This window comes from Dipodomys spectabilis, unplaced genomic scaffold (genome assembly GCF_019054845.1).
Source record: "Dipodomys spectabilis isolate Male_0828 unplaced genomic scaffold, ASM1905484v1 ptg000095l, whole genome shotgun sequence".
Classification (NCBI taxonomy): Eukaryota; Metazoa; Chordata; class Mammalia; order Rodentia; family Heteromyidae; genus Dipodomys; species Dipodomys spectabilis.
Genome location: NW_024870772.1, coordinates 50,088,939 through 50,155,229, shown reverse-complemented (window position 1 = coordinate 50,155,229; position 66,291 = coordinate 50,088,939). Strand labels below are relative to the sequence as shown.

The window sequence follows — 66,291 nt, the reverse complement described above, 5'->3', positions numbered from 1 at the left end:
TCTTAGTGGTAGAGTGCTTGCCTAGCATGCATGATGTCCTGGGTTCAATTACTCAGAAAAAAACAGAAGCAGCACTGTGGCTCAAGTGGTAGAGTGGTATAGAGCTGTAGCCTTGAGCAAAAGAAGCTCAGGGGACTGTGCCCAGGCCCTGAGTTCAAGCCCCAGGACTGGCAAAACAAAACAACAACAACAACAAAAACCCAAACAAAAAAATCCTCGTTTGCTCATTTGTTCCTTCACTGCACCTCAACTAAGTGCTTGCTTGGTGCCAAATATAGTAGCCTAAAAAGGGATCCAAAGAATCCAGATACTTCCTATCCTTCAGGTTTATACCTTCTCTAATAAACAGCAGACTGCATCAACCAGTAGGAATAATTCTTGGGTCTCTGGGAATGAAAACTGCGTTTTAAAGTGGTATTCAACCATGGAAATGAGACAGATGCTCTGCTTCCTTCCCTCTACTCAGAAGGTTCAAGATACGGAATTTATATGTATCACTTGATTCCAAGAGCATCTTGAGAGAATACACAAATTATAAGCAAAAGGAGTCACTGGATATGTACCATGGCATGAACATTTTAGGAAGAATTCTGAAAAGGAAGAGAAATAGTGGTTTTTTTTTAAATGACAAAAGCACAAGGCAGAAGAATGGAAAGCAGAAGTAGATTTTGAAGTCTCTTAAAAATCTAGTATTAAGAAAATGAAAACAGGAGAGGAATGAATGAGTCACACTATAGGATACTATCTTAAAAAAGAAAGAGGAACGATATCTTAAAATAATCTGGAAAGATACTAGGTAAGAAGAATATTGGGTATAAATCAAGCTCCAAACAATTCTTTCCACTGTCCTTTCTTCAAACTCTTCTGTTTCTAGTTGAATCAATATATATAGATATATATAGAGAGATATAGATATCCCAAGTTTCCAGAAATTGACAATATAATTCAGTCATTTCTCCATCTGAAGATTTTTTTTTAATAAAGGGGGGAAATGCCCTATCTTGGAACTAGGTCCTCCCTCTATCTTCTTCCAAGTGAAAATAGAACTGAAGTAACATGCATTTTCACATCCAAAAGCATTGCTTGTCCAATCCCTGTGCATAAAATCTTTGAGGCAGAATAGTACGCATCCATATTTTTCAAGATAAAAACATTACCTCAGGAAAACTGTATTTTCTAGTGCTGTTAAAAGTGGGAAAAACAATATTCTGTCCTCTACATCGAATTACACCCAATTAAGCATTTTCAAAATTATCATAAAGTAAACAAAGACCTACTGTCTCATAAGATAAAGTTTCCCTATCTTCCAAAATCCAAATGTCACAAAAGGAGGTTGAATACTGTAAAACTTGAGATGGGGCTAAGAGTGAGGAATACAAGACAATGATAACTTCTCCCTTTCTCAAAATCAACTTAATTATGTCAACATTAATATTGGCAGATTAGGAGCTGGTTTCAGCCATGGATAGAGATACTTTAGGGAAAGTTCTTATTGTGTTCATACTGGTATTTGATAGAAACATTATATAACATGAGTTTATGTAAAGGCTCCTTGCTTTAAAACACATAACACACACACACACACACACACACACACACACACACATACACACACACACACACACAAACACTGCTATTTCCCCTGTAATAAGAAGCAGTAGGAACACATATTTGAGAGGAGAACAGTTGGGATTGCTACTCATAGCTATGAAACCTTCCAGCCTGCTGCGGTAAAGCATTATGACAAAGCCCAGTCCAAAGGATGGAAAAATGAGACTCCATTTCTTTTCTAGAAATGTATGTATTCAATCACAAAGTGCTTCTCTCAATGGGACCAAATAATCCCTTCCTAACAAGCTTATTTTCTGAACTCTTATTCTTCATAATTTCCACATTTTTCTCCTCTCCCTTTTCCTAATTTAACTTTAATCGGTGTAAGTCTCAAAATGTATTTCCTATTTGCGCCTGGCTTCAGAGAAAGTTCCCGAAGTACATCCCAGAATATAGGAGTGATAGTTGGATGGATGCCAAAAGATAACAGTGTTCTCAGGAAAGTCAGAACACGGATCCTCTCCTGTTTCCAACAAGATGGTACACATTTTCTCTTTGTGGAAAACCACCTAATTATAAAAAAAAAAAAGCAGATTATCTGCCTTTCATATCAAAATAGGTGTTTTCCAAAGAGGGTCAGAAAGGAGAAGTGTAGCCTAAGTGCAACAGGAGGTGATGACGAAGGCACCGTCTCCACAAAGGCGACCTGACCTTCACCATCTTCTCGCCTATTCTCCGCTCTCCTCAGCAATAGCCCTAAATTCTGGAATCGTGCTTTCCAGAACAACAACATTTGGAAGCAAATAATTAGTTCCTACCCCAGACTTTCAGAATCAGAAACCTCAGTGGTGGGACTTGGGAATCTCGGAAACAGCCCAGATAGATGCTCTACAACTGATGAATGGATCAAGAAAAAATTACATACAGACATAATGTACATGTTAATATTACATATATTAATTATATACACATACATCTATAAAGAAAGTTGAAATTGTCATTTGCAGTGAAATAGATGGATCTGGAAATATATTAAGCAAATTAAGTCAGGCTTAGGAGGACAAAAGTTACATGTTCTCTCTTATGTGTGGATGTTAGACCTAAAATACAAACTTATATGCAAACAGAATCGTGTGTGTGTGTGTGTGTGTGTGTGTGTGTGTGTGGAGAGAGAGAGAGAGAGAGAGAGAGAGAGAGAGAGAGAAAGATATAATGGACCTGACAAAAGCATGGTATTTGCAGGTGTGAGATACCATAGCAAAGGCTCTTTGAATCATCAACATGTAATTTAACAAAAAGAATATGATGAAACCAATACATGTCTGTGGAGGAACGTAGGTATTAGAAGAAGAAGGCAGATAAATGGAGAGGAGGACAATGGGTAAACACAGTCCTAATAATCTATGTGCATGTGTGGAAATGGAACAAGGAAACTTAATGAGACTAATTTGAAGGAAGAAGGAAGAAAGGAAGGAAATAATGGGGTGCTAACTCAAAGCTAGATGCACTGTATATGAAAATGGATGTTCAAATGAAACTTCCTTGTACAACTAATTGGTACTAATAAGTAAAAAGAAGTCCATGGGATTCTAATTTGATTGATGGATACCCTAGACAAATGTACTGTCTGCCCACTGATTCTGGATTTAATCATATGCTGCCTGGTTTCTTGCTAAACATTTCCATGGGTATACATTTTCTAACTCAATTATGAAATCTCTGGGGGCAGAAATGTTCTTCTTCTGTTGCTTTCTGTACCCTCTTGCCTGTTTTCTTTCCCTTACCCACTAGTACCTACACAGAACTAATAAGCAAAGGGAATTCATGCAGAATCAGAAAGTGGGGAGGTGAGTCTCACTTTTTGAATACCTGATGTTTACAGTCCCTCTAATTATGTTCTAGGAGTCAAAGGAGTTAGTCCTCTAATTCACAGCCTCAAGAGAGGAGTCGTTCATTCACTCCTGGTATGGAATTTCCCAGCTTCAATATTTAAGTAATGCAAAAGTTGCATAAACTATTTACCCCAAAGGCATGAGAGACAGTGCTTGAGAGGAACTATTATGAATGGAATCTTTGTGTCCCCAAATTATTTATATGGGGAAACCGTCACCACAATGAAATGGCATTCTGAAAGGGGGTCTCTGGAAAGTAACTAGATTCAGATGAGGTCAGGAGGAAAGAACCCTCATGATAAGATCAGTGGCCTTAAAAGAAGAGATACCAGGCTAGTCATAGTGGCTAGTCATAGTGGCGTATGTCTGCAATCACAATCTGGAGGATCACAGTCTGAGGCCACTGTGAATCAAAAGTGTAACAAAAAAGAAAAAATAAAAACAAGACTATCTGAAAAACTAAAAGCAAAAGGATTGGAGGCATGGCTCAAGTGGTAGAACATTTGCTTCAAAAGTTTGGGGCTCTGAATTCAACCAAGTACTGACAAAACAAAATGGCTACATCAGAAATTGTTCTCTCCCACTTCCTCTCCCCTTCTCTCCCTCTACCTCTTTGCCTGGCTCTCCTTCTTTCTCCCCCATCTTTTCCTCCTCCCGGTTCTTCCTCCCCTGTCTCCCCTTCTTCCTTTATTCTTTTTTCTTCTCTCTCCTCTCCCCCTACTCCACATGTGAGGGCATAGAAGATGACGTTGGCAAGTCAAAGGGAGGGACTACAGCAGGAAATGGACCTGCCAGCATCTTGATCTTCAACTTCTGCCCTACAGAACTGTGAGAAATAAGTGCGTGCTATTGTTTAAACGGCTCAGACTGTTGTATTTTGTTTGTGACAGCGCAAGCAAACAAACGCTGGTACACACCCTGACCTCCTCCTCCATGCCCTCACTAGAACTCTAAGCCCAAATCCTTGTTGAAAGTTTTGTTTGCATGTGTCAATGCATGTGTGAACTGAACTGTCTGTAGGAAGTCTAGATGAGGCAAAATGTGGTGACCTCCAGAGTGTGAACTGAACTGTCTGTAGGAAGTCTAGATGAGGCAAAATGTGGTGGCCTCCAGAGGAAACACCCAAAGGCCTGGCACCCAGTGTCAAGAAAACAAAATTACTTCTATGGGCCAGACGTCACCTGAAAATCAGAGATGCTCCCGCTGAAGTCAAAGATGCCTCAGCTGAGACAATGCCAGCCATACTTTCAAGAAGCTGGGGATGTGAAGAACTCTGAAGATCACAGTCATTAAATTGCTCTGCAGCCTGGCAGGAAGGGAGAAAACTTTCTGCTGCAAATTAAGCTATCCAAAAAAATCTTTTGATTGTGAATAGTTCTTACAGATTTGAGGGTGAAGACATATTTATACCTATGACCCACATGGCTAATGATAAACAGGCTTTGGAAGAATATTCAAATTAAATTTAGGTCTCTGCAGTGAAGTACAGTCAAAATATTAGAGTTGGGAAGGGAGGGCAGAGAAACAAAGCTTTGCCTTTGACTAGATTCCTGCAAACCTAGGCCCTTCTAGAATGTGGTAATGCTCCTTCTTTCTGGCTAATTAGTAAGATTGTCCTCTTTCTCCAGTTGAGGTTTTTCAGCCTATAATTGGTTGCCTAGGTACAGAAGTCATTCCCAATGGACATAAAAATAGCAAAGGCCTTTTGTCACATGCTAGGCTGAGGCTTCTGTATGCAATACTCAATAACAACATAGTCTTTTTCATCTCTTCTGTGTCATTACAGAAAATGGAACCCTCCCTCCCAACATGACACTTCAGCCACTCTAGTTGTGCCCACACAGAACCTCTACATTAGAAGAACTTCCAGTAGCTTGATGCAGCACATACAGAATTGCCAAGTTTCCAGGCCTGCTGTTCTTCCAGAAATCAATCCAGATAAATATAAAATTCAGTGGTATCAGCATATAGGACCAGCATAGGGCCACAGGAGCATTTTCACGAAGAGCTCTGGGCTTTGGTAGGAAGCACAGAGATGGATTTCTTGTAACATTTCGTTTGCCAATTTTCCTTCTCCTATCACTCACCCACGCTCATGAAATGAGGCATGATACACACACACACACACACACACACACACATACACACACACACACACACACACACACACACACATACACACACATATTAGTCAGGATCTTACTAGGCATTATAATTTTCCATGTTCTCCTTCAATAGTTGTATTGCTCTATACTAGCAAGCCAGGCAGGGAAACACACACACACACACACACACACACACACACACACAGAATGGCTCCCAAGTTCTTCCCTCAGAATCCTTCAATCCTTTGACTTATAGTCATAAAAATTCATTTAAATATGAAGTATTCATTAATCAAGAAACACTGTATTCATAAACTTCTTTGCTGAATGGTAACTCCTTTCTACAACTACCTAAAGACAATAAAAATATTTTAATGGGAAAAATATGAAGTATTGCAGGTAGAAACTTCTACTTTGAACAGTGACTAACAGATATCATTATGAAAGATAAATCATTTTCTTATATACTTTCTGCATAAAGTAAGTAAGATTATAAGAGTTGACAGGAATAAGATGCCACCAAGACTATCAAAGTCCCATAAAGCTCATTTCCAGATTTTTCCTAGTAGAGCAAAGGGGGATCCTTGAAAAACCCCTTCAAAAGTAGCACCCAGAACAGAGATGTGAAAAGAGCCTTCTTGCCTAACTCTGAAAGGGACATGAGAGAGGAGGAAGAGGCTGTGCGTGTGGCTCTATCAAGACTGTGCAGAGCACTCAGGACAAGCAAGAGGAAGGCAGGCGCAAAACACTGACACATCACTGGTGGTCATTAAAGAATATCCTACCAACACACTGGCTTGGAGTAGCTTGTAGTCTTGGATTCGAATCTCAGCTAGTAGCGATATAACCTGAGCAGGTTTTACTTAACCTAAATGTCTTCCTTCATCTATAAGAAGTGAAGAGTAATAAAATGTGCCTCATAAAACTTTTAGGATGATTAGTTAAGAAAATGTATAGTAAATCTTCTCTAACTTTCAGCTATTTTTATTTAATTTCTAAAACTTCCTCTAAGTCTTTATTAGCTATGATATTGAACTCAAAAGAAAAGCAGCATTTCTGTCTTCCTTCTTGAAGGAAGTGACTTAAGAGAGGAAAGGAATTTGCACTGAGAGCCATACTAGCTTGGGGACTTCCAAGGACAAATTGCTTTGGTCTTAATGGAATCAATGTAAGGCTGCCAGAAGTATTCCGAAAAATAGTGCTTTTTATCAGTCTTTTACAATAGTTTTTTTTTTTTTTTTGTTGGTCGTGGGGCTTGAACTCTGGACCTGGGCGCTGTCCCTCAGCTCTTCAGCTCAAGGCGAGCGCTCTACCACTTGAGCTACAGCGCCACTTCCAGTCTTTTACAATAGTATTTCTAGCATTCTACTATGCTAAATACAAAACCTAGATGCTTTGTAAACAACAATAATGCTCTTTAATATTATTCTGAAAAATGTAAGTCTATAAAAGACCAAGTACCATAAACTTACAAAATGGACAAGGGAAAAACTAGATCAGTAAGTTCATTCGATATCAATAATCTTCTCCTAATAAACTGAAGTCATGATCCTATGCTAGAGATTTCAATTTAGGTGTTCTACTTTAAATATTTACAATAGCCATCCTTCTGGATACATAATGCTACACAATAAATCCAAAGCAGCTTAAAATGATAGCAATATTTATTTTGTTGATGAATCTGCAATCTGGATAAGGACTCAAGATAGTTTATTTCTATTCTACTCAGAGTCAGCTGGGCCAGCTCAACAGCTGGGGGCTAAGAGATTGTCTGACAGCTGGTTTGTTCTCATATCTGTCCTGTCACCTAAACCAGGAAAACTCAAACAGCTGGAGGCTTGAACAGCTGGGATTTCTCTGGCATTCCCATCAAACTCTTTGTTGTCTTTAGATATGATCTCTCCAGCATGCTGAAGCTCAGGGCTTCTGTATTACTCAGCTTTCCACTGCTATAAAAAGTACCTGACACAGATCAACTTAAAAGGGAAAGAAAATTTTGGCTCACAGTTTTATAGATTTCAATCCACGGTCATTTGACCTACTACTCTGGGTCTGTGATAGGCAGTACATCATGGCAGGGACATATTTGGAAGCTATTCACTTCATGGCAGCCAGGAAACAAAGAAATCCAGAAAAGGGCAAAGGGATATGGTTGCGATATCCTCTTCCAAGAGTATGCTGCCCATGACCTGATTTCTACCCACTAGACTTAATTCTTAAAGGTTCTACCACTTCCCAATAAGTGCCACAGGCTGGCAACAAAGCCTTTTATGTGCAGGCTTCGGAGAAACACATAAAAACCTGAACATATGTCAGAAAAAAATAATGTATGCTAGGAGGAAGTGGTAAAACTAGAAACTAAATCATTTCCAATTTCACCACATCAGACTAATCTACTGGAAACATAGACCCCTACTTCTCAATGGAGGAGTATGAAATCCCCTGTTGAAGAAAAGCATGTAAGATAGACAGAATATCTATGCACGGAACTAACTTTGGAAAGTATAATTCGACACAGTTCTCTTAATCTTCACCTAGTGCATCTTGGTTACATACCATACAAATCAATTTTGGGAAACATATAGGGGAAAAACTCATTTAAAGGATATTGAGAACTCTTTAAGATTTGAAAGAAAAACTGGAAACCTGACTTGAAAATGAGGCGGAGTTGAGTTGGGGCTGGGAAGGTAGCTCAGTGGTAGAGCGCATGCCTTGCATGCCAGAGGCCCTGGGTTCGATTCCTCAGCACCACATAAGCAAAAAGAAAAAAGCCAGAAGTGGCGCTGTGGCTCAAGTGGTAGAGCACTAGCCTTGAGCTGAAGAGCTGAAGGACAGCGCCCAGGCCCAGAGTTCAGGCCTCACGACCGAACCCAAAAAAAAAAGAGGCAGAGTTGAGAGAGGCAGAAGGGAGGCTGAGAAACAAGAGAAGCAGCTACAGAAGAATGGTTTCTCCACTGCTATGACTTCTCCGGAGAACGACCTTCCTGGAACAGAGATCCCACCGATGCTAACAAAAAGAAACCATCTCTGCATCTTCAAGTCACGCCTTTGGAGTCAACACTCTGGATGGCTGACTCTGCCTGGCTTCGCCTAAGCACACATGGAGGCCTAGCTTCCAGAGGCAAGATCTGATCCCTTCACGGGGAGAAATTCTGCCTCTCACAAAAGCTCACAGCAAAGACTTCACTGCATGTAAGAACAGAGGTTCAGAGGCTTGGTGGCCAACATCAGCAAATGTCTTAGATATACAGAAAACCAACAACCTATTATCATTTTGATATGAAAGATCATACCATGTCATACATGTTCTGGTGACAAAAAGACAACATTAGAGCCTGGTTACTAACCAGATTTTAATCCAAAATCAAGGGCAGATCCTCAATCCATGATGCCAGTTCCTTTCTTCAGGGTGATAGTTACCAATTCTATCACTATAGACATCTCACAAACACAAATGTACTTCAGAGAATGCTGGGTTTCCATAGAAGGATAGGTAATCTTTCAATGTTTACTTTCAGCTGTTTTGAATTTAGCACAAAATTTCCCAAACAATGATTAAACTGGCAGTTAGTACTTAAAACATATAAATCAGTTAAAAATGTATACAGCTGACCCTAGCCAGCAATATTGTCTATGAGATATAAGCAGTACTTATGGCTTTTAAGCAGGAAGGATGCCCACATGCTCATTAGAACCTAGGGCACTTTGTGTTGGTCTTGGCAACAAAAAGACTTGCCTTGCCTTGGCTTTACTTGGTAGGAGGAAGGCAAGTAACCTGTAGCAAAGACTCATGGACTGAAGCTACTCATGTGAGAGGCAAGTTCACACTGATTGTGTGTGTGTGTGTGTGTGTTTGCTTTGTGTGTGCACCAGTACTGAGGCTTAAACTCAATGCCTGGGTGCTGCCCCCTTGCTTTTTCACTCAAGGCTAGCACTCTATCACTTGAGTCACAGCCAACGCTTTCAGTTTTTTGCTAGTTACTTGGAGATAATCTCATGGACTTTTCCGCCCAGGCTGGCTTTGAACAGCATTCCTTATCTCAATCTCCTGAGTAGCTAGGATTAGTGATTTTTTTAAGAAATGATCATCCAATAAAGAATCATCCTAGACACTATTTAAACTTCAGGATAAAGAAACGATCTAAATCTTTCATAAAATTTTCAATGTGGACATTGATAAACAATAACTAATTTTCCCCAAGTCCTAAACAGTACCATTAGTACTTACTTCTATATACATTTCAAATGTGTAAACCAGTATATTCTTTTATTATCTGACAGTGAATTAAAAGGCAGCCAAAATCTTTGTGATGTGCTCCTTCTGAACACTCACTCTGCTTTTCTGTCATACAAGTGAGCACAAGAGGGTGGAGGAGAGGCAGCCTACATGAGGACAGGAGACCTCCACTTGTGTGTTATCTTCCCTGCTCTGTCCCCCATTTCTAATATGAAATATACAGCAAGAGCCCAGTAAATAGTAGTTATTGCTGCTCAAGTTTTAAAGGATGCAAAGGGTGAGCAAGAAGAAGAAAGAAAAATTTCCAAAACAGATATCTGAATCAATGATATACAGGATTTTTTTCATTCATTTCTTCTAGACAGCTGCATGCTATAAATATACCCCTAAGTCCTTCCATAAAATTTAGATGATTCACTTCTGCCCCCAAAGCTAACAACAAATAACGAACAGATACTTCTTAAACTCCTGAGCAATTGCTAGCTATTAACTTCAGTGAACACTAAAAGCCCCATCACCTTTCAGTGCTGTAGGAGCCTCTAGCTGTGGACAAAGACGATTTCTCTAGAAAAGACTGTACTGAGAATGACGAGAAAATATCTGGTGGTCTCTAATACATTTGTAGTGTTTGAGGACTGCTGAAAAAAATAAATATTGAGGGAAAAGGATGCTTTAATAAAGAGCCAAAAGTAGACAATGAGAATGTTCTAATTATGCTATCTAAAACATAAGCAGCACACAAAAAAGGAACTCAGGCTTCATAAGTCCTAGGCAGGCACTCTACCACTGACACCACACCTCCAGCTCTGACTTTCTTCATTCAGCCACCAAGTATTTTTTTCCCAACGATTCCTTCTTTAACCTTACCCTCTTCATGTTTCAATTTCCTTTTATTTTGCCCTTAGCAAAGAGGAAGAACAGCTAATCCCCAGTTTAGAACAGAACACTTCATGTGTATGAAGACCTTTTTGAAAATATATCATCTTTCTACTCTTACTCCTCGAAATAGATGAGATATGTCCCCTTTAATCTCTTTTTGTTTTGGTTTTTAGATCTCAAGTTATATGACTCCAGTCTCTTCCAAACTAGCTTCCTTTCGCACTCAAGTTCAAATCTCTATCCCAAAAATGGATTTGAAAAGTGCCTATTATAAGAAAATCATTCAATCATTCAGAGAAGTATAACAGCAGACTCTGAAAATTTTATATATATATATAAATTGGAGTGGAGAGGGAATAAAAATTTCTAAGCATCCCAAAATAGATCCATGGATTCCAAGCCAATTACTTTGAAGTTACCTATTTAAATTTCCATGTTTGAATCCAATCAAAAGGTCATGCTATTTAATTTCTGAGAAATTACAAAGGTGTGCTCAGTAGACTCTTGGCAGGTCTCATGTCAACTAAGATTTAAAAATAACTACTTTTGTTGGGCTGTGGTGGCACATTCCTATAATCCTAACTACTCAAAAGGCTAGGTAGATTTGTAGGATCACAGTTCAATGCCAACCTAGAAAGAAATGTCCACAAGACTCCAGCTGCAACTCAACAGCAAAAAACCAGGCTGGAGGTATGACTCAAAGGTAGTATGCCAACTAAGCAAGCAAACTGAGTGAGTACAAAGTTCTGAGTTCAAGCCACAGTACCTGTAAAAAAATAAAATATACAAAATAACTTCTCTTTCCACAGCCACTTTCACTTTTTAAAATTATTTTTTAGGATTTATCAAGGGCTCAAACCATGTTAACATGTTTAAATGAAATATTACAGAAGAGAAATTTTAAATAATTCTGTTTTCATAAAATGGCATAAAGACCTGTCATATGTGGAAGAACCTAATTACTAGCTTCAGAAAAACTAGTTACAATTTTAAAGCTTCATATTCATTGCTTTTAAAGTGATCATTTGCTGGCAAAGCCAAGAAATGGCTATGACTCGTGTAGCTCACTATTTATTATGGAGATTCAGTAATGGGGCTACAAGCATTCATTAAATTTCTGCCATGTCTATATTGTAGGTCTAAGATTACTGTGACATTATCCACTAATGACTTACTAGTGACTATCATGCCCCATGCCAGAGTGATTACCTTTATTTTATTGTAAGGTATGATAAATGAAAACACATTTTAAGACATCTGAATACTTCTGATGGCTTCACTCCCAAATAAACAATCTATACCATGTTCTGCAGATAGATACTTGAGGAAAACCATTGCTTCTTGGCCCTAGGCCAATGTTTAGCCTTTTCTGAAAATGATGGGAAGATGACTTTCTTAGAGATGGGGCTACTACTATGTCACTCTACCTTGAGAACCTTTACCTGGCATTTTAGCCTTCTACTTTGGGGTCTGATTTATAGGACAAGACTTCTCACCAGTCTCCCATAGTCAGGGTCTGGAAGGAAAAGTAGCAGGTGCTGGAAAAATAATAATAATACTAAGCTCTTTTCTCAAGAAGTGTGCTATACTATTCTGAGTTGTGTTATCACTGAGATGTGTGGTTAGGAGGGACTGAGAACTGTGGAAAGTATGTGGGCAGCATGTTATTCTAGCACCAAAGGAGAAGCCAAGACTAAGCATCCCATAGTAATACAAGTCATGAATGTCATGAAGATGGCAGCTACATTCTTCCTGGAGGTTCCTTGGCTGGAAAGAACACTCCTATATATCCAGTCATACCTGCAATAACACCTTCTTTTGAGGTTCGAAAAATAAGCCAATTTATGTAATCTTGTATACACACACACAGATACACACACACGCAAAATGTCAAGAGTATGAACTATAAGAAAACTACATTTAAAAAAACAAAGAATTGTAAGAAAAGACTGACATTCTATCCCATTGAACTTAAGACTTCCCATTTTGTCATCTTTGAAATAAATAAATATATGTCATATAGTTGATGGACCATTAGATTTAAAGGAAAACAACAGAATCAATTTGATAACATGAAAACAAAATCCAAAACTTGAATATAGCGGAAAGCACCATGTATACTGTTTAAAAGGCCAGGCTGAAAAATGCTTATGTATGTATAAACATAAGGTTGGAATCCTTTCTAACTAGGAGCATTTACAAACAAAAAACAAAATATGTTAACAGGAAACTTATGAAAGAGAAGAATTACTCTGTGTAATTATGTTATTATTATTATAATCATATATAATCAGTGCTATCTCTACCTCAATACTCCTGTAAATCCAATTACTAATTTAATGTGATTAAAAGGGAAAAAGGATGCTGGTGGCTCACACCTGGAATCCTAGCTACTCAGATGGCTGAGATCTGAGGATCGTGGTTTAAAACCAACTCAAGCAGGAAAGTCCATGAGACTCTTACCTTCAATTAACCCCCTATCCCCCCCTCCCACACACAGAGCCAGAAGTGGAACATTAGCTCAAGAGGTAGAGCACTAGCCTTGAGCACAAAAAAGCTTAGGGACAACACCCAGGACCAGCAAAAAATAAAAAAGGGAAAAAAAAGAATCTTCACTGTCCCAGACCCTAAATCTCTACATCTCACAAACATGAGCTCATTAAAGGCTTACAACAACCCTTCCATATCATGTAGATGAACAAAGTGAGGATTAGGGAAACTGAATGAGCCAATTCTCAGAGTAGGTAAGAGAAAGCTGGTATTTATACAGTATGTAGCTTCTAATGAAAACACAGCTCTGGACACCACTTAGGTGAAAGGCACTCAGGGAGCAGAAGGGCCCCAGCCTCCAGATGTGAACACAATCCAGGAATTATTACAGTAGTAGGAACAGTAGTACCACTTTCTGCGAATCACCAATGTTTGTCTCAATCTTCACAGGAGATTCCTTAACATTCTGCTCATAATTTTCTCCACGTAATTTGTACACTTTACTAAAATATGGTACTTGCATAGAAAAAAAAGTAAATCTTCATTCCTCAGAATGAGTTTTAGGTAGAAAGAACCCAATGAAAAAGCCCACCTTTTTATTGAAACTTATCCAAAGAAGAAGGGCCAGGCCCCTCCCAGGAGGAAAAGGCTGCGAAGTAACTGGCCTGAGAAAGGTGTCAATAAATGGCTAGGTTGCACAGGGGAGACCTTGAAATGGAACTTAATCCTCTGGCTTGCCTAACCGTGAGGACTTGGCAGGGTGTCCTGAAGATAAAGCACAGAACAGGAGGCTCCAAGACTGTATCTGCTGCCAGCCACCTGTATCTCAAGGGGAAAACCTCTCTGGGGCAAGGATAGTAGAGGAGACCAGCAACAGGCATCACTTGCATATCTGTACAGAGACAAACAGGCCCTTTTACCCTTTGTAAGAGTATCAGGTATTAACAGTGCTTGGTTTGACGCATGTGGCTGGGTTACACAAGATTAAAACAGGATGCCTCCAATTCCTCAGTCTTAGAAGCCATTCTACAGTGTCAGACTACAGCCTACATCACACTTCCCAACTCCCATCAAAAGTTACTATTCCTGGGCTGGGAAGGTGGCTCAGTGGTAGAGCACTTGCCTTGCATGCTCGAGGCCCTGGGTTCAATTCCTCAGCACCACATAAGCAAAAAGTAAAAAGCCAGAAGTGGTGCTGTGGCTCAAGTGGTAGAGCGCTAGCCTTGAGCTGAAGAGCTGAGGGACAGCGCCCAGGCCCAGAGTTCAGGCCCCACAACCGGACCAAAAATAAAATAATAAAAAAAAAAAGTTACTATTCCTTTATGGCCTTTTCACTGATCACCCTTTTGTTTTTCTCCCTACTAGTAATGGGGCTTGAACCTAGGACCTGGGCATTATTCCTTAGGTCTTTTGCTCAAGGCTAGTGCACTACCACTTGAGCCACAAGGCCACGTCTAGCTTTTTGATGGTTAAGTGGAGGTAAGAGTGTTAAAGACCTTCCAGATCAGGCTGGTTTCAAACCATGATCATTAGATCTCAGTCTCCGGCATAGCTAAGAACGATTACAATCATAAACTACCAATGCCTCACCTCAATCTACTCCTTAAATTTTTTTTTCTTCTCTCCAACCAAAATGCAATTTAGTACAATGTCAAGTGATTTAGGTTACTTAAGACTGAATTCTGATAATTTTTGCGAATGTGTTAAATACATTAAAGTGCCATAGACAGTCTGGTCTTGGAACTCAGCTTCCAAATTAAAAAGGCTAAACCAAAATGACTCTTTCCAACACAGCTGTTTGCAATGACAGCCCATTGCCAACTGTACGGTGTCAGCTACCTCTCACCAGCCATTCATCAAAGCATTGCTGCTGCTTTCTATCCACCACAAGAAAGGAGAAAATGAATCCTGTTTTCAACTACCTCATCAACAAAAATGAGGTTTACAATGGGCTGTTTGCAGTATCAACTGAAAAATATTCCAGACACAATTTTCTTCTAGATTTCAACACTGGGAAAAGAAAAACAGGGAGGGGCAGACACAAGAAATATAAGTGACAAAGAAAGTTACCCTAAACTAACAAAAATTTAGTAGGATTTTAACGAATGTAGTAACATCGTAACAGGTTGGGGTAGAAAATCCAGAGGCGCACTTACACTCAAGTGTGTGTCCTTAAACTCTGAGAAAAAGGAAACCAATTTTCCAAGCTTTTTTGCCTTAATGCAAAAAATATAAAATAAAATAAGAACTGATATTAGGCCAGTATATTAAATAGGAAATGCCTTTAAGATTCCTATTAAATCAATTAAGGAGATAGGTACTTTTAGAAGTTCATTAAAAATTCAAAAACAAGTTATTTCTAGCAACTGCATATTATTTGCTGCTTATCTCTCCTCTTAGTTCTTTTCAAAGATGAAGATAAATTGATTCTGAGCATATAAAAAGGTAATGAAAGTAAGCTTTTGTTTGCATCCAAAAATTACTCTGGGAGATTATAAATCAGAAAAATAAGAGGTAATCAGATGTTCTATTAATTGCTCAAAATACCTCATGAATAAAGATAAACCACCTAAAATATAAAGAGGGATGAGCTACTTTCTTTAAAGAGATGGTTTATTATTATCATACCTTAGTATAGTGTCATGGAAATCACATTCAATTTTTAAGAGATCTATTAAAGTGATTCTAAGCTGATAAAAATCTTAACACTCAAAGACATTCAGTGCTTCTGTGATGATACATATCATTAGTTTAGTATTATCTTCACCATCTAAAGTAGTACGAATTATGTACTAAATGTTGAATATTTCTAAGGGAAATGCAAATATGCCATAAAAATGCATTGAATTTCAATTTTTCCAACAAAACAAAATGAAATTGTAAAATTCATCATATTTCTATAGACCTGAGCCTCAGTAGCTTGAGCTAATGGGAAAATCTAACAAACAACTCAGGCAACCTTTATAATTTACAAAACTAATGAGCTGAACTATCCCACTGATATTAAAAACCCAAAAAGTACATCTGTGTGACCATTGTAAATAGTGCTAAATGCAAATCAAACTTCCTAAGTAGGAAGTTTGGTTCTCTTGAAGTCTTTGTGAAAATGGAGAGAAAAATCAAATTAAAACCATCTAATGGAGCCAGGCATGGGTGGCTCACACCTGTAATCCAAGCTACTCAAGAGGCTGAGATCTGAAGGTTGTGGTTTGAAGCCAGCCTGGGCAGGAAACTCTAGAAGATTCTTATCTCCAATAAACTACTCAAAAATGCCAGAAGTGATGCTGTGGCAAGAGGTAGAGCGCTTGCCTTGAATAAAAGAAGCTCATGGACAGTGCCCAAGACCAAGTTCGAGCCCCAGGACTGGCAAAAACAAAACAAAAAAGCATCTAATGGGGGTCTAGGGGTTTGGGGGTTGGCCATTCTCCTGCTCAGGGTGCAATTGGTTCAGTAAGGGCAATTGGCAACTTGGTACTTGATCTCTGGCAGAAAGACCAAAACAGATTTTGAGGGAAAACAACGTAATTGTCCTCCTTTAACTGCTTATGTTAAGCAATACACAATTAATATTACCTATTCTTTAACAATTATAAACCTGCCATCCACTACTTAAGGGGTTTTAGAAGTAGGTGTTAATTTAATAAATCCACCTCACTCACGAAAATAAAGAATTAATGGCCTGATCAGGCTATATCCCTCACTGAAATCAAGAATTTTCTTGCTTCTGAAAATCTGACCAAACAGCCATTCAGCTTATAACTAAATTTGAAAAAGGTTAATACAATTTTGTAACCAATCCAAAGGTATAATCTTGACATTAAGGCCAACAATAAATTACAATACCTGTGACCTTCTATGTACCATAATGCTCTATTTAAGGTTTTAAGTGTTAGGAGTTGATGCTTAAGTACCTAATTCCTCAATTCACTTCTTTTATAATGTTATAAAGCCAAACCATGTCCCTGGCGAGACTGTTTTTTTGGAAAGTCTGTCTTTTGTGTTGTCATTCCTACCGAAGCTACCTCAGAATCACAATTATGGACTCCTCTAGCACACCTTTGCTCTCTACTATTTGATATTTGGCATCAAAACAAATTATCCTTTTCACAAAGATAGAATTTTTAAAAATTATTTTCTTAAAACCTTTCTTACTTAGCTAGTTTTTAGGGGAAAGAACTTTATTCATGGATTGTCTTCATCTACAGAAATCACTTGATAAATTATAGTGTTGAATTTTTACCTCAGGTTTAGACACCTGGTAGATACAAGCCCCTGTTACTATAAATATAATTAGATTTCTACAATGTTCATTTCTTTATACTTGCAACTCTGAGATATAAACTTCCTATTCAGGCCCTGGAAGACACCTATATTAATCAAGTCTAGTAGTACACACCTATCATCCCAGGACTTGAAAGGCTGAGATAGGAGGATTACAAATTTGAGGCCAACTTGGGTTATACTGTGAGACAGTGTTTAAAAAAAAATCCTAGAAAAATCAAGGTTAATACTTTAGAAATGTATATGCACTTCTCTGCTTTAATTCCTGTTGTAAATAAAACATACTAACACACCATGAAGACTGTGCATTATTCTTTCTTTAAAGAACAAGAAGAATCAGTGACTCTACATTAGACATTTCTACTCATCCATCTATATCTATCTAGCACCTGGCAAATAGCCGATGCTAAAACACATACTTGCTGAAAGCAATAAGAGCAAGCCGGGTGCCAATTGCTCACACCTGTAATCTTAACTAGTCAGAAGACTGAGCACTGAGGATTATGGCCGAAAGCCAGCCTAGGCAGAAAAGCCTTCAAGAGTCAGTCTCTAATAAAGCAGCAAAAAGCCAGGCTGGATATGTAGGCAAGTGCCAGCTATATGCAAGAGAATTCAACCCTAGTACTAGTGCATGCAGAGAGAGACAGACAGACACGGGGGGGGGGGGGGGGGGGGGGGGGGAAAGGGGTGGATTTATAACCAACTATGCCGAATGAAGAAAGACAGATTGCGTTAGCATTCTAGTTTTAATTTCCAGTCCTCTCATGTGTCCGCTCTGACACAGAAGTGAACAGAGGTGGTCAGCAAAGACAAGGGAGAGTGGGAGTCCACTCTGACCTTGGGACATGACTTTTTAAGAAGAGGCAAGTGGACCCCTACAGTTCAACAGAGGGTGGTAGCCAATCTCAGCAAGTATTCTGAGTAAGGGAAATGGAGGGTTTTCAAGGGCTGCTAAGACCTGCTTCTTCATCTACCCAAACCACTCCATCTACCTGTCCCTAGCTGCTTTTCCATCCCCAACACTCAGCGAGTTAACTCACTCCCAGAATGAGTGTTCTTACCCACATCCTTAGACCAGAGAGCACTTGAAGGGAACTCTGAACTGCATGTTTGACACTGGGAAGAAAAGAGTGTCCAAGAACAATGGCGAGTGAAAATTTGGGGCAGAATTAATAGATTATTTGAAGAATTAAACTTACTGTGTGATCACTGGCAACAAATTAAGAAAAACCAAACTTCAGAAGCTGAGCATGTAGAGCTCTTGTCTAACATGTGCACAATCTTGGGTTCAATCCTCAGCACCACCATACACACACACAAACACACACACACACACACATACAACACAACACACGTCAAAAACTACAGCAACACACTTGCTATCCATCCAACACATATATGACCTTTATTTACAGGTCACTGGTACTGGATACTTTTTAAAACAGCTCATGAAATAATTAAGCTTAAAATGAAAAATCTAGACTTTCACTACAAATATCAACTTGCTTTACCACCAGATAAGAGTTAAACTTTGTTCCACTAGCAAAAATGATGAAGTTTTAGTTCTCTACGGAAAGGATCATGCAATAACCAAAGGCACGGAGTACGGGGAGATAAACATACACATTCAAAGCAGAGAAGAAATAACTTAGCTGGCTAGCAGACAGTACTGCACTTCCCAGGAGAAGAGAAAGGAGACTAGAATGCTAAGGTAGAACTGAGAACTGAGAACTCCTATTGGTGATCAAATGCTTTTGATGTGGCCTCTGGTTTGTTGTTTTTTAATTCTCCTACTCCAATTTCAAAGCACTATTTTAATGCGTGGCATTTTATTTAAAGTAAAATAATTCTAATTTATACTTGTCATAAATTGATAAAACATTGCCAATAGAAGAGTGTGTCTGTGGAAAGTCTGGGAAAATAAAAGCAACATGGGTACTGTTTGAAAAGGCCAGTAAATAACTACACTGAAAAGCTGTAAAATTAGCACAGTCTCCTCCTACTGGTAACTATTAGTCTCATGTGTATTTTTAAAGAAAATGACAGACTGAGCTTTATATTTCTCCTCAGCAGACTTATCACTTGTAATAAATTAGAAGGAATATTAATGCAAGAGGTAATGTTTTTTGAAAAGCTGATAGACATTTATTTCTCTGGTTACTCCCTCTTGTTTTGTTTGCTTAACCTGAATGTGACCATGTTCATCCAGACTATCGTGAAGAATTAAGACCTTTATGTGAATTTTTGTAGTATTAGGGTTTCATAATTGTGTGTGTGTGTGTGTGTGTGTGTGTGTGTGTACATGGTCATCTATGTGTATAGTATCTGAAAAGGAACTTTCTGTACATCTTTTGTAAACATCTTTTGTGTAATACTGCCCACTTACCAGGACCTAAGCCAAAGAATTTCAAGCATGAATGCTGATTCTCTGCTATAAGCAACCCTTTATCTTATTCTAAATCAAAACCCACCTTTCCTCTTTCACACATCCCCAGCTCCTCACTTAATATTCCTGAGTCACTTCCACTACACTACTGGTTTCTTTCCAGAAAACATGAGTACATTTTGCTAGCCTTTCAATGCCTAAAAGAAAAGGAACGGATGTAAACACCCTTTGTGAAGGAAGTCACTTTCAACTGGTCAAAGGAAGCTTTCACCAAATCAATGTAATCCCCTGAGGTTAGCCTCATAGATGGTTTGGGATAGAACTTATTTTCTTTGATAAAATTCTGAACGTACTTTCATAAGCAAGGATCAGTCATAGCTATTCAGCCTCATCATATTCCCGAGCATCATAATTATCAGGTTGGCAGAATAATGTCCCCAAAGACCTCCATTTCCTAATCCCTGACACTGGAAAATACAATTCTTGACAAAGCAAACAGGACTTTGTAGATGTAATGAAGCTAAGGATCTTTAGATGAGAATATAATCTTGATAATCCAGATGGGCATAAGGATCATTATATGGCAGAGGCAAAGAGTCATTATCACAAGAACTGGGACAAAGGAAGGAAAGGTTGGAGTATACCACTGCTAGAAAGGGGCTTGAGCCAAGGAATGCAGGCAACCTCTAAAAGCCTTGACTTTATGGCAAGGAGTGAATTCTCCCCTAAAGCCTCCAAAGTTGTCAACTGGGCTGACACTTGGATTAGCCCACCCAATAATATCCATTTTTAGAAGTCAGACCTTTAAAACTGTAAATAATAAAACTTGTGTTGCTTTAAATCACTATTACAGTAGCAGTAGGAAACTGAAATTACTATCAATACATATAACAATATTGTAAGAGTAGTTCAAACACATTCAGCATAGTGTGGTGTTTGATTCCTACAATTCCAATACTCAGGAGGCTGAGGTAAGAGGACCATGAATTCAAAAACAGCTTGGCGACATAATGAGGTATTTTGTCAAAAAGAAAATTCAAGAAAGTAAAGAAAGAAATAAAAGGGAGAGAAGAAAGCAGAATGTGCACAGGAGAGGGAAGGGGAGGAAAAGGAGCGAAAAGGTATTCAGATGTTGAGAAGGTAGCTGAAGTAATAGAACATCTGTCTAGCAAGTATGAAGCCCTGATTTGAAAATCCTAGTACCAAAGTAAAAAAGACAGGGAAGGAGGGAAAACTACCATAAACCACAGTCTAAAAGCCTTCATTGTTCAAATACCTGGAAAGGCAAAAATAGATCCATGAAGATAGCAGGTCAGACTTCCTATGTAGCCTGTCTCTATAAGTTATGTCCATGTGAAGGTTTCCTAGAATTCTAGCTTTTAATTCCACTTAGGAACCTTCTAGAGAATAAGGTTCTTTTCTTTAATAGCTCTAGACAGAATCCAGAAGAAGTTGACTTCTTTCTGATGGTGGCCAGTGTAGGCAGATATCTATTGACATGGATGATGCAGGAAAGGGGGGGGAGGGAGGGCAAGAGGAGGGAGAGGGAGAGGGAGAGAGACTGGGCCAGATTGCACCTACTTGAACAGATAGGACCAAAAATGGGAAAGCAGTAACTCTCTCAGGAGAGAGAAATGGAAAATGAGCAGACATACCAATTTTTTATCATGAATGAGGAAACAGAGGTGGTCCAAGAGCAGAGAATTAGGACCATATCTCAGTTTAACAGTAATTCACTTGGAATTTAGACACACAAAGCAACACTAGATAATAGATAAAAGCAACATAGATAATCTTGGGTTTTATTTACCTGTGTTTCATTGTTCCGTAAATATCCGCTTAAACTCAAAATAAAGTAAGAGAAAAACATTTCTCCAATTTTTAAGAGTAATTTTATCCCTTTCCATTAAAAAAAAAAAAGATGAGACTTTATATGTGATTCATTACCTCTGAAGCTGCTGCTGCTGCTGCTGCTGCTGCTGCGTGCGTGCGTGCGTGTGTGTGTGTGTGTGTGTGTGTGTGTGTGTATTGGAGGGGGGGGTAGTCCTGGAACTTGAACTCAGGCTTGGGCGCTGACCGTGAGCCTCTTTATGTTCAAGGCTAGCACTCTACCACCTCAGGCACAGTGCCACTTCTGGCTTTTTCGAGTCATTTATTGGAAATAAGAGTCTCACAAACTTTACTGCCCAGGCTGGCTTCAAACTGCAATCTTCACATCTCAGCCTCCAGAGTAGCTACGATTATAGTTGTGAGCTACTGGCACCTGACCTTAATATTATTTATTTTTAAATGGAGGTAATGCTTTCCTTTTTTGTACATGCATACATACAAATACACACCTACACACAGAAACACAGAAACACCCCTTATTCCATATTTTTAAAATGTTCCACCCTATATACTATGAATAATTTTCCTTTTAGAGAATCTGCCATTTTAAATATCCTAAAGGTTTCACACATAATGAGACACATTATTTTTCTCTCTGCTAACATTTAAAGGCAAAACTGCCAATTGAATCAGGAAAAAGGCTCTACAAAAAGCTTTCACTCCCAAAACAGGGAAGCCTGGAGCAGAAAAGTGTAAGCAAGCAATATGTAAGTGCATGTATCTATAAGGAGGTTTCCAGACAAGAAAAAGAATAGGAAAGAAAATAATCAGTTGGAGAAGGATGGCTAGACAGTTTAAGCCACAAGGAGGGCAAACTTGGTCTTCCTATTACAATAGCCTTTATTACTTTAAGCTCTCTAGTGGTTTGTTATCTGCCTGCCTCTCTCATAAGCCTTTAACCTCTTTCAGGTCAGGCACTAGCCTTTGCAAGTCTGTATTCATAGACTAGCATAGATACCCCACCATGAAAGAAAAAATACACACTACAAAGGAAATGAATAGCATCTACACAGAAAAGAACACTTACACATACAAAGTTAAGAAAAGCACAGGGTCCCAGCTGAAAGACAAAAAAGAGAGGAAATGACTGTTGGATACATTATACTTTAAGGCGGCCATCTTAATTACACCTCTTAGTCACAGAATCTGACCTTGATGGTTCAACCAGAAGCATATCCAAAACAATTTTCATTGTATACCAAAGCAGGAACTCTGGGTTTTTATTCTAAGCCTATAGTTGTTCTGAATAATGGTTTGAGTCCTGAATTCTGCTCGGGCTACAGAGAAAATTTTATAAAAAGCACATTTAAGAATTCGTATGGTATTATATACAGGGCCCATACTATCAGAACTTCAGAGAATGTAATTAGAAAGAAGAAACCATGACCTTTTAAAAATAAAATTTCATATTTTTGTCTGGCAACAAAAGGCATTTTTTAAAATATATTTATTGTAAAGGTGATGAACGGGGGTTACAGTTACATAAGTAAGGTAATGAGTACATTTCTAATAAAAGGCATTTTTAAAAGGACACCTAACTTTAGGAATATTAACCACTTTCTTTTAAAATGCAGAAACTTAAAATATTAAACCTAAGTTTTCCTTGTGGCTTTTGGTTAAGAAAAAAGATTGGAAATTCAGAACCAAAAATGTCAAATGCACTTTTGGAAAGGAACTTGAGGAATCTGAAACTATAGAAAGGGAAGCATTGGTAAACAATCAACCATAGAAATGAGCCAAGTGCATTGCCATTAAAGATAAAGTAAGTTAAAAGAAAAAGACTGAATGAGAAAGAGTCAGTGAACAAAGAAACCCTAAACTCCAAGTCATTCGTGATTGGATTCAATGAGTCACGTTCATATTTTTCACTGTCCCCACAATGTCCTTAAAGGCAGCGAGACAGGAATGTCCCACAAACCCCTTACCTTGCACTTTTACCTGTTTTCAGAAGAAATGGAAAACACTACCCAGTCAAGACTCTTAAGACGATGTCCTAGAAACATACCACTAGCCTCTAATTCCTTTAGAGTTAGGATGAATTCTCTGCATTTGGGGTAAACCTGGGCAATAAGGAAAGCCCCAGGCTACAGGTTTCACTTTTAAACTAAACATATAATGGAGGCTTACACATAAAAAAAAACCTTTCCAAGGTCTACAGACTGAATGAGGGCCCTCCAAAAACCATAGCACCACCAAAGCACGCCAAGAAAACCCAGTAAATCCTCATAGGTCAGTACATCATCTAACACTACTGTCAGCAACTGGAAGGCAAGGATTTGTAATTATAATAAGACTGATGTATGTAAAGAATATCCAGAGAAAGGTTAACTCAATTCGACAATACGTGTTCACGTCTCTCTGAATACTACGAAAAAAAAGAAACACTTGGCTGGCCTCAATAAAAATGAATTAAATTGGAAACAAACTCAAATAGGTTGCTATCTTTAGCTTCATAAATATTTTGTGTCAAAACATTTGCTCATAAGGTATATGCCTTATGGATTATTTCATTGACAATATTACCATCCCAAATAAATTACTTTCATTTATTTCAAAGATTTTTTTTCAGTTATTTTTCAACATCTATTCATCATCATTAAATGTCTCCCTCATCACTCAATACTTTCCAGGTATATACATATGGTGAAAAATAATTTTAATAGCTTAGTGATTCAATATTTTCAGACTTTAGTGATTAACTTTCACAAATGACACTGGGATTAGGTTCCCTTTAAGATTTTTCTGGTTTTTAGTTGATGGATGGTACAGTTCGTAGTATGAATAAAGTAAGATGCATTTTTAAGAAAACAAAGGTTTATCATTTTACTTCCATCTGAATCTACTTAGGATTTTAGAACAACATATTGTTAATGCAGACAGAATACAGACATAAAACATGCCAACGCTTATGAGCCAATAAAAATGTTTAAAGTCCTAGTAGTAAACTGGATGGTTCCCTCCAAAACATCTGTGCAGGACCTGCACATATACATGAATGAGCGATTACAGTGAGCATCCCAAGAAGGAGAGTTTGCCCTGGGTTATCCTGCTGGACCCTACATGCAATCAAGATTGTTTTCAGACAAAAGAAGAGGTGGCAATGTGAGAAGATGGAGTCATGCAGCCCAAAACCAGGAAATGTCAGGAGCCACCAGAAGCTGGAAGAGTGACGTTTGGCCTCCAGAACTATGAGAAAATCAATTTCTATTGTTTTAAGAAATGAAGTTTATGGCAATTTGTGTGTGTGTGTGTGTGTGGGTGTGGGTGTGGGTGTGTGTGGGTGTGGGTGTGGGTGTGTGCGCGCGCGCCCCAATCCTGGAGTGTGAACTCCGACCCCGGGCACTGTCCCTGAGCTTTCTTACTAAAGACTAGCTCTCTACCACTTGAGCCAAGCTCCACCGGACACTCTACATATGTATGTACATCCACACATACGTAGGCAACACAGGTTCTGCAGTGGAAGGGCCTGACTTTTTGCATTTAAATTATGTCTTTCTCTGTATGAATGAGGTCAAGATAAAATTACCAACCCACTCTATCCTAAATCAATAGATTATTCAACTGTAAGGACTTGATTTGAGGGGAAGGTAGAAAACATGAATGGAGGAAAATTCACTGCAATTCCCTTTTGGGGAACTATATTATCAGGAAGTGACATGGTTCATTACAATAAATTACTGCTTTGAATGAGTAAATATTTTTCCTTCTTGGTTTTCAGAGAGGGTCTATGCAGGAAAAAAAAAATGGTTGTGTGGCTTTCTTGTAAGACAAAAGAGAGAACAAGACTTCAGTTGTTGAGCGGGGCGCCAGTGGCTCACGCCTGTAATCCTAGCTACTCAGGAGGCTGAGATCTGATTATCACGGTTCAAAGCCAGCCCAGGCAGGAAAGTCCGTGAGACTCTTATCTCCAATAAACCACTAGAAAACCAGAAGTGGCGCTGTGGCTCAAGGGATAGAGCGCTCACCTTGAGCTGAAGAGCGCAGGGACAGTACCCAAGCCCAGAGTTCAAGCCCCATGACCAAAAAAAAAAGGCTTCAGTTGTTTTGGTTGCTTACTGCCCCAGCTTCTATAGCTGCTAATATCACCATAAATCTTACTTCTCAAAATGATTTCTTACCAACAATTTCCTTCAGAGTAGAGCTAAGAGCTGGCTTCCTCCTTTATAAAACATTGGTCATAAACATTAAGTTCTCTACGTTTAATACATTGAAATCTCTCATTTTCCCTGAAGATTAAAGCTGAATTACACTTGATGGTTGAGAAAATGATTTTATCTATCAAACAGAACATAGGACCTTTTTTTTTTCATCAAGGAATTCTAATTATCTGTCCCTTAAGGGGAAGCAAGCAACACGATTTCCAAAACAACAATGAACTCATTTTCTAGAAAGAGCAAAACCAGGACTTAGTTTTGAAAAAAGAATGGAAGGTCTTGGCTCAGAGAATACAGATTCTGCCAAGGCTTACCCTAAGGAATAAAAGCAGAGTGTCTTGGGTAACTTTCCCCTCTTCTTCCTTCTTCCCTTTTCTGAATTTCTCTCTCTTCATATCTTTCTAGCTAACTATGGTTCCTACTAAGCATTTTACCCAAGAACATTATCTTTTTGAGAAGTCTTACTTCCTAAAATTTATCTTTACTTCCCACACCAAAAATTTCTTGTTAACAAATGTTAACAATTTCATGTTAACAAATGAGATGCATTCGATATTTTAATAAGCTAGTCTTCTTAAAGATAAAATGTTTACTTCTTCCACAAGGGTCTAACTTAATAAAAGGAATAGTTTGTCTCAATCTGAAAAGTATTAAATGGAGCTAACTGCCTGGGCCAAACAGAATCCTTTGACAAAGGCACTTTAAAAAAATCTCCATTTAAATTATTTATTTTTGCATATTTGGCCTCAGATTTGTATGCAGACCTCAACTCTTTTGTTTTTTTTGGTCTGGTCGTGGGGCCTGAACTCTGGGCCTGGTCGCTGTCCCTCAGCTCTTCAGCTCAAGACTAGTGCCCTACCACATGAGCCACAGCGCCACTTCCAGTTTTTTTTCTTTTTTGCTTATGTGGTGCCGAGGAATCGAACCCAGGGCCTCATGCATGCAAGGCAAGCGCTCTACCACTGAGCCACCTTCCCAGCCCAGACCTCAACTCTTCTAAAAGAATAGAATCAGGGCTAGGAACATGGCTCAGTGGGAGAATGCTTGCCTAGCATGCATGAAGCCCTGGGTTTGATTCCTCATTACCACATACACAGAAAAAGCTGGGAGTGGTGCTATGGCTCAAATGGTAGAGTGTTAGCCTTGAGCAAAAGAAGCTCAGGGACAGTGCCCAGGCCCTGAGTTCAAGACCTAGGACTGGCAAAAAAAAAAAGGAGGCAGAGGAGGAGGAGGAGGAGGAAGATCATCATCATTGCTTTAATGCTCTTTTATTAACCCCAGTGATAAACAATAAAAAATGAATCTACTTATAAATACACGTTATCAGAAGCACAGTATTTGCCCTCTGAATCTCTTCCATTTGGTTATTCTTGAGTTACAATCTTTATAATAAAAAAGTGAACATAAATAAAATGTTTTCCCGAGCTCTGTGAGTCACTCTAGCAAATGATGGATGTGAGAAGGGGATCATGGGAGCCTATGATTTATAGCTGAACAGTCTGAGCACAGTTGAAAACCTGGTGTTGGGGTTTGTGGGGCTGAAAGTTTAATCCATGCAATCTCAAGCTCTCTCCAGGAAGACAGCATTTGAAGTGGGTTCAATTGTAAGACCAGCTGGTATCAAAGTATGAGTCAGTGTGCCACAACTACATATTCTGATGACCAGAAGAGAAGAAATGATCAGTGTTCAGTGTGTGTGTGTGTGTGTGTGTGTGTGTGTGTGTGTGTGTGTGTGTGTGTGCTGTATACAGCAGAAAGTTTGTTTTTTCCTTACTACAGTCTAAGGTCAATTCTGAGACTAGAGAATTCTGGTTTCCTAAACATAGAGCCCTCAGCTTGCTACTCAGATGCAGGCTACGTGGAATACGAAGGAAGGGCTGAAGAAGAGTCCCTGATGTGGCTTGGGAAGACACAAATCACTCTTTGGTTTTGGGGTATGTTGTTCTTTTGGAGTGGGTTTGGTGCATATTTGGGCTTCAACTCAGGGCCTGAGTGTTATGCTGTCCCTGAGCTTTTTCACTCAAGGCTGCTACTGGACCACTTGAGCCCCATCTCTACCTGCAGCATTTTGGGTGGTTAATTGGAGAGAAGAGTCTTCAGGGACTTTTCTGCGTAGGCTGGGTTCAAACTGAAATCTTCAGATCTCAGCCTCACAAGTATCTAGGATTGCAGGCATAAGTCACTGGCACTTGGCAAGACTTCAATCTTTCTAGTAAGCTCATGCAAAGAATTCTTGGGTAGACCAGGCCAATAAAGAAACTAGAAGGCATGAACCTAAAGTCAGAGATATTTAATGTTGGATATACACCTAAATAACAAATACAGCCTCGATTATCCTGAGGCTCAAAATGAGATGACCAGCCTTCATAGCCTCATTTCTCCACTCCTTGCTCACTCTGCAGCAGGACTGGAAAAAAGAAAGAAAGGAGTCTAGAATAATGAAGTAAAACTGCTATCTTGAAGGGAAAAAAAACGAGAGGTCATGCTGGTAAATTTGACAGCAAAAATAAGGAAGGAAGATTCTGGAGGACTGCTAGATTTCTGGCTTCAGTAATTGAGTAAATAGTATGATTTTGTCAAATGAGAAAGACTACCGAAAAAAACAGTTAATGGGTATGAAGGGGAAGTTCATATTTATAGTTTATGGAGCTTTGAATGAATTCCAGGGCCGATGCCAAGGAGACAACTGCTCAGAGGAGACCAGACTACAGGCCCAACCTTGGGATTCTGGTCAGAGGACAAAACAGAAAGAGTGGCTGAGGTGTCCCAGAGAAAAGGTAAAGATGGGGCCTAGGGACACCAATACTTAGATGTAACCAAGGAAGAAGAGCCCATGGAGGGAAAGGGGATGGTACGAGATGCAGAAGCTCACTGCTCCACAAATACAAGGACTGAAGAGCTTCAAAAGTACAAATGCTACAGTACAGTCAACCGCAGCAAAAAAGCTCCAGGAAGACAGTACTAGAGAAATGGCCCAATGGATTTGGAAACTGGGTCATTGTTAATCCAGCAAGAGCAATTTGAGGACACTGATGGGTGTTAGAAGCCTTACTGCAGTGTTCTAAAAAAGGAATAAGAACTACAACAACAACAAAAAAAAACTCTATACGGGAATACATGTGTGTGTGTGTTTGTGTGTGTGTGTGTGTGTGTGTGTATGTGTGTGTGTATTTACTAAGCACAAATAAACAAAACTATACAGCAAGTTCTATATTCTACAAATCACCATCCAGAATTCATCCATGAATCAAGAGAAACAAAAAATGTTAAACATTTAGTCTGGTTCAAAACAATGTACCAGGAATGTAAAGATGAATAACAAGGTGGGCTCTCAGGGGTTTCTCTTTCTTTTTTCTTTTTATTAATTATTATTATTGTTGTTATTATAAAGGGGATGTACAGGAGCCCTGCTTGCTGAGGAGTTCATGTTTATGGAGAAATATACACCCATGGCCCTCTCTCTCTCCACCCTTCCAGACGCCATGGTATTTACAGCAACAGAGGCAGGAAAATGTTTCTGGGGAGCATGGGGGAAAAAATTCTACATAAGCTGAGACTGAAGAAAGAGAATCTGAGAGGCCACCAGTAAGGAAGAGGAGGGCTTGTAAAGGGCCCAAATTCAGATTTACATGGGTTTTTTGTTTGGGTTGGGTTGGGTTGGGTTGGGTTGGTTTTTGCCGGTCGTGGGGCCTGAACTCTGGACCTCAGCACTGTCCCTCAGCTCTTCAGCTCAAGGCTAGTGCTCTACCACTTCAGCCACAGCACCACTTCCGGCTTTTTCTGCTTATGTGGTGCTGAGAAATCGAACCCAGTGGGGTGTGTGTGTGTGTGTGTGTGTGTGTGTGTGTGTGTGTGTGTGTGTGTGTGTGTGTGTGTGTGTGTGTGTGTGTGTGTGTGTGTGTGTGTGTGTGTGTGTGTGTGTGATGTTACAATATAAAGTACCACAAATCTGTTTTTTTTAATTGTGAAAATACTGAACAGAGGGGTTACAATTACATGGGCAAGATAATGAGTACATTTCTTATCAAGCATTGTAGCCTCCTCCACTAATCTATTTTTGAAATAAGCTAGGCACATAAATATAATAAAAATAAACATAAAGGACCAACATATAATCAATACTATAATATTCTGAAATTAGATGATTTGGGTAGTTGCACAACTGTGAACACACTAGAAACAATTAAATAGTATGTTTTAGAAACAATTACTACAGGTGCTGGTGGCTCATGCCTATAATTCTAGCTACTCAGGAAGCTGAGGATTACAGTTCAAATCCAGGCTAGGAAGGAAAGTCCATGGGAATTTAATCTCCAATTTAACCACCAAAAAGCCAGTGCTCAAGAACACTGGCCAGACCCTGAGTTCAAGTTCTAGGACTGGCATGCCCACGCACACATGTTCACAAATACACATATACACACTACAGCATAAGTGTGAATTACAAAATTATATGTTAAATTTAAAAACATGAAAAGCATCACAAGGAACAATGTACATTTTCACAACATATAACTAATCAATTAATTTAACTGGCAGGCCAGCTACAAAGAAACAGTTACTCAACTATTCTGCCTAATAGGAATTGTTACATTTGTTTTTCTTTCTATTTTTTAAATTGTTACATAATAATTTATATACACTTACATGGTATAATGTAATACTTTGATAAATGTGTAAATAATCATTTTTGAAATATATCTTTCAAATTTAGTAGCTTAATGGTAGAAATCTTAAAGGAACAAGATGAAATATAAATATGAGTGTAAAACCTAAGAGAATACATAATGCAAAATAAATATAAACTATCTGTAAAGATTTCCCAAGACAGTACAAACTTATAAAACAGAAGTTGTCTTAAAGTAAAATAATTGCAAAGAGGAAACAAAAACACATGGAAATTTTCTATTCTATTAATGAGGTGTGACTTCCCCAAATGTCTGCCAAATGTCTATAAGTAACTCAATAAAAGACACAAATAAGCAACATTCCAGACAAAAAAAAAAGTCTTCAATTATGAAAAAAACAAGTCTTTCTTTAAATTGTGGTTCCTCACTTTAGCTTGAAAAACTACAGAACTTTTAAGAAATATGTTTTTAAGAAGAAACCCCCTTTCTATCTTACTCATTGGAAAGTAACCTTGTTAGAAACTGTTCTATATGCAAGATTTCATGTGTCATTTTAAGGTACCTTTATGGAAAGACTTTTTTATTCTTCTGGTGCTCAAGACTGAACCCCAGAGCCTCAAATGGATATGCCTGCGGCCTCATATGCATCTGCATGTCTTTTCTCACTGAGCTACACCTTAGAAGTCAATTGCTATACTGTGAAATTTGGGAAATTATGTAATCACTTAATCACAATAAAAAAAAAAAAAAAAAAACACCAGAAAACTAGAAGTGGCGTGTTGGCTCAAGTGGTAGAGCATGAGCCTTGAGCTGAATTGTTCAGGGACAGCTCCCAGGCCTAGAGCTCAAGCCCCACGTCTGACAAAAAAAGAGAGAGAGAGAGAGAGAGTTATCTTTCATGCGATTGTTTCTAACATATTTGTAAGATTATGTCTTTGTTGCCTTGTATGTCCCTCCCCCATAGTACAAACCCTGCTTTCACTATATATGATGTTGGCATATGTGGAGAGGAAGGGAAAAAACAAATTGTTAAAACATGGATACAGGAGAACCCATTGCAACAATGAGATGTACAAGTCCTTATGTCGAAAAATGCACTTTACAACTGGGGGGGGGGGGAGGGGGAGGCTGGGAAGGGATGGGAAGGGGAAACAAAGCAGGAGGCTACAATGTTTGATAAGAAATGTGCTCATTATCTTACCCATGTAATTGTAACCCCCTCTGTACAGTATTTTCACAATAAAAATATATTTTAAAAAAAAGAAGTCAATTGCTATTTTTTATTTTAATAGGCACATTTTTACTTTCATAAGAAGTATTAGCAGCTTTTTGTAGTTGAAAAAACACCACACACATTTCTTGTTTTGCTATTACAATTTCTATTTTGTTTTCTTCTTTAAAGACTACCAAAGAGCTGGGTGCTAATGGCTCATGCCTACAATCTTACCTACTCAGGAAGCTGAGATCTGAGGATCAGAGTTCAAAGTCAGCCCTGGCAGGAAACGCCATGAGACTCTTAAAGTCCAATTAACCACCAGAAAACCAGAAGTAGAACTAGGGCTCAAAGTGGTAGAGCCTTAGCTCAGGGACAGCACCCAGGCCCGGAGTTCAAGCCCCAGGACCTGCACCAAAGGAAAACAAAAACAAACAAAAAAAAACTAACCAAGTAGGAGCTTCCTTCTCAAATGTAATTCCTTCGGGGGGGGGGGGGGGGTGCAGGGGAGCTTGAAGTCTGACTACTATTTGGCATATGCAGTTTTACCAGAAAATTCAATGTAAGTTAAATTACTGGCACAACTGACACATCCTTAGTGATACCATCCAAAACATTAAAAGAAAAATTAGTAGGTAGATAAACTTAGACATCACTGAAATTAAAATTTGTTTTAAGACAAATATTACTATCAAAATAATAAAAAGACATCCCAAAGAATAAACAAAAATATTTGAAAAGAATACAGCTAATAGAAGATTTGTAGCCAGAATCTACTTTAAATCTCCTACTACTCAATGATAGAAAGATTAAGGTTTAATTTCAAAATGGGCAAAGTAACCAAACAGGCAGGTCTCTACAGAACATATACTGTATTTTGGGTACCACTAAATTTATAGAAAAATATGTCTACACGAAGCCTCACCACAGCAGCATTAGTCACAACCAAAAAGGAACAAGAGTCCAAATATTCATAAACAAAGCATGGCAAGGAAATGTTGGGTTTACTTCAATAGAGAAGAATGGAGTATTGATGCATGCAACAACATGGATGGGTTTTGAAAACATTATACAAGTGAGAGCAGGCAATTACAAGAGACCACATATTATATGATTCTATTTACATAAAAGTCCAGATCTGATATGACCAGATAAGATGATGTTAAGTGAAATGAACCCCAAGATAGGGACACAAGTGTTTTTTTCTTTCTTGATATTGTTTGTAAGGTATTTATAATGTACCATGTGATTTTTTTGTTGCTTTGTATGTTCCTCCCCCCATGGTATAACTCCTGTTTTCACTGTATTTGATGTCGGTCTAATTTGGGGAGGGGAAGGGAAAAAACAAAATGTTTAAATAGTGATACAGGTTGACCCATTGTAACAAAGAGATGTACAAGATACTGTGTTGAAAAATGAACTTTACAATTTAGGCATGGGGAGGGGGCCAGCGGGGCCGACAGGGACAGTACGGAAAAACAAAGGAGGAGGCAACAATGCTTGATAGGAAATATACTCATTACCTGGTTCATGTAACTGTAACCTCTCTGTACAGTATTTTTACAATAAAAAACTTACATAAAAAGAGGTTAACAACAATAACCAATAATGGTATATGCAGTTATATAATAAAATACTATGATAGAAGTCATTTGAAAACATTAAAAAAAAAAATTCCAGACCTGGCATCTATACAGGCTGAACACAGACTCATGATTGCTTAGAAAGGGAGCAGTGACAAATGTCTTCTTTTAGAGGTGATGAAAATGTTCTAAAATTGAATAAGGTTTCAGATCACCTTTGTGAACATAAAAACCATTCAATGTACATTTATATGGGTCAGTTATATGGTATTTTAATTATTTAAAAATCATGAAGTTTTTTATCTTCGCAATCTTGGCAAAGAATTCTTAAACTTAACTGAAGGGAGAAGGGAAGGAAGGAGAGAATCCATGTATAGAAGCATATACAGAATATTTAAGATGATTATACATCCTTGTGAAAACATGATTATACATCTCATTTCCACTGGAAAAGTGGCCTAAGATATAGAGGAATATTGAATGATTGGGCAGAGAGAATCAGATTTTTCTAGATCTGATTTTCCTCTCTATAATAATGGTAGAGAGTTAAATCAACCTTGTTTGTAATTGAGTTTTAGCCAATGGGATAAACGTATAAGCATCATATAGTGGTTACTAGGTTTAAGGCAATTCTGATCCCTATGACTTATATATGGTAATTTGTTTTCTCTCTGTCCTAAATCAAGAATTTTGGGCTCTGAACATATCCCCAATATCTACTGCAGCAGCAAAGGAAATATACCCAAAGACAGAGCACAGCATAGCAAAGACAACAAAGCTATCTAAATCCTATGACCTAGAAGTAGCAGCTACAATTTGACAGGGTACCTGGTAATATAGACCTGGGATTGTGCTTGATTTCAACATTTACCTTCATAACAACTCTAAAAGGTAAATACTATTCATTATTTTTAAAATAAAGAAGCAGACACTCAGAGAAGATCAGAGCCTAGAACCTGAGGAGCCATAGCTCTCCCATTTTTGCCCAGAGACATTCTCCAATTCCTTTTAGGATACAGAAGATTTGGCAGGGAAAGGATACTATTAAGATTTGCTGGTAGTTCATCCATACTCTGCTACCATAAGTCTCAGATTTAAAGCTCACACATGCAGAAAGAACATAACAAGTAGTCACCCAATAAGTAAAAGGGTAGAAGGAGAATCTGAAACCAAGTTTTCCTGCCTCTAAAGCTTCCTTACCATGTACTTCCCCAGAGCCACAACTGCTACAATTAATATGGAAACTTCTTTAGAATTTAGTTTCAGATGTTTATATGTCTAAGTAGTATCAAAACCCTTATACTTCTAAAAAATAACTTTATTTCAATAATTTATAAGTTAAAGGAGGAAAGTCTGAACTTTAAAACAAATAAAAAATATATGACCTAGGGCTGGGAAGGTGGTTCAGTGGTAGAGCGCTTGCCTTGCATGCCCGAGGCCCTGGGTTCGATTCCTCAGCACCACATAAGCAAAAAGGAAAAAGCCACAAGTGGCGTTGTGGCTCAAGTGGTAGAGCGCTAGCCTTGAGCTGAAGAGCTGAGGACAGTGCCCAGGCCCAGAGTTCAGGCCCCACGACCGGACCAAAAAAAAAAAAAAAATATATATATATATATATATATATATATATGTATATATATATATATTTGAGACCTAGTATCTTTAAAAAAAATTCCTTTTTCTAAGGGGGAGCACAGAAACGGTGGGACCAAGGGTTGAACCAATTCAGTGGTGATATTCACTAGACACTATGTTGGAAATGAGCTATTCAACTTGGAAGCAGGAAAACTGGGAGTGGGTAACAGTGTTCAAAAAGAAATGTACTCATTATCTGATTAATGTAACTGTAATCCTTCTGTACTTCACCTGTACAATAAATTTTTTAATTCCTTCTTTTAAGTATAGCTAAAGTTTAAAAAAAAAAATCCTCTAGGAAACATGAAGGGATGGTAAGAAATCTACATATTCTCAGCTCTGAGTTATATGCCTTTGGGGTTAAAACAGCCAGACAAATATTTAAGCCAAGAAGAAAAATACATATACTTTTAGCTAAGTGGTGAATTAGAACTAGGCCACATCTCATTTTTCTGTCCCTAAGTGCTTAATTTAGAATAAGATTTTAAAAACAATCCTCCATAGGCCAGGTCTGGCCCTTCCAGTTGGCAATCGGACATCAAACTTTTGTGACAATCTGGAACAACTGAAAATAGCTGGAGGTATTCAAGTTATCACATGGTAAGAAAGGTCAAATTTGAATTAATGCTCTTTAAGATAGAAAAAAAAAAGGATTTTATACAAGACTTAGAAAAGAAAAAAAAAAAAAGAATGACCATCAGTAACCTACTTCCCCTTCCACAGTGAAGAAAGAATTCATGTCTGTCTTGAGTCCTATCCCATGTCCTACATGATTCTTTTTGTCCTTGTCTTGCAAACAAAAGCACTGGGCTGGCACTGATGGCTCATCCCTATAATCCTAGATTCTCAGGAGGCTGAGATCTGAGGATCACAGTTTGAAGTCAGTCTGGCCAGTCAGGAAGACTCTTATCTCCAAATAATCATCAAAAAAACTGGAAGTGGAGGCTGGGAAGGTGGCTCAGTGGTAGAGCGCTTGCCTTGCATGCATGAGGCCCTGGGTTCAATTCCTCAACACCACATAAGCAGAGGAGAAAAAAAGCCGGAAGTGGCGCTGTGGCTCAAGTGGTAGTGCGGTAGCCTTGAGCTGAAGAGCTGAGGGACAGCGCCCAGGCCCAGAGTTCAGGCCCCACGACCAGACCCCCCCCCCAAAAAAAAAAAAAACTGGAAGTGGAACTGTGGCACAAGTGGTAGGGCACCAGCTTTAAGTGAAAAAAGCAAAGGGGCAGTGCCCAGGCCCTGAGTTCAAGCCCCAGTACCAACACAAAAAAATTAATATAAAGGGAGCTGGGAAGGTGGCTCAGTGATAGAGTGCTTGCCTTGCATGCATGAAGCTCTGGGTTCGATTCTTCAGCACCACATCAGCAGAAAAAACCAGAAGTGGCAATGTGGCTCAAGTGGTAGAGTGCGAGCCTTGAGCTGAAGAGCTGAGGGACAGCGCCCAGGCCCAGAGTTCAGGCCCCACGACCAGAAAAAATAAAAATAATAATGATATAAAGCACTTAGGGGCTGAGCTTTGCACTGCTTCTGGCTAACTAGACTGACTGTAAAGCCATTAATTAATCTACTTATTCTTTTCCCAAAAACCTTCGCTGCTAATCCACTCTCTACAGAAAAAAAGTCTAAATTCCTTTACTTGACATTCAAGGGCTTTCCCTTTTTATGTTCCATCATTCACTTTCCCTCTCATTATGCTTCTACTGCAATCAAAGCAGTCTCACTTTGAAGGTACAAGCATCTTCTAGCCTGGCCCTCTCTGCTAAGGCCTTTCACAGCATACCACCACACACACTCCTTCTCCACTAAATCCACCTTCTCCCCAGGAACCATTCAAGTTCTAGAACCCAAATGAGTCCTTCCCAACTGCCTCAAAATGCATAAAAGGTTTCTCCCTCTAAAGTACTGTTCCACTTAACATAATATTCTAAGCCACTTATTTGGATTTCACCAGAATCCCGTCCATCCATATTTAACTTATTTTCACGTTTTTTATGAAAATCGATACATTCCCTAATGTTAGGAACACAGTCTCATTTATCTATATATTTTATAAAACATATAACCAGGGACAATTTGTTTTAGTTGGTCATGAGGCTGTCCCTGAGCTCTTTTACTCAAGGCTGGGGGCTCTACCACTTTAAGCCAAAGCACCACTTCCAGTTTTCTGGTGATTAATTGGAGAGAAGAGTCTCACAGGGAAAAAAAAAAAAAAAAAAAAAAGTCTCACAGGGACTTTTTGCCCTGGCTGGCTTGAAACCAGGATCTTCAGATCTCAGCTTCCTGAGCTGCTATGATTACAGATATGAGCCACCAACACCCAACAAACCAGGGACAAATTAATGTTACCTGAACTTCAGCTACCAGGATGTTAAAGCACTCATGCAAGGATGCTAAACAAATAATCCATCTGTATGTCAGAAAAATCTCAGTATTTCCACATTTCCTATAAGACAATCGTCTTTTTAGTGTCTTTAATCAAAGTAAAACAAAAGAAGATCTACTGTGTTATCAAGTTAGGAAATGGTAAATACTGAAGACAAAGCTATTTACACCTGCTGAAAAGGCAGCAGTAAGTTTAATCCTAGCAAGAAGCTTTCTCTGCTTGACTCTACATAAAATATGCCTGTGCTGTATCCTGCAGTCTGGGAAAGAAAAGGATTATAAGAAAACCCATTCAAAGATTAATCAATGTTTGGGCAGAAAAAAAAAATCCTGCTGTTTTAAAAATACTAATCAATTTTCTTCTCAATGTTGTCATTACACACTGAGAATACAAAATTGGGTCGTACAAACACCATTTCACATATGCAAATGCAATTCTACATGTATTCTTCTTATTCTAGAATCAAAGAAAATGATATGAAATCATATTACCCTATAATCTGATCTTTGATCTTATGGGGGAAAAAAATCTCTTTAGAGATTTAACTACTGTATTCATTGAGTTCTACCTAGAACAGAACAGGATTCTGCCTTAATAAGCAACTTCCCAAGCTCCTTCTCTGTTTTCTTTTGTTTGTTTTGTTATGTTATGTTGTGTTCTGCTTTGTTTTGTTGTAAGACAGGGTAGTTCTCACCGTGTAGCTTATTTATGTCATCCTGGAACTCAGGACCCCCTTGCCTCAGCCTGCTGAGTGTTGGATTATAGACATGCACCACTCTACCCGGCTTATAAATTCCCTCTTAAGAAATCAGCCATCAGAAGAAGAAATAACCAGATAAAGGAAATCCTGGACCCTGGAAACCCCAATCTTAAACTCTGGCTGACTCCTAGTAGTATATGCAAATTACTAAAATGAAATTCTCCAGTTTCATTTCTTCTGTGGGGCTTACTCTTTCACAATTCAAGATTCAGGGTGCACAGTGATGAATTGTTGGTATCAACCTGACTGAATTAAGAGAAGATGCCCAGGTGGCAGATAAAATATTATTTCTGAATAAGTGTGTGAGGATGCTTGGAAAATGGTATGTGAATCAAGGAAATGAGTAAAGGCAATCTGTCTCACCCTGAAGGTATGAGCACCATATGATTGGCTAAGGCCAGACAGAACACAAATGCAAAGGAAAGGTGAGTTCCCTCTCTCTCTTCTAGAGCTGGGACATTTGTGTTCTTCTGTCCAAGACAGCAGAACTCCAAGCTCTCCTGCCTGTGGACTACTCTTGGGCTTGAACTAGCATCACCTCCTACTCACCCCACCCCGCAGACTGAGCATGGAAGCAATGCCATTCACTTCTCAGGTTCTGGAGTCTTTGGACCTGAGCAAAGCCATGCAGTTGATGTTTCTAGTTCTCCAACTGGAGAATTCTGATTAAAATCCAGTGAGCAAAAAGTCATAAGGCTTTCTTGTGTATTCAAGAACACACAGGTGTTCTCTGCAAACCAGAGTTCAACACACTGACTAGACCTGAAATACCTCAATTCATTGCATTCTTTAGACCATGCTTTGCAAGTGTTTCATCAGGTTTTCCAAAAGCCCTGCAAGGGGACCATGCTGAAGGTCCCATCCCCAGATAAAGCTGAGCCATTGCTTACCATGGGTTCCTATTGGATCCATCATTAGACAAGTAGAAAAGTCCTCTTATAAACAAATCAGTTTGCCTCCACCTAAACCAGTTTTCCCTAGCTTATCTGGAACTTTTAATATTTTCACAACTATCCTCCATCCAATATACATCTCTCATCTCTACTACTAAAGAAAAGAGCTGGGGTGTGGTAGTGCACACCTATAATCCTACCTATGAAGATTGAGCTTGGAAAAAGGCGGTTTAATGCCAGACCACGAAAAGTAACATGAGACCTAATCTGAAAAAAAAAAAAAGAAGAAGAAGAAATGACTGGGGATGTGACTCTAGTTGAGTGTTTCTAGCAAGCGAAGAGCCCAAAGTTCAATTCCCTGTTCTGAAAAAAACAATAAAAATATATTCAAAAGGCACAAGCATTCAAAATATATCTTGAAGTCACCTATCCATGACTTTAACTGATTTGCTGTAACATCTGGCCCTGAGCTGCAAATTTCAAAGTTATACAAAGAGATTTCCAATTTCACTGGGAGATTCACAAAAACCTGTTTCGAAGTACTCAACAGTCCTGACCCTGGCTTGGCAATCTGAGTCTAATCGTACTTGCTTGCTCCTAACCTGTTTTCCCTTCCAGCGACAAGGACATGCATTTATTTCCCTGACTCAACCAAAGACAGGCCTTCTTGTCAAGATCCACAGCACAGCATTTACATCTTCCTGGTCTTCTGACCCCAGCAGTAGTCAATGAAGCAAGAGTCATAAAAAAGAAAGCCATGCAATTATTTAACACTGGGACAGAATGTCATGTTCTCAGCTTTCCTGCTTTACATGGAAAACTTCACCTTGACAACAGCAAGAGCTTCAAGTCAAGGAAACTCATTAATTTGTCTTTACAAACGCATGTTACATTCTCATTACCCATATCACAGTGTCATTTTGCTTAGCTCTTTTTTGGAGGAATGTTTCTCAAAGGATAGTACATACATTAGAAGTATTGAAGCCAGAAACTCGTGGCTTATGCCTGTAATCCTAGCTACTCAGAAAGCTGAGATCTAAGGATTGTGGTTTGAAATCAGCCTGAACAAGAAAGTCCATGAGACTCTTATCTCCAATTAACCATCAAAAAGCTGAAAGTGAAGTTGTGGCTCAAGTGGTAGGAAGCTAGTCTTGAAAAAAAAAAAAGCTAAGGAACAGAAGCTAGGCCCTGAGTTGAAGTCCTAGTACCATTATAGAAGGGAGGGAAGGAGGGAGGGAGGGAAGGGAGGGAGGGAGGAAGGGAAGAGGAAAAAAAGAAAAGGAAGGATAATAAAATACCTTAAGTATATTATGTAAATTCAATTCTATTCAAATTAGACCATGATACTGGGACATTACAAAATATTACTGATAAAAAGAAAACAGAGAGGAGGAAAGCCTTTATTGCCACCAAACTCATTTTCAAACTACATCAAATACTCCCCTGTTCCCAACTCATCACTGGTTTTAATTAAAAAGTTAATCCAGATGACACATAATTGATTTTTAATCATATGGCCATGAATGAAAACCTGGGTTATCGCTGGCAACGCATGAAGCATGCTGAAAAAGAACATTCCCACATGAGTGCCAATGGCTCACATCTATAATCCTACTCAGAAGGCTGAGATGTGAGGATCACAGTTCAAAGCCAGCTGGTATAGAAAACTCCATGAGACTCTTATCTCCAATTAACTTGAGCTGTGGCTCAATGGTAAATACCAACCTTGAGGGGAAAAAAAGCCAAGCAAGAATAAAAGACCCTCAGTTCAAGCCAAAGAACTTAACACACACACACACACACACACACACACACACACACACAATCATCCCACATTAAACCCTCTGCGGTGCTGTCCAAGGTGGGTACCACTGCAATCACTACTATTCAGCCAAGTTCCATCCTCAGCAGTTAACAGTATTCCTAGCATGGAAGGAATTCAGCAAATGCTGAATTATAATTCATGCAAAAGTGGGCAATTAGAAAGCTCCTTTAATTAGTTCTTAAATACTCCATAGGTCTACTATTGCTATAATCATGCACGCTTACAAGTAGCAGACTTAAAAGCTATTTTTAAACTATTTAGATTAGCCTTAAAAATGCAGGAGAAAATAAAACTTCAAGAGTCACAGGGTTGGGAGGAATGGAGGAGGAACATGAAAGGTATGATATCAATCAAGATGTACCATACATGTTGAATGGTAACCCATGCATACAACTACTTAAAGACAATTTTTAAATCACCAACCAAAATATTTTTAAGGAAATAAAAAGGTTTGAATACAGTTTCTGGGTCTTAATGTTTCCTACTATAACACAAACTATAGACTAATGACAAATTGATAAACTGATACCTACATGGTTTCATATAAATAACCAAAATATTAACCATTATAATTGAAGTCCTTAGAATCTGATGTTTAAAGCAACAAAGTATAATTATGATTTCACTTGTTTCTCTTCTGTGTGTGTCCCAATTCTCTGAACTATAGACGACTACAAACTATATCCTTAGGGTCAGGTTTAAATACTCCAGTTTACAAATGGCTTCTCTTCATTGTATTCCTCTACCTCAAAGCTTATGCCTCTACTAAGAAAATGTATATCATTTTTCTTTATGATGTAGTAGTAAACCAGACAGTTAAAAACTTAGGGTCGGACTGGGAAGGTGGCTCAGTGGTAGAGTGCTTGCCTTGCATGCCTGAGGCCCTGGGTTCGATTCCTCAGCACCACGTAAGCAAAAAGAAAAAAAAAGCCGAAAGTGGCGCTGTGGCTCAAGTGGTAGAGTGCTAGCCTTGAGCTGAAGAGCTGAGGGACAGCGCCCAGGCCCAGAGTTCACGCCCCACAACCGGACCCAAAAAAAAATAAAAATAAAAGTAAAAACTTAGGGTCACCCTTTCTTTGTGCAATTATTAGGTGGTTAAATGAGCTAACACATGAGGCATAAAGACTCTGGCTCAGAGTTGGCATTTAGTAACAGCAGCTGTGATGGTGACTTTATAGATGTTGAAAATGATGATGACAACAACAGAACATTCTTTGGTTTTGTTTTAAACCAAGCTAAAAATCATTGTACCAAAATAAATGCCTAAGCAGAGAACAAAGCAGCTCACAAAGCCAAGATTTATCATGCCAGGCTTTGGAGATCTCTGCTTGTTTTCTCAACAGCACTGAGGAGTCCAGGCCTGTTTATGCGACAGACCAGGCCTGAGGAGCAGCTGCCAGGTTGTACCGTTACAGACTGAGGTGCACCGAGTGTGAAGGACACACTAATGCAGTGGGGGACAGAGTAGGAAAGGCATGCCAGTGGACCGAAGCTAGGCATTTTGCTCTCTGGAATGAACTGGAAAATATCTATATATTCATCCTCCACCACTGATAAACCAAAGCTGCTGCTCTCTTAATAACTCTGCTTCCCCAACCCCTCCTAGACTCAATCATCTCTTTGCCGGCTGACAAGAAGAACTGACAGTTTACAAATGAAATCCTGTTCCATTCTGTCTACCTGCAGAGTGAGAAGGGAGTTAGTGAGGCAGGAAGGAAACAGAAGGCTCCAGAAAGGGAAAACTAAGCCTTTTTTTTAAGAAGCTGGAAAAAAAGTAAACTGTATCTGATGTCTGCTCATGAGAGAAAAAAACCTCCCTTTGGTAGAGATTGTCTACAAGCTTACTTAACCGAAGTTTTGCTTTGTTTTTACTCAAAGGAATATGAAGTACTGGTGGTTCACACTTGTAATCCTAGGTACTCAGGAGGCTGAGCTATGAGGATTGTGGTTCAAAGTCAGCCTAGCAGAAAAGTCCATGAGACTTGGTTCTAATTAACCACCATAAAGCCAAAAGTGGAGGTGTGGCTTAAGTGGTAGACCACAAACCTTGAGTAAAAAAGCTAAGGGACAGCACCTAGGATCTGAATTTAAACAGAAGAGAAATAGAGGGAAGAGGAGAAAGAAGAGGCGGGGGAGGAAGAGGAAGAGGGAGGAGGAGGAGGAAAAGGAGGAGGAGGAGGAGGAGATCAGAAGGATTATTATTAATCTATCTGAAGAAGCCTCTTTAAACATTAAAAAAAAAAGTTGGAAGCCACCCAATGACATGAATAAACGGAAAAAGGAATGGTGGACGAATACAATCCCAAGTACTCACTGTAGATAGGTGAAGGGAGAAGAAGGAAGAAAAGAATGACACTATTAAGATGTATTGTACCCATAAATGGATACCTTCAACTGAAACCCACTTGCACAATTATTTGAAAATAATAATAGTAAAAGAGGAAAGATTTAAGCCGGAAACTGATTTGGAGAAACTGGCCATATATTTTATATGTAAAATTCTATTACTTCCCTAACAATCTCAACCACATCTCCTCCTAAATGAGAAAGGAAAGCAGCCCAGAACAAAGGATTTCAGAAAGAACAAAGTATTCCTAGTGAGAAAACAGGTTAGGCCTGCCCTGAAACTTACTTTATTACTCACAAATCCATCATTGTTCCTTTATATTTCCTTTTCCTTTTCTTTTCCCTTTCTTTTCTCTCCTTGGCTCTATTCACTACTAATGTCAGCACATGTAAGTTTTTTAAAACCATGATGTATTTGTTCAATTATCTGTAGACCTACAGCCTCTTCATCAAATTAGCTGTTCGCTATTTATAGCTGATACTCTGTCCAGACGATCTAATGAAAATTCCTGGGAGTGATAAAACTAAGTCACATTTTCCAGTGCTGTTTCCCACCTAAGGACTGTTGCAATTATCCAATAAACCTGTTTCAATAAGTGTTGTAAATATACATTATCTTTTTTAAAGATTACTAGAAATATATATATATATATATATATATATATTTTTTTTTTTTTTTTTTTTTTTTGGTTCCGGTCGTGGGGCCTGAACTCTGGGTCTGGGCACTGTCCCTCAGCTCTTCAGCTCAAGGCTAGCACTCTACCACTAAGCCACCTTCCCAGCCCTAGAAATAATTTTTTTAATACCCAGACTGAGTGGTGTGAGAAGATAACATTTCCACAATTTGTTTCCCAACTCTTCCCAATACTACATTACCTGAAAAAAAAAAGATTAACTCTAAGACATAATAAATTTAAACAGACTTTGAATAATGATTATATCAGAGTAGGAATTCATACCTCGGAAGTATATCACACCAAGTGTGCTGATATTTTTTTAGCAATTAATATGCGAAACTGCCAGAGAAATTTCATCCGTAACGCAATACTCAAGTGTAACTTCTCTGTTGATATTAATACATCTTCATATGCATGAATTATACAAAACAGCAGTTCATTTATTATACTCAATTTGCCAATAGTTTTGATGGCCCCAAGATATTAAAAAATATAATAAAAAAGAAAAGTAAAACAAATAGTATCATTAAAGCAGGTCTAGAAAAGACATCAAACTATACTCTGAGCCATGATCTAAATCGTATGTTAAAACCAAGCTACTATTCATCATGTTCTTTTAACAATTAATATCTGAATACCCAAATGCCAGTGGATTCAAAAGAGAATGCATTCAAATGAGGGAAGAGAGGCCAACTAAGAGGGCAATACTAACTAGCATCCTCTTGCAGGAAGTGCCACAGATCTAGGCAGAAAGTGGTCCAACTGAGGGGTACCAGTGACTCACCCCTGTAATCCTACTACTCAAGAGGCTGAGATCTGAGGATCACAGTTTGAAGCCAGCCCAACAGAAAAGCCAGTTAGATTCCTACATCTAATTAGCCAGCAAAAAGACAGAAGTGGAGATATAGCTCAGCACCCAGGCCCTGAGTGCCCTAATACTGGCACCAAAAACAAACAAACCACACACACACACACACACACACACACACACACACACACACAAACACACAAATCAAAGCAGAAAGGCAAGTTCTCACCTACAAAACTGAAAGCTGGTCTCCCTAACCATTAAAAAGAATGAAAAGGAATGATAATTCCAATTCTTATTGTAGGAGCTGCTACATCTACCCTAAAGTAGTTTCTGGGCATGGATGTTGAGTGTTCACGCATATCAACCAAAGCCTTTATGCATTTCTCTCCAGATGGTAAAATGACTCCACACCACTAATGGCTGCAAAGGAGCATCAGATCTGACACTCAACAGTCAAGTACTCTTATCTTCCTTCTCATCTTGTATTCTATTGACTCAATACAAGGCAAATAACCAAGACAGTTAAACCTTAGGTAAGAGTGCTACTCTAGGAGTCTTGGGACAGATTACTTTCTTCTTTAATGGATCCTATAGCATACCATATGGGGAAAGTAACAGTACTTGCCTGGTAAGGTCAGAAGATGCAAGCTGTGTGAGCTAACTTGGCAAAGTCCCACATACGGTAAGCAATCAATACAAGCTAATGTTACTGTTGCCAGCATTTTAGGTTATACTATAAAAGCAAATTACTAAATACTGACAATTTTATATGGTTCAACCTAAAATTTCTATCAATCATCTTCTTGAACAATTAATTCCAACAGTTTTTTTTTTTTTTTGGGGGGGGGGGGGTGGGTCCAGTCGTGGGGCCTGAACTCTGGGCCTGGGCACTGGCCCTCAGCTCTTCAGCACAAGGCTAGTGCTCTACCACTTGAGCCACAGCGCCACTTCCGGCTTTTTTCTTTTTGTTTATGTGGTGCTGAGGAATCAAACCCAGGGCCTCATGCATGCAAAGCAAGCGCTCTACCACTGAGCCACCTTCCCAGCCCATCCAACAGTTTTAGTAAGAATATTATGCCAGGGACCAGTGGCATCTGCCTGTAATTCTGACTACTTGGGAAGCTGACACCCACAGGATTCCAACCCATGACCTTTCATTTCACTCATAAAGGAATTTCTTGCCCTAATCAACACTAACAGCACCAAAACATCAACCTCATGATTTAGTACTCTACGAAGTAGTCAATCTTGGTTTGGACTATAACAAAGTATGATAGAACTACTGGCTTATAACAGTGGAAATGTATTTCTCCTAGTTCTAGAGAATAGAAGACTAAGGGTAGGATACAAGCATGGTAGATTTAGTTAGATCCTCTTCTGGGTTTCAGACTGTCAATATCTCATTGTCCTCATACCTGGCAGAAAGAAATCTAAGTAGACTCAGACTTCATCTGAAAAGGCATTGATCCTATTCATGGAGGTACCACCTTCAGTACCTACCTACCTACCAAAGGCCCAACCTCCAAATTTCATTGCATTAGCAATCAAAATATATTCAGTTGATGGAGGGAGGAAGGGTGAGAAAATACAGTCATTATATTCAATGTACAGTATGTGAAACTTGAACTACCTGAGGGGAAGGATGGGACAGGGAAAGATGGGGAAGAATGATGGAAAGGCTGACATGAATTCAAGAGGCTTTGTATTTATTTATTTATTTATGCTCTTAATATATATTTTTTTAATGTAAAGATGCTTTGTATTTTAACATGACTTTTGGAACTGAAACTCTTTGGTATAACCACTGAATAATTTTTTAAAAATATGATCATTTTCATGTTGCACTAGTATACTACAAATCAACTGTGTGTGTGTGTGTATGTGTGTGTGTGTACACAAGTACTGGGGCTTGAACTCAGGATCCTGTGCATTCAATCAGCTTTTTTGCACATATCTAGAGCCATACCTCCAGTTCCAGATTATTGCTAGCTAACTGAAGGTAAGAGCCTTGAGGATGTATCTGCTCTAGGATGGCTTTGAACCTCAATCCTAAGATCTCTGCCTCCTGAATGGCTAGGATTTTAGGCATGACCCACTGAGTCTCACTACTCTGTCTATAATGAAGGAGAACATTAAGAAAACTGAAAAGTAGGTAAGTAGAGAAAGTGAACAACATTAACCAATTTCATGTAAATGAGAAAGTCTCTGAATTTCATCTTCATCTTACTAGCAATCTTCCAGGAGTCCAGGCAGTGCCTTTACAAATTATGCACACTAATTTATGTAAAGCAAGCATCTCTCCTTTTTCTCTTGAGATAACAGAAGAGCATTCCATCCTATTTTTGAATTGTGACTTTCTTTACTTTGTCTCCTGATTGACTTTTTATATTCCTTTGTCTCATAGTTTTTATACATTTTCCTCTTTTGATTTCAATTTCTTTCCATTAACTCTAACCCTTTTTTAAAAAAAATCTTCCTTTTAAACAGTTTTTTTCAACTTTCCTTAGTTTTCTTTTTGTGTGTGTGTGCTGGTTTGAACCTAGGGTTTCATGCTCTCCCTTATATTTTTCCACTAAAGGCTAGCATTCAACCGCTTGAACCACATCGCCACTTCTGGCTTTTTGGTGGTTAATTGGATAAGAGACTCATGGACTTTTGTTTGGGCTGGCTTCAAACTTTGATCCTCAGATCTCAGCTTCCCAAGTAGCTAGGATCACAGGCATGAGCCACTAACACCTTGCTCAGAATTTTACTATTTTTTAACATTAGAATTCTCATTTTCTAGGCTCCTACAAAGTACAAAGCATAGAGTCTCAGCCATCCTGAGAAAGCTGAGGTCTGGAGAAAGTCACAGATCAATCCCCACCCTTTCCACTCCACCCCTTGCTCTGGTCACAAAGGGAACAATTTAGAATGCTGAAACTCACAGAGAAAAAAAAATGAAAGATTTCATTCCTAATAAATTAGAACAGGAGTTGGCAAATGTTTCTGTCAAGAACCAGATAGTGAATATTCTGGATGTTTTTGTTGCCAGTCCTGGAGCTTGAACTCAGGGCCAGGGTGCTGTCCCTGGTCTCTGTGCTCAAGGCTAGCACTCTATTACTTAAGCCACAGTGTCACTTCCAGAGTCTCACAGACTTTCTTGCCAGGACTGGCTTTGAACCACAATCCTCAGATCTCAGCCTCCTTAGTAGCTAGGATTACAAGCGTGACCCACTGGCACCCGGCTTATTCTGGAATTTTTTTTTTTTTTTTTTGGGTCCGGTGGTGAGGCCTGAACTCTGGGCCTGGGCACTGTCCCTCAGCTCTTCAGCTCAAGGCTAGCGCTCTACCACTTGAGCCACAGCGCCACTTCTGGCTTTTTTCTTTTTGCTTATGTGGTGCTGAGAAATCGAACCCAGGGCCTCAGGAATGCAAGGCAAGCGCTCTACCACTGAGCCATCTTCCCAGCCCTATTCTGGAATTTTTAAGTCATCTAAATTTCTGTTGAACATTTTTTTTCCTTCATTTTTTTCTTACCCTTTAAATACATACAAATTGTTCTTAGCACATAAGGCTGTACAAAACCTGGCCATTGGCCATAGTTTTCTGACACCTGTGTTAGAAAACACAGCCCAAATGAGGCTCAAGGATTCTTATTTGATGAAGCCAGATATTGGTGGCTCACGCCCATAATACTAGCTACTCAGGAGGCTAAGATCTGGTACCACAGTTCAAAACCAGTAAGGGCAGGAAAGTCTATGAGACTCTTATCTCCAACTAACCACCAAAAAGCTAGAAATGGATCTGTGACTCAAGTGATAGGGCGCCAGACTTCAAAAAAAAAACAAATCAAAGCATGAGGCCTTGAGTTCGGTACCAGCACCAAAAATGAAAAAATAAAAAGGATTCTGATTTGATGAGAACTGTAGTGCTGATTCAATGTCTTGATTTACCAAAAACAAACAAACAAAACTTTCCATTTCAGGACTGGAAGAACAGAAAGCAAGTGAAAAGGACCAAAATTCCACTAGCCACCTCATGTGCATTCCATTATTAAGGGTAAGGAACAGTAGCCCCTAAATCAGACCCCTTAATTAGAACAGATTTAGAAGCCGTCAGACATTATATTTCATGTATTTCCTCTATTTCCATCCTTTGCAAATGCCAACTTCAGCAATAATCTGTCACTGAAAAATCAACGCTTTCCTCAATCTAATCAAAACTGACTATTTCAGAGGGCAATAGCACACCAAACAGAAACCAGGAGAGATTTAAGCTGACCAAAGGCCTCTGGGGTTCTATTATTTGAAATTATAGAAAATATTTTCCATTTGCTTTATAAAACTTGTAAAACAGGCTGTGTGTTTATGTGGGTGTGGGTGTGCACACCAGTATCAGACCCTGCCCTCAGGGCGTGAAGCTGTCCCTTAGCTTGTTTGGTCAAGGCTGGTGCTTTCCTATGTCCTGCTTTTTGGTACTTAAGTGCAAATGGAAGTCTTATGGACTTTCTCCTGTCTGGGCTGGCTTTGAACCATGATCTTCATATCTCAGCCTCCACAATAGCCACGATAACAGGGGTAGGCCCCCACAGCTGGCCTAAAACAGGCTTTTGAACACTCTCTGAAACTTAGGACTATCAAGTCAACCTAACAGATGTTACATACTCGATGTAGTTCATCCATTCTATAGTGCATAATGGGATATATTTTAAATGACATTCAGATTTTGTTCTACAAGGCAAAATGATCTACAATATATGATCATCTTAGTTTCCTCTTTAGATGTTATGTCATGGACGGCCATGTCAATTGGCTGACTAATTTCTCTCTGCCTTAGCCGAGGTAAAGCCAGTTCTAAGTGTCTCCGGTCATGCTGAGCTGTTTGGTACCTACAGAGTGGAAAAAGAAAATGGCCTCTAGGGAGCAATTTAATAGTGACAAATGCTATTTTCATTGCTGGGCGAAATAAATTGGAAACAGCAGAAGGTAGATGCCAAAGGCCGGCTACACATGGAACCAAATGACCCATGTAGGTCAATACATGGGGACTTATTGTATTCACAAGAACATGGAGAAAAGGGACAGACTAAGAGCAATAAAAGCAGCTCCAAGTCAGGCATCGGCAGCTCACACCTGTAATCCTAGCTACTCAGGAGGCTGAGAACTGAGGGTCATGGTTGGATGCCACCAGAAGTGGCACTGTGGCTCAAAGTGGTAGACCGTTAGCCTTCAGCAAAAAAAACTCAGGGACAGAGCCCAGGCCCTAAGTTCAAGCCCCAGGACTGACCCAAAAACAAAAAGCAGCTCCATTTTTAGTCATCACCCCTGTGTCCAATGTTATAATCCCTTTTGAGGAAATTCTAGACAGTCAAGAAGCCCTGGCCCAAGACCTACCATACATCAAAGAGAGTGGATTAAGCGACCCAAAGCAAAAACAATTACAGAGGTGTGGTCTAAGCAAGGAAAGTGCCTTCCTGTATAAGAAGGGCATGGCTATTTCAGTCCTGATATCACATGCCAAGCAGACAAGGCAGAAGAGCTCTACAATCCTAGATACTCGGGAGGCTGAGACTTGAGGACCGAGGGTCAAAGCTAGCTTAGCCAGATAACCTGAGATTCTTTTTATTTTTTTTTGGTCTGGTCCTGGGGCCTGGGCGCTGTCCCTCAGCTCTTCAGCTCAAAGCTAGAGCTCTACCACTTGAGCACAGCGCTACTTCTGGCTTTTTTCTTTTTGCTTATGTGGTGCTGAGGAATCGAACCCAGGGCCTCATGCATGCAAGGCAAGCGCTCTACCACTGAGCCACCTTCCCAGCCCCAACCTGAGATTCTTATTTCCAATTAAGCAGCAGAAAGCAGAAAGAGAGGGTAGAGAGAGGAAGGAAGGAAGGAAGGAAGGAAGGAAGGAAGGAAGGAAGGAAGGAAGGAAGGTGCTGGTGGCTCATGCTGTAATCCTAGCTACTCAGGAGGCTGAGATCTGAGGATCGCAGTTCAAAGCCAGCAGGGGCAGGAAAGTCTGTGAGACTCTAATCTCCAATTAACCACCAGAAAACTGGAAGTGGTACTGTGGCTCAAGTAGTAGAGTGCTTGCCTTGAGCTGAAGAGCTGAAGGACAGTGCTCAGGCCCAGAGTTCAAGCCCCAAGACCAACAAAAAAAAAAGGGGTGGGAGAGGGAGAAAGATGTAAGGGAGAAAGGAAGATAGAAGAACAAAAAGACATGAATTTCTACTCAGGGCCTGGAAGCATACTAGAGATTTTACATATGGCATATCTGTAATCATTACAAACTTATAAGATGTGAAATAGCATACCCACTTTACAGGTAAAAAAATAAGGCTCAGAGAAAAAATTTGCCAAAATCATACGAACAAGAAGTACCAGAGTAGCATGTGAATTTGGTCTGCTTTGAATCAAACCTGCCTTTCACTCCACCTCAGACTTATTCTCCAAAGAAGAAGCACCAATATACAGCACAGAGCAGCCAACATTCAGGAGTGGGAGAGGCAGAAGGGCTCTCAGCTGAAAGCCAGGACACTGTACTAGCCCCCTGGAAAGTACAAGCCAGAACTCGGATGTCAGCTTCTCAAGAGCAACCATTGTCCCAAAGTCCACTTCCAAGATCAATAATACAATGCTAGAAATACAATGCTAAAAACCAGGGCCTAAGGTAGGGGCCAGGGAGAGCTAAGATAACCACGAAGGAGTCTAAGAGGTTACCTGTCTGGAAAGGTAACTTGGATTCTACCAGATAAAGGGTTGAAGCTGTTTACTTTTGTCCAGATTGGCCCAGGAACTGAAGTTGAGCCAGCTTCCGGGTGAGAAATGCAAAGTGGGAAAGGAGAGAATAAAGGCAGAGGCTTGAGACAGAGATCAGACATTTTCACTTCAAGGCCATGGAAAAGACACCCAACGTTTCCTTGTCATTTCTTCAACCAAACTGTCATCATGTAATGCCAATGACCTTCACAGAAGGTCAAGTCTCCACAATCAAAAGAACAGACAGAATCAGAATAATATTCCAAGTAACTCAAGAAGAGGAAGAAGAAAAGTAGTTTCCCAGAATTAAATCAGAACTTTTTATTTCCAAACAGGAGTCTCAAGTTGGCAGATCTGAGCCTGGGAGAAGATTCTGGGAGGAGCATGGGTGCCAGGCATGCTGACATTAGCAGCTGCCATCCTTCTATCTCTTCCTGCCAGCACTCTCAACCCCTTCTTTACTCTAGTCATCTGATCAAATGTCTGAAGCCAACTTCCTGATCATGTAAGGGGGAAGGGAAGGAGGCCTGCAGCGGGAGCCAGGAGCAGAAAAGCAGATGTCCAGGAAGGTAGAATGGCGCACTGACATCCTCCAGAAAGGAGCTTTTTGACAGATAGGAAGAGAAAGGGGAGCCAGAATTCAAGGTCCAACCTCTGATTCACCCAGCTGTAAAGACAGAGCCAGCTGAGTGCATTCAGCCGACTGATTAATGGAGTCCTTTCCACATTCAGTGACAGAAGCCACTGTTTCCAGGCACATAATTATCGTGGATGTTCTCAGGTACCCGAAAAGGTGACAGCAAGGACTGGTACAGGTTCAGGTCTGGTTCTTCTGGGCTGACTAGTTCTCCCTCCAGGTTAAGTGTGCCACCATTCCAAGCCGGACAATGAACTAACTAGCCACTGGCTCATCTGCCGTGTGAATGACATTCCTCCAGCTCTCCAGCCTGCTCTGCATCCCCCTTTTCCTACTGGAAGCAGAATCCTGGTGACAGAATTTTGGAACCAGAGGCTTTTCTCCTAAGCCTCTCATAGCTCTAGAAGTAAACGAAGTTGAGTAAGCAGAAAAGTTGAAGAAAATCGAAATGACTACTCCAAAGTACTATTAGCAGATTCATAAATGGACCAACTCTATCAGTAAGAGAAACAGGCAGTACAAAAAAGATCATTTGCTCCCCATACAAAAGATGTATTAAAAGAGATTTCCAATCATACAGATGAAAGAAAGCTCAAGTGGTTTCCTGGCCAGTCAGACTTCCTTCCAAAACTCTCCTGGAAGACAGATCACAGTTAATACTTTATCCAATAGCCATTATCAAGGAGAAATGAGATAGAAAGCACGTTAAAGCAAGTTTAAATTGCTATACCTCATTCTCAACTCAACCAAAATAAAGGTACCATCTGTCACAAATAAATAAATAAATAAATAAATGTGGGGACCTGCATAGAAATTCTTTATATCCATCTATTATTCTCCAAAGTAAAGAGATCACAACTCACAAATCCATCTTAAGCTCTTGTATTATTTTTCCCCAACCAGTCATATCCTGAGCTCAGGAGTGATCGTTTAATTATGAAACATCTCAACTGGTGATGGCTTTCACCAAGTTCCAATAGCTTTTTTTCCCCAAGAGTGTGTTCCAGTGAATGCTCTGGTTTGGGCTGTCATTCCAGCTAGCCGTCTCCATGTAAAACAAGAAAGAATGCTAAGAAAAAACAAAGTCAGAAGTGATTAATGCTGGAAAGTCAATAAATGTCTTGTGGAGTGCCTGGAAAATATTCCACTTGAAATTTAAATCAAAAATGTAGCATAGGTAGAAGGAAAATGACACATGGCTGAACCACATCAACTACCAAAAATAACAAAAATCATTAATGGACTGTACATGTCATTGCTGATAGCTATGGATCACCAAGGCAGCCAGCAGAATTGTTTGCCTGCTGTGGGGGATGGAAAGTGATTGTTTGATGGTGTGTTCTTGCTTGCTAAATGCACAGGTGCTCCCAAGAGTAAGTAAAAATGTTATCCCAGGTAGATGTCCCCAAAAGCATCACCAAATGACTTAATCCCAGCTGAATTTGTGGTAAACTGCTTCATTTTGGATTATTCTATTAAATACTATAGCCCAGTGACTCTCAACCCTGGCTGCACATGAACTCTCCAGAGATTTATTTTTTAACTCTAATCTTTTTTAATTGTCTATATTGTTATTATCTTTAAGTAGTTGTGCATAAGGGTATCAACATATCAAGTAATGAATGCAGTGCCTCTTGATTGGGGTCACCCCTTCCATCGTTCTCCCCCATCTTTCCCAACCCCACCCATCCCCTCAAATTACCTGGCTCCCTTTTCACATATACACATTGGATACTATGGCTGTCATTTGCCCACCCTTCCCCTCTCTATTTATCTGCTCCCCTTTCCCTTGAGTCCTACCATCATCACCACCACCAACACCAACACCAACACCACTGACAAAACATGTTTTCGCTTCCTGGTATTCATTAACTGACAGTTAATCGTTCAGAGGAGTTACACCACTAAGATCCTGACTTGCATATACCATACTTTAGTCAACTTGTTTGTGTATGTATATATGCTTATGGCTTTGTATATGTCTTCACACAAATTTATGATTTAGATCTAATTAAAGGGGAAGCATATACCTTTAGTCTCTCCGAGCCTCACTTGACACGCAGGTCCCACGTCAAGAGATCCAGCCTAGGGCCTGGATTCTGAGACTATGCAAAGTGGTTTAGGTGATTATAATGTACCTCTAAGGCACAGAGAGAATCACTGCCTAGATAACATTAAAATATAGCAATAAAAATAATGGAGTACAGCTTACTGTATGCCAAGTAATCTATTTGAATAAGTAAGAGGGTAGGGCAGACTGCCCTCAAAGCCTTCTGTGTCAGAGGGAAATGGGCATATAAGTGAACGGTTAACATCCTGCATGCTCAGAGCTGTAGAAAACTACTGAGGGAGACCAGCAGAGGAGCCTCCAACACAACCAGCGTTAGAGAAGGTGGGTGACAAGATTCCCTGAGACCGGGATCAGGCCTGGTCTCCTCAGCTACATGATGGGCCATGAGGAGCGGATGAGGAAAGGAATTTCAAGAAGAGTAAGTCCAGAGGCTGCCGATCTTGATCGCCTCTTGAGGCTCTGCAAACTGTTCTTACCAGGTGAGGTCTGGGCTGGATATAAAGACAAGAGGGAAAAAGGCTGGGGAAGTTTTCTAGGGTGTCTAAAGTGCCAAGATTGGTAAATGGGCCAAGCAGGCTGAGTTAAGTCGGCAGTTGGCATGGCTGACTGCCCAAACCAAGGCAGGGGGAGGGGGAGGAGTGTGCTGTTGCTTTTTTAGCTCCAGCCAACACAAGAATAAGGCTCAATATTGACACATTCTCCAGATTTCCAAGCAATGCTGAGAATCTGTTACTTATGTGAAATTTGCTGGTTTTTTTAAGTGCTGACAAAGACAAATAAATGAGTCTGCTGGTCAATATTCTGCCTATGAGCTAAAGGTATGGGTTACATTTTTCACTGTCTTATATGAAATCAATGAAGGATTTTAAAGGGAATTTAGATTCAAATACAATTTTTGTGCCAGTACTGAAGCTTAAACTAGGGCTCCGGCCCTAGCTTTTTCCACTCAAGGATGGTGTTCTACCACTTGAGCCACATCTCCCCTTCGTTTTTTGGTGGTTAACTGGAAATAAGAGTCTCACAGACTTTTCTGTGTGGGCTGGCTTCAAACCATTATCCTTAGATCTCAGCTTCCTGAGTAGCATGAACCATTGGTGCCCAGCTCAAATACATGTTTTAGATGTGAAATAAAACTATGGAGTTGCAGACAGCATTTGGACAAGCACAATAGTGAAAAGCCCTCCCCACCCAGTAATGCTATTCAAGGTATGGCTATTTTAAATTAGTACCCTATTTTTCCATTCCTCAGGTTCAAGACATTCTTACCATAGAACTATAGTAGAAAATAATGGCAAAATATTAACATTAAGATACAAGTAAAGATCTCCGTTATGTCTATATGTGTTATATCTTATATGTGTGTATCTTATATGTATCTGTTATACACATATACATATATATTCATCTCTAATGTATATATGCCAGTAGAATACATGCAGTACAAATAGCAATCAAAAATCAGACGATCTTCCAAGCAACCAAGGAGGGCCAGAGCTCTATTCCTAGGCCACAACCCTGTGTCATGAAAACACAACCAGCTGCCCACAAAGGACTTCCTGACAGGAGGAGGAGGAGGAGGAGAACCTACGTACCCAGAGAAGGTCGTCTTGTCCTCAACAAGGACCTGGCTTCCTCCATTTGGGTCCTGCCCCAATCTCTTCCCTAAGGTCAATTTCCCACATGTGAAAGAGTCAGATCTCTTACATGGTGATGATCAGCTATCAGATACTCTGGGAGCCAATGGCAAACATGAATCCTCCTCATACTCCATAATTCTGAGTGTAATCCTAGCTACACAGGAGGCTGAGATCTGAGGAGCATGGTTCAAAACCAGCCTGGGCAGAAAAAAATCTATGAGACTCTTGTGTCTAATTAACCAGTAAAAATCTGGCAGTGGAGCTGGGAAGGTGGCTCAATGGTAGAGTGCTTGCCTTGCATGCATGAGGCCCTGGGTTGGATTCCTCAGCACCACATAAGCAGAAAAAGCCGGAAGTGGTGCTATGGCTCAAGTGGTAGAGCGCTAGCTTTCAGCTAAAGAGCTGAGGGACAGCGTCCTGCCCAGAGTTCAAGCCCCACAACTGAAAAAAAACATAACAACAACAACAAAAAAAAAAAAACTGGCAGTGAAGCTGTAGCTCAAGTGTAAGAGTGCCAGCTTTGAATGAAAAAGCCACACCAGACCAAGAGACCAAGTTCAAGCCCCAATACCACACACACAAAAGGAGTAGTTTGATTAGGGGAAAAAAAAGAATGGATGGGAAAATGAGTCCCATTTATTTACTAAGCCCATCAAAAATAGACAGTGTCTTGCCCATGTAATTGTAACCCCTCTGTACAGTATTTTCACAATTAAAAATTAAAAAATAGACAGTGTAAAAACACATTACAGATGCATGGCTATAAGTGATTCTCCAGTCAAATAAATGGACAAAAATAACGTCCAGAGAAAAACAGAATGTTTATTTAATAAAGAAGTGACTGCCTGATTTTTTTTCTTCAGGTTTTCTCTGAAAGAAAAAAACATATAATTACCACATCTGGCAGAACGCCTGTAGTTTCAGTATGTCATTTCTAATTTTAGATATGGAAATGGGATTTTCTCAGGCATCCTGACTTTAAAGGATGGACTGCTGAACTCTGAGATAGTGAAATTATGAACATTTATAATACAACAAACACAACAGATCTTTAACAAGCCAAGGGCTTCTTAAAAATGAAATTACACTTTAAAATCTCTATGCTAGGGTCTTTCAAATAATTTTAACATGTTAAATATTATATAAACTCAAGAAGATCTCTTAAGGCAGAGAAAGGAAAATAGATTTGAATATGAAGGCTGAAAACCTGACTTAAAAAAAATGTTCTCCATCTACCAGTTGCATTCATCAATAGCAAAATAAAGGAGTAACAATAACAAAAATCACTAGAAGGTTTTGTTTTTCAGCAGGGAATATAGTCACCTTAAAGATAGATGTGTGCACACACACACATGTACATACACACATGCACTCTGTGTATTTGGATATGTAGATCTATATGTATATATACTTATATATGTACATACATATCAGAATGTACCAATAACGAACATTTTTCATTAAGCTTCATCTAAATTTGTGTGACATCCAATCATTTTTTTTCTTTTAATCGGTTTAGGAGGGAAGGATACAGACAGGTTCTCACTATGAAACTCACACTGACCTCCAGCTCTCAATCCTACCAACTCAGCTCTCGAGAAGCTGTGATTACAGATGTACAGCATCATGCCTGACTATATTTGTGTAAAAATTATCAGTGGTTTCTTTAAGGGAAGAGATAAGCGCTTAATTTTTGAAGTCCTTTTTCAAAGAAAATTCAATTTTGAATAAACTATCAACCACTGAAATAAGGTGTGAGTATAAGATTTTTCTTTTTCATTAAAAAACAAACAAAATTTAACCATGTGGGGCAGTATGTGACTGGAATCCCTGCATTCACCAGGCTGAGCCAAGAGTTTAAGGTCAGTCTGGGCTACATAGCACAGCCCTAAATGGAAAAAAAAAATAATTATGCCTTATAATTTCTTTTATGTGTATTCACTTCTTTAAAAATACAACTTTTAAAAAGGCATCTCTGCCTGTCACTCATTTGCTTTACTACAGGAGTGTTCTGAGAGCTCAATATAATTAAAGACTATGAGGATAAAGTGGCTAGCACAGGGCTCAATAAACACCAGTACCCTTCCAGGCAACCATATAAGACCTGTTGTACACCCTTTAAAAATGAAAGCATTCTAATGGCAGTAACCTGATGTCTCTGTTCTGAACTCTGGTTTGTAGGTTCTACCACTTGCTCAGATGGTATCTCACAAACTAGCGATAGAAGGAGCACGCCTCTCCCCATAAAACTAAGAATAGGCACTGTCACCGATCCCAGAGAACATCTAATTGTAGGTAAGGCAGGGGATGGGGAAGACAGGATGAGAAAACAATGAGGGTACAATCGATGGAAAACCACAGCATTCTGAAACACTGTAGAACCAAAAGGCTAAGATGAGCTTTTCAGGAAGAACCCTTTAGAGTGAATTCTAGGACGAGGTACCTAAGGAAGGAGCACTAGCACTTCTAAAGCTATGGGCTCAGGAAGAAGGGATGCTTCCTTTGCCAGTGACCAAGGCAGTGGACAGAAATAGCTCTAGCCTAGATTAGACAGTGGCTAACAGGAAGGAGAAACTGACAGGAAATCTAGAAATGACTATACAAGTTCAAACTATGTGTGAAACTGACACAGTCAGGATTGAGCAATGTGGATCTGTAAATCATAATTCATCTGCAAATAATATAATTGCTAAAAAAAAAATGCCCTTACAATATGCCAACTACCTCAGGCTGAGCCCCTGGCAAAGGAACTACCACAGAAGCAGCACACAGCTCAGAAGGAAAGAGCAAGACAAAAAGACTCACAAAAGGCTCTTGAGTAAAGTTCAGGGAGGGAAAGAAGGGAAGAAAGGGAGGGAGGGAGGGAAGAAGAGAGGGAGGGAGGGAGGGAGGGAGGAAGGGAGGGAGGGAGGGAAACAATCTAAGTATTCATCAACTGGTGATTAAAGAGAATGTAGTTTCATGTACACATAGATGGGAATAATATTCATGAGAATAAAATCCTGCCATTTGTAGTTATGTAAGTATTAAGTGGAGATTGGACTAAGAACAAGGCAGGAACAGAAAGACAAGTAAAACTACTTTCCTCAGATGTGAAATCCAGTAAGACTTGATCTCATGTAAGTTAAGAGTAGAATCATAGTTACTAGAAAATGGGGGTTAGGGTTAAGGTTTATCAATGGGTACTAAGTTATAGTCACATAGAAATAAGAAGTTATCAGGCTGGGAAGTTGGCTCAGTGGTAGAGCCTTGCACGCTTGAGGCCCTGGGTTCGATTCCTCAGCACCACATAAGCAGAAAAAAAAAAGCCGGAAGTGGCGCTGTGGCTAAAGTGGTAGAGTGCTAGCCTTGAGCTGAAGAGCTAAGGGACAGTGCCCGGGCCCAGAAAAGTTCAGGCCCCACGACCGGACCAAAAATGAAAAAAGAAAAAGAAATAAGAAGTTATGGTGTGCTATTTCAGCAGAGCTTTAAATAATAATTAAGCAGTGAACAGTTCATAAAGCTAGAAGATACTATAACTAAAATAGTTTTACTCTCATCATAAAATGACAAATTTTGAGGAAATAAGTGTATTTAACCTGATTGAAACATTATACAAGATATACATGTATCAAAACATGGGATTAAGATGTATAATTTTTATTATGTTTTATGTATCTATTGCAAGATTCATCTAAAGAAAAGAAACTGGCTAGGTGTTGGTGGCTCACGCTTGTAATCCTAGTTGTACTGGAGGCTGAGATCTGAGAATCACAATTCAACCTAGGCAAGAAAGTCCATGAGACTCTTATCTCAATTAGACACCAAAATCTGGTAGTTAAGCTATGACTTGAGTGATAGAGTGCCAGCCAGCTTTGAGCAAAAAAAAAAAAAAAAAGCTCAGGGTTGGCAACCCTGAGTTAAAGCCCCAAGACCAGCAAAAAAGGAAAGAAAAGAAACTGGTAGAGGTGCAGCCCAAGTGGTACAGTGTTTGACTAAAAAGTACAAAGCCCTGAATTCAAACACCAATACTGCAAATAAATAAATACATAAATAAATAATACATTTTGTTAAAAAGGAAGAAATGAAACAAATCAGATTACATAGATAAATATGTATATAATCACACAATAGCCAAGAGAAAAGGGCATACAGAATTAAATCTTAGAAAAAAGGCTGAGTTTGGCCATAAAATAGACTAAACTCTTAGGTTAAAAAAATTATCTAGCCGGGCGCTGGTGGCTCACGCCTGTAATCCTAGCTACTCAGGAGGCTGAGATCTGAGGATCGCGGTTCAAAGCCAGCCCGGGCAGGAGAGACCATGAGACTCCTATCTTCAATAAACCACCAGAAAACCGGAAGTGGCGCTGTAGCTCAAGTGGTAGAGCGCTCGCCTTGAGCTGAAGAGCTGAGGGACAGCGCCCAGGCCCAAAGTTCAAGCCCCATGACCGACAAAAAAAAAAAAATTATCTTATGAATATCAGTAAATACTTAGTAAAAAAAAAAATTATCTTATGAATATCAGTAAATACTTAGTAAATCTCAAACCATTCTCACTGTGAAAACCAGACCTACTTATATGCCGGTGTTTCATTAAATAAATTCTGAAAGCTTCCTGATCTCAGGACATAAACTCTCTAAACAGGCTTTATACATAGTAATAAAGAGAAAAACAAAAAGTTTATTTACTCTTATTTAAAAAAATACATGTAACATGTGAACTGGCTCATATCTTCTAAAAACAACTGTCGTACCGAAGTTTACAACGTTCTTTAAAGATCATGAACCACTGTTTCCCTACCAAAAGAAAAAAATCACGACACAGAAAAGATGTGAAAGGTATAGAACATAAAGTTCCAGGCCTTCCAGTTCTTGATTGGCACCTCATTAACACCTAACTAACCCCAGGAAAAGTAGCTGCAGAATGAGGGGTGAAGGACCATGCAGGGCAGGCTAATAAGCAAAGCTAATAAGCAAGACTAATTATTCTCAAAATTGCTAAAATAAAAATGACCATAAGCCGGGAGCCAGTGGTTCATGCCTATAATCCTAGCTACTCAGGAGGCTGAGACCTGAGGATCACGGTTCAAAGCCAGCCAATAAACCACCAGAAAAACTGAAGTGGTGCTGTGGCTAAAGTGGCAGAACACTCACCTTGAGCTGAAGAGCCGAGGGACAGTGCCCAAGCCCACAGCTCAAGTCCCATACTGACCAAAAAAAAACAAAAAACAAAAAACATGACAACACCAACTGTTTAGATAGCAAATGATATTGTCTCAAAAAAATTTTTAAAGTAAAACATTAAGATTTTTCCATACCAGCCAACTAATATTTCTGGCTAGGAAGAAAAAAAGTCTGATACTAGAGCTTGAACTTGGGGCCTCAAGCTCCTACCTGGCTCACAGTTGGTGTTCTAGCCCTTGAACCAGGCCTCTAATCTGGTGGGGGGTTTTGCTAGTTAATTGGAGATGAAGGACTATTTGGGGTGGCTTCAAACTAAGATCGTCTGATCTCAGTTTCTAGCTAGGATTATATATGGCATTATTATATGGCACCCAACATTATTATATGGCACTCAGTCTGCAAAGTATTTTGATATCATTTTAGATTAAGAAAATCTACCAATGACTGAAGGAACCTACCTCAATCTACCATCTATTTACAACTTTCTCCAGGTATAATGAAGTTCTAAAGGTTTCAATAATCAGCTGAAGGTCGTGAAGTATTGATATAAATAGAACACAGGTCTCTGCTTTCCCAGTCTGCTACACAACAGTGACCTACAGACAGGAATGTTAACGATGCAATTAAAAGTTCTCTAAAATTAAAACTGTATAAAGGAAAAGAGCTTCAGAAGAAAGCATATTTGAATATAAAACACTCAGGACTAAATGTGGTCACCTACAAATGGAGAAATAATTTAAGACAATGATTATGAGACAATTAACTTATTTTTTAATCAGTACACACACACACACACACACACACACACACACACACACACACACACAAATCTCTTCCTCCAAAAACTCAAGGAAAATGTGGCCTGAGTAGAAAATCATATTCATTTATTCATGCATTCAATAAATGTTTATTGGGTACTGAATGCAGGCCAAGTACTATCCTGGGCATTGAAGATGTACTAATTAACAAAGAGCCCCTGACCTCATAAGTCTCAGAAGCCGTGAAGGGAAAAGGACAAATAAATAATAGGCCAGCAGATGCTGAGTGTCACAGGGAAAATACAGCAGAATAAGGGGAATGGGAAGGACAGGGAATCAAAGGGCAAGTCCTGTGATTCACAGTGTTCTGAGGCCTCTCTGACAGAAGCAAGCACATGGATGTCTGGGGGGCACCTGTTCTGTACAACAGGCATTTGCAAGTATAAAGGCGCTGGTGCACAAATGTACTCAGAATAGAAAAGACAGAGTGAAAATGGAGATCAAGTCAACCTATTTATCCTGTTACCGTCCAAGGTATTTAGAATTAATTCACTTTAGGTGAAGGGTAAAAAAAAGGACATTATCTCATTTAATCCATACTTCTATCCTATCAACTGGGTGTAGCTAGACCTTTCTGTCAGATGAGACCAAGTTAGTTAAAGAAGCAGAACCAAATTTGAATGTAGATCCTTCCTTTAGTCATGTTGCTCTGCTTCCCTGCCATGCCAGGAAATACCAACCATGACAGGGAGACTAATTCCATACTGAAATCCAAAAGAAGGCCATAGCAGCAAGAGATGTTTGAAGATTCTCTTTCATGTTACCTCATTTTCCCATAAAGGAATTCAAACAAACATCATATACCTTTTGTCTACCATGGACACAATGTGGTAAAGACATTTCTTAGCTGGATGCCAATGGCTCACGCTTGTAATCCTAGCTACTCAGTAGGCTAAAATCTGAGAATTTTGGTTCAAAGCCAGGCTGTATAGGAAAGTTTATGATACTCTTACCTCCAATTAATCACCACAAAGCCAGAAGTAGGGTTGTGGCTCAAGTGGTAGAGCACAAGCCTTAAGCAGAAAAGCTAAACAACAGCACCCAGGCCTTGAGTTTAAGTTCCAGTATTGGCACAGAGAAAGAGAGAGAGAAGGAAAAAAAAAAAAACCATCAAGAGAGGGCTGGGAAGTTGGTTCAGTGGTAGAGTGCTTGCCTTGCATGTATAAGACCCTGGGTTCAATTCCTCAGCACCACATAAGCAGAAAAAGCTGGAAGTGGTGCTGTGGCTCTACTGGTAGAGCACTAGCCTTGAGCTGAAGAGCTGAGGGACAGCGCCCAGGCCCAGAGTTCAAGCCCCAGGACCAACCAAAAAAAAAAAAAAATCAAAAGAAAGAGAGGAGGAGAGAGAAAAGGGGGAGAGAGAGGGAGAGAGGGAAGGAGAGGGAGGGAGAGAGAGAGAGAGAGAGAGACTGATTTAGTTCTTTAGGCATTTCCAACTAAGGATTTTCCTAGACTCCCCATTTTAAATTAAGGGGAAGGGTTGACAGATGTTCCCAGCTAATGCCTGTTTTCCCTGCTTAAATATATAAATATATATATATATATATATATATTCTTACATATATATTTCCTTTCTCCACTTAAAGTTCAGGTTTAGAGAATTTGATTTCCCTGAGATCAGTCATATCAGGCCTTCCTCTGGGGAAATAACTAACTCAAATCAGCAGCCCTGGGCACTGGGGAGGAAAGCAACTCTGAGATCAAAGAATTGCAGACAAAAACTGCTGAGGGAGTCCTGGGGGGCTTGGGCAAAGAGAGGCAGAGAGGACATTTGCATTTTTCCTGAAAGGAAAAAGATAAGCAAGAATAAAATTAAGTGACTGAAGACAGTTTAAATTCACTTGGGGAAATGACTTTAACTTATAAATATAATTTGGACGATTTTAACATGGCTTAATATTGGGTTGAGATGAATTCGCCATATAAAGTCACTTTGGGTTTTATTTGAGGGGGGAATGTTTGCTTACCAAGAGAGATTTATTTTAGGTCATAGCTTTGCAAGTTCTAGTCTACAATTAATTGGCTCCATCATTTTGGGCCTGTGGTAGGCCAGCATATCATGGTGGGAGCATGTGGCAAAGAGATGCATGTGGCTAAGATGCAAGAATCCCTTTTTTTGTTTGTTTTTTGGTCAGTCATGGGTCTTGAACTCTGGGCCTGGGTGCTGACTCTGAGCTCTTCAGCTCAAGGCTAGTGCTCTACCACTTGAGCCACAGCGCCACTTCCAGCTTTTGCTATTGATGTGGTGATGAGGAATCGAACCCAGGGCGTCATGCATGCTAGGCAAGCAATCTACCACTGAGCCACCTTCCAAGCCCCCAGAATCCCTTTCTAGGGCTTTCAATGACTGTCAGGCTCTCTCCTAAGGGCCGGCCTGCCTGCCGCTGACAGTCCCACCATTCCCACTATCCACCCTGGGATCAAGCTTTGAGCACACAGATTTCTACAGCACATTTTCCTAAACCACAGAGATTCTCCACCAAAGCATCATGGACACTATATGATGAATAACTGATGAAAATTATGGTTAGTGTTTTTTTTAATTCTAAACTACATCTAGAAACATGACTTATTAGGCTCAAATAATGTCCTCTGTTTTACAGCCAGAGAAAATGATACATGGCAATGCTACATCACAGCTCCTCACAGCTTGCAGTGTAAACTGAGCTCTGAAGGCTGCTTTGCTAATCTGGGAGCAGCGATCTTCACCCATGGCAATTCTGCCTTCTACAAAATTATCTGAAGATCTTGGGATAAAGGTTTGCATGACCTGAGGGCTAGGGATCTCTGCAGCAAGACACAGGACAGCATCCTTAACAATAGTTTTCCAGCCAGGGCTGGGGATCAGTGGTAGAGTACTGCTTAGAGCAAGACCCTGGGTTCATTCCCCAGAAACTAAACAACAACAACAACAATTCGGCCCAGAACACCAATAGTGTTGAAGTCGCAAAAACTCATAATAAAGTTGGGAAAATTACTAGCAAAATAAAAACATATTTATTGGTGGATATAAATTTTGAAGAATAGGGAAGCCAGTAAGTCACACAGTCTGCCCTCTAGGTAAGACTTTTCCATTTTCATCTGATTTTCCAGTCCACTAGTAATATTTCTTTCTCGTAGAAGTCTTTTCTCCTTGCACAGGGATGAGGTTCACTGGCTAATGCTGAAGATAGCTTTCATTTTCTTGAGCAAATATGGATCCAGTCAGGCCAACCCAGGTGATCTTCTGGATTCAGGCACTGCCTTAAATCAGGTGTTTTCACCATTATATCCCGGGGTTTCTTCTTCCCATAAAATGAAGATAACTTTGTTCTTACAGTGTGTTGTTTGGGTTCCTTAGCCATTAAGAACTCCACATTTCATAATGGGGACAAAATGGGGCTGTGTTTTCAGATGTTACAAGTGATACCTGCTTGATGCACAGAGCACTTGAAGGAAAAATACAGTAAGTACAAATCAAACTACCAAGTGAACATGGTTTCCCCTCTTACCACCTGCTTTTCAGTGAGTAGTTGGACAAAAAGTTTCATGTTATCTGCAGATGACAAGAACCTAAGTTTTTTATAATAAACTGAGCTGTTAGAGATGGAGTCAGAGTCACAGCAAAGCTACTAGAGAATACTTTTCCCCACTCACCCAAACACTAAATTTAACAGAGTGATCATCTGTGTCTAAGTAGTACTACAAGCAATCTGATGACCCAGATCATAGACATATTGACACAATCATGCCATTAGCCAAAAGTTCGATCTCCTCTAGAACAAAGAACAATAATAATTTTTTAAAAAAAAACCTCTTAAAGTTCAACTTCTAAATGTCAAAATGCATGGAAGAAATTGTGTTGTAGGGGAGGAAAACAACAACATGCATAGCATTTTTCAGAGCTGAAATTAAATATGCATGCCCTTTCCAAATGAAGGAGCAATTCCTACCAAGTTTCCTAACCCAAAACACATTAGAAACCCTACAGGAAAGGCTTTTTGTCCAATAAGGTTACCATAGATCTCCTCACAAGGCACAGATACAAAGGTGTTGATGCCGCTCTCTAACCCTCAGTCCCTCTCTCCAATAGTGAACTCTATGTGCCTCTAACTACCTGGCCCTCCCAATCTGCACACATATGAAGAAAAGCCCCATCCTTCTCAATTCCATTGTCAATACTTGAAATTTTCAAATATCTGATTCTATTTTTCTAGCAGATTCCTAATGACCTACAAATCTCAAATTGTTTCTTTTTCTCCCTATCAAAAATGCCTTTTTCAACCAGGCGCTGGTGGCTCCTGCCTGTAATCCTAACTATTCAAGAGGCTAAAATCTGAAGGATCATAGTTTGAAGATGGCCCAGGCAGAAGTTCGTAAAACTCTTATCTCCAATTAACCAGCAAAAATCCAGAAGTGGAAGTGTGGCTCAAGTGACAGCATGGTAGCCTTGAGTAAAAAGCTCTGAGTTCAAGCCCCAGTACCCCCGCCCCCCCCCCCCCCCCCCCACACACACACACACGCGCGCGCATCTTTATCTATCCATCCTCCAGAAGACAGCATAACCCTCCAGTTCTTAAAAGCATGAACAGAGTGGTTTCCTTTCAGGGGTGGGGACTTCACTTGGCACACTTATATT

At 39.5% G+C, this 66,291-nt stretch overlaps 1 long non-coding RNA gene across 1 annotated transcript; it reads right to left on the bottom strand.

Annotated features, from left to right (window-relative positions):
- Window positions 1–25,045: 25,045 nt before the first annotated feature.
- Window positions 25,046–47,276, bottom strand: LOC122112523. The gene is made up of 3 exons (XR_006148234.1): window positions 47,187–47,276; window positions 39,776–39,780; window positions 25,046–25,068 (listed from the first exon to the last, which is right to left on the bottom strand). It is a non-coding gene; the product is annotated as an uncharacterized LOC122112523 (long non-coding RNA).
- Window positions 47,277–66,291: the final 19,015 nt, after the last annotated feature.